Source organism: Lactuca sativa, chromosome 7 (genome assembly GCF_002870075.4).
Source record: "Lactuca sativa cultivar Salinas chromosome 7, Lsat_Salinas_v11, whole genome shotgun sequence".
NCBI classification, from domain to species: domain Eukaryota; kingdom Viridiplantae; phylum Streptophyta; class Magnoliopsida; order Asterales; family Asteraceae; genus Lactuca; species Lactuca sativa.
In genome coordinates this window covers 43,417,175-43,489,263 of record NC_056629.2, presented here as the reverse complement: position 1 = coordinate 43,489,263, position 72,089 = coordinate 43,417,175, and the positions used below count along the sequence as shown (strand labels likewise).

Here is a 72,089-nt window from a genome sequence, read left to right as displayed (position 1 = left end):
TCCCAAAGAAAAGGGTAAAGAGTTTGAGTTGGGAACAGGAAAGCATGGGGGTATTATAGTAATATACCCAAGTATAACGGCTATATGGCCAATCCTGTAAAAGGCAACCCCACGCTGCATCAAAGAGAAAACGCCGGCACCTGAAGCTGAGTAACCCCAGTTCATCTGTTTCCAGATCTGCTCACCCCTCGCCATGAACATCTTCAAGAAGAAGACATCACCCAAAGGTCAGTAACTCAAATCCACTTCATTTCTCGTATACTTTCTCTTTCTCTTTTACTTTTTTCTTTTCCGAAAATTCCCCCCTAAATGTTTTGCTTCGTTTTACTGTCGCCGTATCCTAATTACGATGTTAACTCTTTAAAGTTCGTCAAATCAAGTGTACATGTTGCTTTCATTGTGAGTTAATTTCTTTATTTTTAGACAAATGAGAAATGACACAACCTTACCCCATTTGTCAAAACAATTCTAATTGCGGAAAGAGGGAGAATGTATGATGGTGGGCATAGCTTTCGGTTTCCACTTTTCCAGTGATTATTGTTATGGTTCTTCCGAAAACGACTGCTTTATGTTGTAACATTTTGAAGATTTTAAAAAAGGGTTTAAGCAACAATGACCTAATTGCTAATTCGGGTCATAAAGATTCTCTTGTGTTGTGCTTGATAATTAGTAAAACAGTTTTCTAAAAACAATTGGAAGTTCAGTTTTCCATAAACGAGACGGAGGAAGTACATCTTTTGATTCTTTATCTGTTAGATGATAAATCGCTTCTTTTTTTGGTCAATTTACAGATGCACTGAGGACAAGCAAAAGGGAAATGGCTGTAGCCACACGGGGTAAAGCTTCTTTTTTTGGTCAATTAAGTTACTACCTTTGTTTTGAAATTATAAATACAATTCTTGATACAACTTCATATGCTATGTATGTAAATTCTACCTTTTATATGCAACTATGTGTGTTTTTGGTGTAATGCTTAGAACCTGGAAAAAAATTCTGCTTATTAACATCATACAAACACTTATTTAGAAGTTAACATGTCACATTCTCTTTTATCATGCATGATCTTTCTCTAATTGGCCAATTAAGTCACTTTTTTGCGTTTTGCCTTTCACAAAGAAATTTTCTTTCATTTTATGGTTAGGATCAATGGGGATCAAGCTTGAAACACCATATTTTCATATACTTTCTATATGAATTTTTGTTTTTTTCTAGTATTTCTGTTTCATCCAACCTCTGAAAACCCAAAAGGTACTTTTTGTGATGACCCTAGTCAACCATAACCAACTTGTAGTGTGTTATAGATATATGCTAAATTCATGATTTAAGTGTTGTTTCTTTTTGGCTAAATGAACTTGATGGGGACATGACTTAATCCGGTAAGCTATAACATGGGTGTTTCTCTTTTACTCAATACTGAAAGAACGACTTAGTAGAGAAAGTCGGGGAAATCACCATTAAGTCCTAACTTTTTACAAATTTGTCCTCATCTATGTTAACTTTTCTGGGAACTTTGATTATAATATTTTACATGCTCTAAATATATATACCTTCAAATGCATGTATGTCTTATCTCTTGACTCTTGATTTGATGCAATTGCAGGCATTGAACGTGAAATTGCATCCTTACAAATGGAGGTGTGTTATAATGGCTGAGGTTAATAATACATATAATTTTCTTTCCATATTCAATTGAATTCACGAACAAATTTGTTTTTCAGGAGAAGAAATTAGTGGCAGAGATTAAAAAGACAGCTAAAATTGGGAACGAGGTTAGTGCATTTTTAAGTTTTTAAGTTATGTCTGTATATAAGTACACATATTTCCTGCAATTTGCTTCTAATTTTATATATTTTTATTTTTTATATTTGGATTAAATCAGGCTGCCACCAAGATATTAGCTCGTCAGCTTGTTCGTCTTCGACAACAGATAACAAATTTGCAGGGGAGCCGTGCACAGATCAGAGGCGTAGCAACTCATACACAGGTATTTAATCATGCATAAATTATATATTTGGGGACAATTATTATGTTTCTTTATTAATTCATTTGAAGACAATCATGTAATGGATTTAGGGTTTTTATCGTCATGCAGGCTCTGTATGCCAACACTTCAATTTCTACTGGAATGAAAGGTGCAACAAAAGCAATGGTTGCTATGAACAAGGTATACATACATACCATTAGTAGAATTCAAAGTGTGTTGCTATAATATAATCCAATCCTCTTGTATATTTAAAACTATTTTAGACTGCAAGAAATAGCAAAACATACTTATTAAAATTTCCTACTGTATTTAGGAAATGGCACCTGTGAAACAAGCTAAAGTGATCAAAGAATTCCAGACGCAGTCGGCTCAGCTAGATATGACGGTAACTTTCTTTATGTTCAGTCAGAGTCACATAGTCACAGTCACAGCCACAGAGTCAGAGTCAGTTTTTGGGTTGGTAAGTAACTTAACTTAAACTTGTTGGTTATTTGTGTTTAGATTGAGATGATGTCGGATTCAATTGACGAAACGTTGGACAAAGATGAGGCTGAAGAGGAAACCGAAGAACTTACAAATCAGGTAGAGATGAGATAATTGTGTTTATATGTTTTATTAGAGCATTTTGTGGAGGATAAGATGTGACATGTTTTTGGTTGAGTTGTGTAGGTGCTTGATGAGATTGGTGTAGGCATTGCATCACAGTTATCTTCAGCACCAAAAGGTCGAATCGGACCCAAGAAGGTTGACAATGCTGCCCCAAGGTATATAGAAATACAAAAAAGTACAATCTACTTTTATCATTTTATCAGACAAATAACCATTGTTTATTGTTATTATGAAAATTACAGTTCGGTCACAAATGATGTTGATGATCTTGAAAAGAGACTTGCTTCCCTTAGGCGCCTGTGATCTTCAAGTCTAGTAGTATCTACTATATATGTATAGGAAGTATCTTGTATTGTCTCTTTAGTAATAATATATCACAACGAATTCTTTGTTTTTCTCACATTTGTTCTAAAAATATAGATTTATATAAAAATAGTTATTAAAACGTTTATATGGCAGCACATATACATTTACATTCATCCCGATTCATTTATCATTTCCTTGCGTCTCTGGAGCTTGTATTATTCCCTCCCATAATGCGTTCTAATTGCTTCACCACCTGCATGCCCATTATGTATCATTTTCAGAAACAGTATTCTAAGACTACAATTTAACTTAACTAATAAAAGTCCTTGTTTGATATGGCCTCTTATTGGGTTTGGCAAGAGATTCAGTCTAACTTTGTCAAATTCAGACTGTTTGATACCAAGAATTAGAAGCCTGTGTGATTCAGTCCTATTGCCTCTGAGTCTTGTATGGATATAAGATGATGCCTGAACAAATGATCAATTTACCCTATTTGATAACTGACCACATCAAGTCAAGTCTGAAAACTTACATATGCCATTGTATGTCTCTTGGTAGGATCTTTCTTGAGACAACCTTCTGCTAGTCGTACCATAAGATACAACTGGAAGACTTGGACATCCGGGGAATCAACAATCCTCTCATCAATTAAATCTGGATAATTCTGATCCTCCACAAGCGGTCTTGCCTGCCAAACACACACACACACACACACACACACACACACACACATATATATATATATATATATATATATATATATATATATATATATATATATATATATATATACAATCAAAATTAAAACTTGATAAATCATGCATGCATAAAGATTTATGAATTTCCTTAATTACCCATTCCACTAGGGTTTTCCCATCAAACTTCTTCTCTTTTGTCTTACAACCTGTGATCAACTGTAACAAAACGACACCAAACGAGTAAACATCCGTCTTTTTTGACACCTTCCCACATTCGGCATACTCCGGTGCTACATACCCAAGGGTCCCAACCACACTCGTCTCATCTGTATCATCACAACCGGTTCTTGCTAGACCAAAATCACCTAGCTAATTAATGTACATTTTAAAATCAAGTTAATTAGATTAACTTACTTGCAAATGTGCATGCATGATACATGTTAGATGCTTATGAAAATTACCAGTGATTCGTAGTCATGTGTTACGAGAATGTTATTTGGCCTCATGTCTCGATGTATGATGTTTATTCTATGAAGATAATCTAAACCTCTTGCGGCTCCAAGAGCGATCTTTATTCTCTTGTCCCATGTAAGTAGATTCGGATTTTCTGCAGCTGCTGCACATTTTGTAGATAGTTATTGTCACCAAGACCGTATTCACACTATTCGAATAGAAGGACTAATTTGAATAAAATTTGACAATGAGGGTACTTTATGGATTTAGCAACATAGTTTATACAATTCTACAAAAGGGTTATATTTTCAACAACCCTAGAGCAACATCATGCATGTGATTTGTGAGATGTTTATAGGGTTACACTTACACAACCCCATCTAGCAGATTTAGCCTGATCCACATTGGAATTGAAACTCTCACATGGCTCGACATTGCTGTTGAGACTCGAACTCTTAAGCATTAGCAAAGGAATAACTTTTTTAAATCGAATTTTGTCCCTAAATCTATTGCATCCTTCACTAAGGGCTGATTTTCTAGTATCATATATCTACCGAATAATCTATAATATGTTCTTACTTGATAAGTGTTGGTCAAGTGAGCCAAAGCAGACAAACTCATAAACAAGCAGCCTGTGTGTTCCTTCCGAGCATGATCCCAACAACATGACCACATTCGGGTGTCGAGCCATGCTGAGTACATTAACTTCAGACTTGAACTCTTTCTCTCCTTGAAAACTCACATCTTTATGTTGTTTGATAGCAACTTTTAATCCACCATGGATATTGAGCTCTCCTTCATACACAGAACCGAATCCTCCTTCTGATAGAAAGTTGTCTGAAGAGAAACCATCAGTAGCATGGTAGAGTTCGGTGTAATTGAAGTCTAATTGCTTTAACCGAGTACTTGGACGTTTATTCTGGCAAACTGAACAAACGGAATATTCAAACTCTTCTTCTTCATGATCATCATTTGTCCAACTGGAATTCATGGTGGATACTTCAGAAGTCCCAAAGCTGGAGGTGGAGGCCTTGGATGGAGATGGGGATATCTGGTTGGTGGATGGTGGGGAGGGTGAGAAGTGTGATTTATCCCATGGTGGTGCACCACTGCTGCCGCCACCTTCTGGTTTAAATGCTGGCTTTTGAGCATTTGTAGTTTCTGGAAAAGAAAAAGGAGGTGTTATGATATGCATCCTACTTATTTTCACTTAATTTCTTATTATAATATCCTACTTTCTTTCTTCTCATCATATCATTGTGCTTTCAAAAAAAAAAAAAATATTAAGACATCATACTTTGACGAATCTACCTAATTATAGCATTGTACTTTCAATTTTCATTATTATCAGTGCAAATAGATTTGAGTTTATTTTATGTTGACCCTTTAGCTAGGTTAATCCTATAGTGCTTTCCTATATATAATCTTATTTATCTTTCTTTGTAATTAAACTTTAACCTCAATAATGAAACCCTAGCCGTTTTCTCTCTAAATTGTCATTAGTTTACGTTGTCAAGGTTACTCACTCTTTGGGGAGAGTTCTCTCTTTGACATTACGGGTATCATTTCACCATATGAAACATGCTCATTGCTTGGAGTCCTTTTTGATGACCGCAGTTTCTTGTCCTCCATTGTTATTGGTCCTCTGAGCTTTTCGACTGTATTGTCTCGTTTCATCCTCAATATTCCACATGTAAGCTTCTCCATGAAGAACTTTCTGTCTTTCTTCATCTGCCTGCGTTGTGGAATTTTCAAAATACATTAAACTTATATTCTGGTAATAAGAGATCAAAGAAAATATCTTTACAACTTAAAGTTTAAACCCACAAAACGACACTTTTTATCATACCTGTCAAGTACTACCCATGTCACCCTTGAGCTTTTGGCTGCCATGGCAGCAATCATCTTTGGAGAAGATCCATATTGCACATCTATCTGGAACATTATCTGGATTTTTTTTTGGATTAATAAGATCGTGTTTATAGAACACACAATAATTAACAATATAAATCAACCCATGAGCTAAAACTAAAGCATATGAATTTGCTAAGAATGATACCTTGTTCCTTGCACAAATCGTAGACAGTTGCATCACTTCCTCTCTTTTATGATACTCCTCCTTCTTTATCCGTTCATCGTCCTTGTATTTGGTATTTGATCCACTTATGCTCATGATTTTCACTACAGCACAAATTCCCTAATAAGGTGTTTGTTTCTTTATCACTTAAGTGACATGAATTAAACCCATGAACTATATATAAGTGTATCTTTCTTACTTATAAAGAAGGCGAAAAACTTTCCTATTAAGTTCTAACTTTTTACAAATTTATTCTCATTTACTTTTTTTTTTCTATTTCTCAAAGCGTGTCGCCATTTTCTCAGATAACTTTTTAAATATCATCTATCTAGACAACACTTAATGGGAAAAGAAAAGAAACAAACCAATGATGAATGATTACTCACAAGTACTTGAAAGCTGATGAATAACTCCAAGGAGAGTGAGCTCATCTCCTGATCCAACTGGTAAGCTCTCGAAGGCTGATATGATTGCACTCAAACCATCAGTTCTTGATGCATCATGTATCACCATCAGTTTTTGTGCTCCTGTGGACATGATGTTCTTCGACTTTCTCTGAACTACAAATATGGAATTGGTAGGTTTATGGTAATTAGTCAATTATCTTGTACTGAATATTAGTCAAGTATCTAATAAAATACCTATTATTCCGGGCCATTCACGATATAATTTATAGCAAAAGAAAGTTTTATGGTAGAATCACAGTTTTGGGACTTAACACACGTCTAGTCTAAATATATGCTAAGAGTCCCACAAGCTACATCAGCTACATGTCTCTATATATGTTGGAGCCTGACCTCTCTCTCACTCTCTTGAAGCACGTATATATATGAACGGATAGACTGAAGATCATATTAATAGATGAATTAACTTAAATTTTTTAACTAAATTGGAATCATTAGGGAACATAAACAAGAAAAGGGACAGATCAATTTGTACCATGAAACACAAAGTATATCCTATAGAGAGTCTGTATAGGGACATGAAGCAGATGAGTTCGAGTTCATTCCAATCGTATATCGTATCCGTGGCGATGGGCAAACGAGTTTTTTCATTGTTGGGAACAAGAAAAGATTGTGTTTCTTAAGTACCATTTTTGTGAAACTTATGCTTTCTCGATTCTTGTTTTTTTCGGTTAATTAACAGCCAACTATGAGCTATGCTGCTGTTTAAGGTGATGATTACAAGGATTTTGTTCCAATAGAAATCGTACGGTTGTCTTATATATTTTGGTACAAGGATTCCTAAGATTCAATGCTTACGACATCCTTTCTTTTTTGTGTAAACAACAAGCATCGTTTAGGAGACGCCTGTTGGATGTGAATCATAGTTTATATATGTAGAAAATACAAGGACTTTTGCCCTCATGATAAAGTAAAAATGGTTAGATAAGTATATCCGTTGTATAATGAAGTTATGTATTTATGACGTAAGACATTAGATTTATTTTCCAATACGTACTTTTGCGGGAAAATGGAACCGATGGGCAAATTGGTAATTTTTATTGAAGTGTTCATGTTTGTCTTCTTTCTATATGGGGGTTCTTCATATGTGATGAAAGCGACATAGTCCTATGTAACAACAAGAAACCGCATTGTAGCTTCTTATGTTGCGTCATGTTTGTTAGATGGAAACCACTGGAAATTTAGTATTTTATACAAAATGATATATGTATGCACCTTGTATTATTTTATAAGCTGTCGCATAAATATTCTGTTCATATATAAATATCAACTTATGATTTATAAGAATTTAGATCCGTTTTGGTGGACCCGTTTATCTTTTTTTCTTGATAAATGAATTGAAACTATTACATCTAAGTTTTTCTAGGTTCTGAAGTGTCTAGGTTCATTTACATTTGTCTTTTTACTGGTGACATTAGATTGTTGTTAGTTATTACCGTTTTCAGTGGGAGAACATAGTTGTTTCTTGTAATTGTTAAAGTTTATAATAAGTAATAGTGACACAGTTTGATAGTGACTTTATCAAAACCAAATGGAATCAACCATCTTTTATAGGTTTAACCGATTTACTACTTTTACTACTGTCTGTTTGTGATTTCTGATCTTATACAAAATGATGACGAATCACTTTTCTTTGTCTAAAGAATATGGATAAGGTTTGTGAAAAATGTAACTGTCATCAGTGTGGCTAAAGGTGGCAAAAACGATATAAGATATAACTACTCATTCTGAAAAAAGTAAAAGACATAAATGCCCTTATAAATGATTGAAGGTTTATGCCGAAAGCAGAGTCACAACAATAAACAACACAGCAGCAAGCCCAAAACAGCACCCAACGATCACTGAGAAGGCCTGTAGATTGTTGTAAATCATTAGATTAGGGGTATTTTTGATCAGTGTGAGGAGGGCATTCAGGTCTTTTGCATCGATGAAAGATCAAAAGCGAGTCCATGTCCCAACTTTTTGGGTGAGACAAAAAGTTGAAACTTTTGTTTCATTGACATCAGTTACAGTCTCGGTCTAATGCACGCAAAACACAGTACAACCTGTTCTGTTATGTTCTGTGGGACTGTAAGGACATGACATGTTTTGTAAGTGGGACGAACCTTTGCCTGTGATTTAAACTTGAATTTGGCCATAAACCATGATAGACCTTTATCAACTACAGGTGCAAGTGCTAGAGCCCTACAAAATAAGCATCTCTTTCAGACGACTTTCTCACTTAAACTAAAGAGAGTGTGTGTGTGTGTGTGTGTGTGTGTTACTTGGCTCACCCTGCAGCTCTGACAAGTTTAGTTACTTGGCTTCCAGCCCAGACCATGGCCATCAGTTTAACAAATCTGCACATTGTTATTCAGTTCAAATTCTTCCCATTAGTTATTTCATGATGATGATGAAGCAGAAGAAGGACCTTTTAACTGCTGACCAATAACCCATTTTACCAGGTGCTGGTGCAATGTAGAACCTACATCATAAATTGACATAATTCCTGTTAAGTACATATTTAAAGAGCATTAAAATGTAGAACATATGAAAGAGGTTCTATGTGATAATTTCATTTTTTGACATAAATATATGGACGTTAATTTCTTAAAGCTATTAACCTTATAGGTACAAAGCACTTACCAAGCCACGAGAAAGGCAGAAAGATAATAAGCAGTGTTGAGTAGCCCGTAGGATAATATCCCTGAAATTCCATATCTTCTAAGCTTTTTCAATATCCTGAGAATTCCAAGGAAAAGAATAATATGATTTTGTGTATATGAAATGAGTGCACGGAAATATTAAACTGATGATACATATTTTGTAATAGCCTGCTAAAGTTGATCAATAGTGATGAAAGACAAGTAGTTAGTACTCGGATGATGAGGATGACTTTCCTTGTGTTTCATTGCTTTCCTCTGAACCTAAACAGAACATGTGGAATTTTCAGAAGCCTTGCATTAGAAGCATGTTTTCATATGTAGAATTGCTATTGAGTAGACATAATCACATAATTCTATTGATCAATAGTTCAATACCTTCTTGCTCTATAGAGCTGCTGGGAGAATATGATAGTTCATGAGGCTAACCTTGAAGTGAAGAGTTAACAATTAGCAATATGGTTAAAATTTAAGCTGTAATTAACATATCTTAACAAGGCTACATCACACCGAATCTAGAATTTATTCCCAATTTTGATATAAGTATGTAAACCCTGAAAGAACGACTAGCTAATTGAATATCATCCATCAAAATCAATACCATATGTAATTTAGCTCAGATTTCGATAAAATATCAGACAATTCAATCAATGTGGCACATTCAAACATGGAAATTGTTACAGCTTATAGGAACATCGTGTAAAAAGGAAATAATAAAACTCACATCACCACCACGCACACACCGGAGTTGTATACATTTCCTAGTGATTTGGGCATGATTCATTTGAAACGGAAAGTGTAAACGAGTTGAAGAATCAGCAGGAACATCCAATGTGACCTACAGCATTTCGCACAGAAAAAACCCAAAATTAGCAAAAGTTGTAGCATCAGTATAGAAATTGACGTTACAGGAAGCTTTACTTACATGGTCGAGGTGAGCCAGAGTGTTCAATCGCATACATGCGTTGCGAGACATGGATGGAATGGAACAGCGAAACCAGGCGATAAGCGGAGAATTTCGATTGGTTAACGGTTTCTCGTTCGAGGTTCGGGTTAAAATGGTAATTTCGGTGTGTATGGGTTGGTAGCGGATCAGGCTCGACCAAACCGAATCAAAAAATGGAACATAATACGCCCGAAGACCGGACCATCATATGACCTTGTTTAAATGGGTTGGGTTCACTGCGGCTCACCGCCATGCATGATAGGGGAGATGGTTCGTACTTTGGATGATATGTTAGACCAAGCAAAACATGACACAACACAAACCCGACACGAAATTAGTGGGTTAAGGTCAAAGATTTCGACATGTTTATGTAAACGGGTTGACATGACATGATAATTAAACGAGGGTAAGGGTCAAGACTTTCAACTCGAAGATGATTCGAATATGACCCGTTTAATTATATGTTATTTATTATAAATTTCATATTTTTATAAATATATTATATGTTATAGACTTATGGCGGGCAAAACTCAAGAATTAGAAATAATATTCAAAATTTCAAAGTTACTTAATTTTATTCATCATCGATGCCTATCCGTTTGCTCCCCAACTTTAACTCTTTTCATTTTTCCTTCTTAACTTACTATAAATTTTTTCATTCCATCTCACAACTCTAGTGTTTTACTTTTTCCTTTTTGCATCCACAACTCCTACTTTCCAATCTTTAAAATATTTCAACCCAACATGACACAACATATTTATAAGGTTTAAACCTTAACCCGAAACCCGACACGAAAATAAACGGGTTGACACGGCACGACACGATAATTAACGGGCCAGGTTAGGGTCAAACCCTTTCAACCCGTTTAATGTCTTAACACGACACAAATCCGACACGACACGACACGTTTGCCAGGTCTACGATATGTTAACCTCCGAATAAAAATGACAATATAAAGGCCATTGTCTCATCTAAGTCACCATGGTTATCATATAACTTTGTTTGAATTAAAGAAATATATAAACTAAATTACATCTTTGGCCCATAATGTTTGGTCAATATATTACATTTGGTCTAATTATCAATGTTGCAAGCTTAGTTCATATTTCAAACTAAATTAGCACATTTGACCCCTCTCACCTAACATTGTTTGACAGTTGATGTTAATCTCCATCATGTGCCTTGAATACAAGGGATTTTAGTATTTTCAACACAAACTATTAGACACTCTTCCTACCATTTACTTATCCACTCTTCAAAGACAAGGTTTTGGACTTCCATCCTTCATCCCAGAGGTTTAAGTAAGAACAAGTACATAAATCATACAAAATGGCTATTAATGATCTTCACAAATGTTGTGTCAATGTGGAACATTAGAGTTTGTGATAATGATTCGAACCTTCAACTAACTTCCAGTAAGTTGATCATAGGGTATGATAAATGGTTCCTATAAAGTTGTAATATTTCTTTAGTATTAATGTTTTTAAAAGTTTTTATTCTAATAAGAATTATGTCTAATTTACAGAAGGTAAACCAAGACTCTTCACAATCAAGCTAAATCAAGCTACACTATTATGGATGCTTCTCCAAACCATATGAAGAAAAAACTATATATACAAATTTATTAACTATGTTGATAATGTAGACATTGGTCTCTTTTTCATGAAAGATTTAGATATGATAACGGAAAAGTCAGAACGTTATGGTAATATACTTATATACTTTCACTTCCTAATACTAGGAAAAACTTTAGATTGTAGACTAATGCCATTAGACAGTGACGATGATGTTGTGCATTTGTCAAAGTATAGAAATGTGTGGTGAACATGGAGCTACCCATGTTTATTTAAAATGTCCCAAATTTTTTCTTAAAAACAAAATTAAATACTAAACATTTTTCATAATAAAGCTCAGAAAAAACTCTTTATTACAAACCAAACCAAAGTCAAATGACAAATGTGAAATAAAACAACATAACTGAAGTATGATAATTTTAATCAAACATAAGTTCTAAAAATCAAGAATGTCATGAGTACAAATCATAATTAATTGTACATACGGACTCTACTGTAGTCAAGTTAGACCCTTCCCCTTGTCTACCATGGAGGTTCCTAAAAATATTAATAAAAAGAAAATAATCATAAAGATTAGTGAGCATACACATGACTCACATATTATATCAATCATACACATGGTTTGATTACATAACACATAAATACACAACACATAAACACATATACATATAAACATATAAACATATATTGCTTGTACCAACTCTCTCAACTGACTGATTCTCCTAAAGGGTTTGTCTTAGCTACTTTGACTAGTCAATTCCCCCGAAGGACTTGTTATGGCCACATGATCCCATACCATGTTACACTTAAACATGCATAGTCAACATAATATATAAGTTAGTGTAGCTCACCTTGTCTGAATGATAACTGTAATCTCAATCGAGATGTGAACTAGGAAGTATCCAAACTCTAATCAACCTACACAAGGTTCCACTAATCATTACTTGGTTCATATTCTCAAACTCTACTTAATACTAATTATTAAGTATTTTATTTTAGTTATACTTTATTTACATTAGCCTGTTCTAGCCCTTTCTACCTATGTTACATACATTTACATAGACGATCTTTTGAATAAGAACAAATTACCCCTATTAGCTTTTCATGGATATAAATCCCACATCCATACAATTTTTCTACATTCTTCTATGGTTTTTACAAATTGACACTTGCAATTAGTCAACTTGTTGAACCCGTTTATAGAGATTGCATCTTCCACCCTACAAGGGGGAGAATTAGGACATGATGTACAAAGATGAATTCAAATAGACACCCATACCTAACTATAGATCTTAATCTCAATACTTTTTGATCTTTCTAGCATTAGTTATGAATGATACAAGATGAAGCCATACTATAGCTACAAGTTGTACAGTTCATTCGACAACATTTGTAACATCCAGGAAATTGGATATATCTGTTAAACCCTTCCTCTTCTCCATATTTTCAAGAGAAGCCCCTAAATGGAAAATGTTGCTAAGGAGTACGCTGGGCGTACGGAAGAGTACGCTGCACGTACTCATTCGCTTATAATAAATGCGGACTCCATGAAGTACGCTGGGCGTAACCGGCCCAAATGCAAAACCCTAATTTAGACTTCAGCCGTATATAAAGAAGGCTATGGCCTTATCCTCAGCTATCATTTGAGTGAGTGAAACCCTAAAAGGAAGCCAACCTTCGTTCTAAGCTGGTGTGGGTGTTTTTGGAGCTAAAAGTGCCTTTGTGTGTTAGTAAAGAAGAAGAGGAGATTCTTGTGAAGGCTAGAAGTTGGAGTGCAAGCTTGGATCTGAGTTCTACAAAGGGAGAAGCTTCACTTGGAGGTAAAAGTCTCAGAACTTTCCTTGTTATTATGGTTGTGTGCTTCTTGGACCAATTTTTAGGGTTTTTGGTCCCAAGATGGAGACTTTTTGAGCAAATGGCCTCCATAAGCTAGAATCTGCCTTATTTCAGTGTATTATGCATTTTGGGTTCATAAAAATCCAATCTTGGACGTTGAGACTAAGTCATGCATGAGATTAGGGCTTAATGTGGAAAGATGTGATATGTTGGAAGTGGTTTGTGACCTTTATAGCCACACAAAGGCTTAAAGGTTTTGACTTTATGACTTAAGTGGCAGTAGAGAGCCCAAATCTATGATATGAGCCCATGACTTAACTTGTTCAGACCAGAAATAGAGGAAAGATAAGTCTGGGACTTACGCTGGGCGTAAGTCTCAGAACGCACGACATAGTAGGTTGAGGTCCCAGATCATTTTCAGGCGCGCTTGGGTACACTGAGCGTACCAAGGAGGTATGCCCCGCATAACTCCTTCTGTGGGCTTTTGAGTTATGTTTTGGGCCTTGAGCGTTGGGCCTGTAGTTTGGGCTTCATGCAATAGAGTCTTGGACCAGGGAAGTGTATATATGTGCTTTGGGGCCCTTGGATTGGGTTTGCCTTTTTGTTTGGGTTTTAGGCCGTATGAGGGCCCATTTATTATTGGGCCTTGGTGGGCCCAATGGGTTCAGGGCATTAATGGGCTGGTAGGTGGTCTATCTTTAGATCCGATAAGTGAGAGGTTGGACTTAGCTCCTAATTGAGTCGATTGTGGGTTTGGCACAGAGTTAGAGGCCGGTGCGTGGCAGCAGTGTTTATAGGAGCTGTTCTTCATCCGAGGTGAGTCTTCTCACTATACTTTACCTAGAGTGGTATTTAGAGTTATGTGACAGAGTATTTTGTGTGTTATTTATGTGATGTGATGCACTGCATTATTTATATGTGATTTATGTTGTGTGTGTGTTTCAGAGTTAGGACTGAAAGGTCCACAGAGTTAGGACCAGAGGGTCCACAGAGTTAGGACCAGAGGGTCCATAGAGTTATAGCCTCGAGTGGCTAATATGTGTTTTATGTGGTATATTGGGGAACTCACTAAGCTTTGTGCTTACAGTGTTATGTATTATGTGTTTCAGGTTCTCATGATCGCGGGACGACACTGGTTGATTGTACGCACCCGAAAAAGAGTTATGAGGATTCTGGATTATAAATTACTAAAACATGGAGTTATGTTTTGTGAATTGAACAAATGAGATTTTAATAAAATGTGTCATGAGTATTTATATGATTTAAAAATGAAAAATTTCTTTTGAAACTTTACGTTGTTACAAGTTGGTATCAGAGCCTTGGTTTGAGGGATTCGGATGTGCCTTCGGGTATATCTGTAGGTGTTGTGAACGATGTGTTCACCGGTGTACTCCATCCCCCACATGGTTGCCTTTAGGACATTTATTGCTAAGGAACCCCCTTAGCAGTAGTGTCCATCCCGATGATGATCCTTAGGATAGGTCCCTTATGATAGGTGTTTAGGGACGTAATGTGAGGATAACGGGAACGGGTAATCGGGTTATTGTTGGTTGATGAAATTAATAAACTATTTATTGTGGGTTGAAAACCCTATGTGCTCACCAGGCTCCCAAGCCTGACCCACTCAGTTTTATGTATTACAGGTAGTGGCGCTCGAGCATAGTTGTGATGTGTTGAGATGAGGGATTACGAATATAGGCATGTAGATATGAAATAATGTAGTAAGGCTTATATTGTATTGTTTATACTTATGTACTGTATCGAACATGACATCCCGAGTCTTTTAATGAAATATATTTCTAAGGAAATGCTTTTGATAAATCTTTATCATATTATTGTTTTGGGACAAATTCTGCAACTCTTTTATTAAAAGGTTACTCTGATTCTGAAATAAGTATAAACAAAACCGGTCTTTTCTGGCCGTGAATTTGGGGATGTCACAGTTGGTATCAGAGCACTAGTTTAATCGAACTAGGAAATTGGAGGATTTCTAGACTTAAACTTAGAATGCTAAGTGATGATTGTGAGATGAGTACCTGCTAAATTTTAGACACGAGCACTAGTTTATTTTAGGAAAGATGCCTAAAATGCTTTTATGTGCTAAATGCTTTGTGTTATAGCTATAACTATAAAGATGCCTTATATGCTATTATTTGTTCGGATCTATGGTCTGTTGCCGACCGAATCTAGAAACTTTATGTGTTTAGGATTCTAAACGTTTGACTACGATATTATAACTAGCATGTAAACGTTTTGGAGTAATAAGGAGGATTTAATACGTCTATCATAGATAAAGTTTTCCTATCTTAATTCTCATCACTACACACTGAACGTCTGATTTGGTGTATAGACCATCATGGCAAGAACCCGAAGTGGAGTAAAAATGCCAATGTAAATGACAATCAACAGCCTCAACCCCAAGTGATTGAACAAGTACCAGTTGTAGCAGCTGCACCTGAGCCAATGACGATGGCTGGGGTACAAGCTATGATTCAAATCATGTTGGATCTCCAGATGGAGGAGACAAGGCGTTTACTTCAACAGAATAGGGATGAACCTACGATACCTGTTGAACAACCTGAGCTAAATGACGAACAGTTAGAAGAAGGGAATTACAGTAGGACTGTTAGTCAAACTGAATCGCCAGTGGTTAGGAGGAACAACCAAGATGAAAGAGTCGAGAGGAATGGATGCAAGTATAAGGACTTCACAACTTGCAAGCCATCGACTTTCACTGGGAAATAAGATCCAATTGGAGTTATGGATTGGATCTCGGAGATGGATTTGGCTTTCATAACATGTGATTGCAAGGGCAAACTACAAACCACATATGCAGTACGTCATTTTAGAGGTGGCGCTGTTCGCTGGTGGAACACTCTGGGGAAGACCATAAGCCCCAACGAGCCATTACAACTGACATGGGCAGAGTTCTTAGTATACTTCAAACGCAAGTTCTGCTCGGCCCAAAATCTGTTAGAGCTGGAAAACCAATTCCTGACGTTAAAGAAGGACAACATGTCCATTGATGAATACACCAATGCCTTCACAGACAAAATGGAGTTTGCTTTGCGCATCGTCCCAGATGAATTGACAAAAGTCGACAAGTACAAAAGGGACTTACATGGGAGTACGCTGTGCCAGTACGTCAGACACCTACTCTGGAGGCAACTATCTGGGCTGCTAAGTCTGTTGAGGAGATGATCAAGGGAAGAGCCGCCAGCAAGGTTGAAGTTGGTGATAAAAGGAAGTTGGATGGATCTTTAGGGTCCAACAAGAAAAGTAAATTTTCGAAGTCTGATTCGAAGAAGTTTGGAGGAAGAGGAGGTGAAGCAAAATGGTGTGAGAAGTGCAAGAAGAAGCACTTAGGGAAATGTGACGGAGGAGTCACTTGTTTTAAGTGTGGAAAGCCTAGGCACTATGCCAATGAATGCACCCTCGACAAGAAAGTTTGTTATGGGTGTAATGAAAAAGGGCACATCTTGAAAGACTGTTCGAAGAAAAGGAGGCAGCAAGGCCCAATGTCCCACCGAAACCGAAAGCCAGAGCTTTCCAGATGACACTGGAAGCAGGAAGAGATGAAGCAGATGTCGCTTCAGGTACCTTTCTCGTAAATGGATTGTCTGCCAATATATTATTTGATTCAGGAGCAAACTACTCATTTATATCACATAATTTTGGTAGAAGACTAGCATTGCCTATAGATAAACTTAATAATACTATAGTTGTAGAAGTTGCCAGTGGCAAGTTCATACATGTTAGTAATTGCATTAAAAATATCATCATCGACTTGAACGGAAATAAATTCCACGAGGAATTTGTAATAACGTGAATTTTCAAAATAATTTTTCATTTTTAAAACATTCATTCATTCATAAATAATGTCAAACACATTGTATCAAATGTTATTATCACAAAACATCTCCTCAGAATCTCTACAAAAACTCCAATGTGTGTGTGTACGAATCATGTCGGCGCCTTCCCGCGCTCATCACTAGTACCTAAAACACATAACACAACAACTATAAGCATAAATGCTTAGTGAGTTCCCTAAAATACCACATATAACACATACGCCACTCGAGGCTATAATACGACCCTCCGGTCGATGTGTCTTAGCGGGACCCTCCAGTCCCATAGCTCGTTGGACCCTTAGGTCCGGTCATAGCTCGTTGGACCCTCTGGTCCGGTCTATATCATCATACAACATACAAATATCACATAGCACATAATCTCATACATAACACATAAGACCCTCTGGTCATCGCATAGTACCTGTAACATCCCGGAATATCAAGAGTAAAGTTGAAGGGCTAAAAGAGTAAATTGGGAAGGGGAACTCGACGAGTCCACGGGTGGACTCGGCGAGTAGGGTCGCGACTTTGGTCGCGTGTTAAGTGGCCGACTCGGCGAGTCAGCGGATGGACTCGACGAGTAGGCGCTGAGTGGAGAAAACCCTAAATCCGGAGGATGAGCCCTATATAAAGAACATCATATCTTCTCCCCAGCCTCCTTATCATTCCTTGAGTTCCAGAAGCCCTAAATTCGTGAGGAGACCCCATTGTTGAGTGAATTAGAGTTTGGAGAAGGATATTTGGTGCTTTAAGCTTGAAGATTGGAGGCTTGTATCAGGAAGCTTAGGGGGGATCAAGAATCTACAATTGGTTGGGCTCATTCTAAGGGTAAGGAACCATTTCCTTAAGCTATTTCTTCATGGGTTCATGTGTGGTGGTTGATATGACATCTAAATTGAGATAGAAGCTTGGATCTGAGGATGCTACTTCAGATCTAAGCTTGGGATGGTCTTGTATGTCATAAAGTCCCTGTTGATGAGTGATTGATGAAGTTACCTTGTCCCAAACCCAAAACCTAGAGTGAAAATGCCAAGATCTCCTTGGATTCACGTAAAGTTTGCCACTTTACGTGATGGATGGCCTTAGGAAGGGTAGATCTATGGTTTGGATCATCTGCATGGCTTGGAAAACCTCGGTATGGATTTAGACCCGGTGGTACTCGGCGGGTCACATGGGTGGACTCGACGAGTTGTTTGAAGATAAGCTGGAACTCGGCGAATTGGAAGAGCAACTCGGCGAGTTGGATGAAGATGGCCTGGAACTCGGCGAGTTGGAAGAACAACTCGGTGAGTAAGTTGAAGATAGCCTTAGACTCGACGAGTCTGTTCTTGGACTCGGCGAGTCTTGTCGAAGAGTCCCAATCTTTTCTGGTTGAGCCGAGAATCCGTGAGTCAAGGGATGACTCGGTGAGTTATGTGTGAGTGGACTCAGAGTTGTTGGACTCGTCGAGTCTCGGGGTGACTCGACGGGTTGAGTCGCGGATTGGGGAATTTTTGAGCATGGGGACTCGGCGAGTCATCGGGTTGACTCGGCAAGTAGAGTCAGTCAGGGGTTGACTTTGACTTTGACCAAGGGTTGACCAGTGATTTCCAGGGGCATTTAGGTAATTGTTGGATATTGTTGTGAGTTCAGTACCTTGGTGGTTGTCCAGTGGTGGAGATCGTATCAGTGATCGGAGCAGCTTGGATTATCTGTTCAGTCGACAGTTTCGAGGTGAGTTATCCTCACTATATCAACAGGGTCTAAGGCACCAAGGCCGACCCTTTATCGGATTGGGATCCGGGTATTTGTTGTTATGTTATTGCTTTGATATGTTTGCATCCTGGTAGTTAGGATGGTATATGTTAGAGACCTGGTTAAGGTCGGTTTCCTGAGATGTAGGGTGATGCTATGCTAGTGACCGGTTAGGTCGGTATCCTGGTTAGGATGATGGTATGTTATGTGATCTGTTTGATCGGCTTGTTGACTGTGAATTGTTATATGATTGTATGTTTATGTGCACATGGTTGTTTGGATTGGAGTTGGGTTGAGGCGGGTCCTGCTTTGTGCTGTAGGCCAAGATACTCAGGGCGGACCGGTTGTCCCGAAGGCCCAGCGAGCGGTCCGGATAGGTTGTAGGCCCCAAGAGGGCGGAGCAGACGTGCCGAGGCTCGGAGAGTGGACTAGGCCGACTGAAGGCCCGACGCGGGCGGACCAGTCATACTGTAGACTCGGAGAGTGGACCAGGTGGATTGAAGGCCCGGTGCGGGCGGACCAATCACACTGTAGACTCGATGTATATGGCTAGACTCGGAGGGTGGACCAGGTGGACTGTTGGCCGGTGCGGCGGACCAGTCACACAGTAGACCCAAAGTGCATGGCTGTTCTGTGATCGGATATCATATGACATGTTATGTGTGTATGGTATATGTGGTTGGTATTTTGGGGATATCTCACTAAGCTTTCGGGCTTACAGTTGTGGTTTAATGTTTTTCAGGTTCTTCAGGAGACTGTGGCAAGGTAAAAGCGTGATCGTACTGCTCCTCGTGTTTTTGTCGTGATGTGATTCTGGGAATACTTTAAATAAATTGTGTTGAAAACCTTTTTGTAATAACTTTAATGGAATCAGGTTGTTTTTGAAAAATTTAAATTGGTTGGAATTTTTAGAGTGTTACAGTACCACTCTAGGTAACGTATAGTGAGAAGACTCACCTCGATGTCTCGGTAAATATCTGGCCTCCCCAAGCATGATAATCACTTAAAGTTCGGACCTTGACACACATATAACATAAAAATGGTCCAAGATGGTGATTTAGCCCCAAAAATGACATTCCAAGCTCAAGACTCCCCAAATGACTCATAAAGCTCCAAGGGTTAAGGTCACTGGACCACTTTGGGTCCAGATCCAGAACACAAACTCGAGAAGGGACCAAATACATCACTTAATCAACCTCTAAAAGGGTTAGAAAACCCTAACATTAAGAATCAACATCAAAACTGAAGAAGGTCCGAGAATAATACCTCAATGCAATCTCTATGAGCTCAAAACCACCAAAATCGCACCTCCTTCAGTCTCCTCTTGCCTTGAACACCTCCTTCTTGCAAAAACACCCACCAAAGCTCAAGATTGACCTCTCCTTCCTCACAAGCGATCTTGATCTCTTTAGGGTTTCTCTCTGGGGGTTGGTGGCCGCAAATGACGGCCATAAGGCCCTTTAAATAGGTCTCAAACCCTGGAAATTAGGGTTTCATTAAACAGCATGGACTCGCCGAGTCCACTCATGAACTCGCCGAGTCCAGCTGTGAACTCGCGTACAAATCCGCGACCATACTCGGCGAGTCTAGACGCCAACTCGCCGAGTTCCCCCACAAAACCTAAAAATAAAGGAACAAAATATCATACCTGGGAATCCGGGTGTTACAATTCTCCCCCACTAGAATTAGACTTCGCCCTCGAAGTCTCACTCTACAAACAACTCCGGATGCTTCTCCCGCATCTCACGCTCCGGTTCCCAAGTCAACTCTGACCCTTTCTGATGCTGCCACTGGACCTGCACTAGTGGCACTTCCTTGTTCCTCAAAACCTTGATCTTCTGATCCCTGATCGCCACCGGTCTCTCAGCATAATTCAGGCTCGCATCCACCTGAATATCTTCTAGTGGCACCACTGCCGACTCGTCGGCTATACACTTTCGCAACTACGACACGTGGAAAGTGTCATGAATCTGACCCAACTCTGCTGGCAACTCCAAACGATAGGCTACCCTGCCTACCCTCGCGATCACCCTAAAAAGACCAATATATCGGGGCCCCAACTTGCCCCTCTTCCTGAATCGGATCACTCCTTTCCAAGGAGAGACTTTCAGGAGCACGAAGTCGCCGACCTGAAACTCGAGCTCGGACCGGCGTCTGTCCGCATAACTCTTTTGATGACTCTGAGCGGTCAACAACCTCTGTCTGACCTGCTGGATCTGCTCTGTCATCTGAAGCACAATATCGGTGCTGCCCATCACACGCTGCCCTACTTCTCCCCAGCAAATAGGGGTTCGACACCTCCTCCCATTCAACAGCTCAAAGGGCGCCATGCCAATTCTTGAATGATGGCTGTTGTTATAGGAAAATTCCGCCAAGGGCAAATACGTGTCCCAACTCCCGCCGAAATCTAACACACATGCCCAGAGCATGTCCTCGAGCGTCTAAATCGTCCGCTCACTCTGCCCGTCAGTCTGTGGGTGGTATGCAGTACTAAAATGGAGTTTCGTACCCAATTCCTCATGAAACTTCTTCCAGAATCTGGAAGTGAAACGTACATCTCGATCTGAGACAATCGAGATCGGCACTCCATGCCGCGATACCACCTCCCTCACGTACATCTCTGCCAACTTCTCCGCGGAAGAGCTTTCACTGATGGCCAAGAAGTGAGCACTCTTCGTCAACCTGTCCACAATCACCCAAATTGCATCGACACCCCTCGTGGTCCTTGGCAATTTGGTGATGAAATCCATGGTAATTTGTTCCCATTTCCATTCGGGAACCTCTCTACAAACCATGTGACATCCTTCTTCATACAGGGCCACCAATAATCCTTTTTCAGGTCCAAAAACATCTTAGTGGCCCCAGGATGGATCGAGAATTTCGATCGATGAGCCTCTTCCATCAAAATGGTACGCGTTCCGCCCACAGACGGCACCCAAATCCGACCCTGAAATGTCATAAGCCCCCGGCTATCGGTAACAAATTCCGATACCAGCCCGACAACTCGCTCCCTCTTCTAGCTCTCTGGCTTCACAGCCTTAGCCTGGGCCCCACGAATAGCATCCAACACCGGGGTCATCACTGACAATCTCAAACAAACACCTCGAATCGGGGCGCCCTCCGCCCTACGGCTCAATGCATCGGCTACCACATTAGCCTTGCCCGGGTGGTACAGGATCTCACAATCATAATCCTTGACCACGTCCAACCACCTCCTCTGGTGCATATTCAGGTTGGGCTGATCCATCAAATACATCAAGCTCTTGTGGTCTGTGTATATCGTACACCGAACCCCATACAGATAATGTCACCAGATCTTGAGAGTGAACACTACCGCTCCCAACTCCAAATCATGAGTGGGATATCTCGATTCATGAGGCTTAAGCTGCCTCGATGCATATGCAATCACATGCCCCCTCTGTATAAGCACCGCTCCCAATCCAGATATCGATGATCACAATATACCATGAAATCTTCCATCCCTTCCGGAAGAGCTAACACTGGTGCTTTGCATAATTTCTGGCGAAGTGTCTCGAACGAGGTCTGCTGCTCCGGACCCCAAGAAAACACAACACCCTTCCGGGTCAACTTGGTGAGTGGCATGACGATCTTGGAGAAATCCTTAATAATTCTCCGATAATAGCCGGCCAAACCCATAAAACTCCTAATCTTGGTGGGTGACCTCGGCACCTCCCATCTCATGACCGCCTCAATCTTGGCCGGATCGACCAATATCCTATCCTGGTTAACGAGGTGTCCCAGAAACTGAACCTATCGTAGCCAGAACTCACATTTGGAGAACTTGGCATAAAGCCTCTCCGATCTCATAACTCCGAGGATCTCCCTCAAATGCTCCTCATGCTTCTATTTGGATCTCGAATACACCAAAATGTCGTCAATGAACACGATCACTGAGTGATCCAGCATCGGTCTGCACACCCTGTTCATGAGATCCTTGAACACTGCCGATGCATTGGTGAGTCCGAAAGGCATCACCACGAACTCGTAATGCCCATAACGAGTCCGGAATGCTATCTTCTGGACGTCCTCCTCCCGCATCCTCACCTGATGATACCCATAACTCAAATCGATCTTGGAGAACCAAGATGCTCCCTGCAACTGATCAAACAAATCATCGATCCTCGACAATGGGCAATGGTTCTTGACCATTAGCTTATTCAGCTCACGATAATCAACGCACATCCGGAGCGAACCATCCTTCTTCTTGACAAAAAGAATAGGCACCCCCCATGGCGAACTGCTCGGCCTGATAAACCCCTTCCCCAACATCTCTTGAAGTTGCGAGGATAACTCCTACATCTCCGGAGGCGCAAGGCAATAAGGCGCCTTAGCGATAGGCACAACTCCTGGAACCAACTAAATACCGAACTCTACCTGCCTCTTCGGAGGCACACCCGACAATTCCTATGGAAACACATCCGGAAACTCGCGCACTATCGGAACCTCATCAACTGACTTCGGTCTCTCTGAAACAACCCTCGCATCCATCACATATGCCACAAATCCTCTACATCCCTGCTGTAGACTCTGTCTCGCTCTGGCGGCCGAACAAAATGCTGACCCCGCACGTGTACCCTCACCGTGCACTGTAAGAACTCCCCCACTAGGGTCTCGAATCGTGACCAACTGATGCTCGCAGTCTATCACAGCTCCAAATCGGCTCAACCAATCCATACCCACTATAACACACACGTCCCCCATCGCGATCGGAACCAGATCTATCAGAAACTCCACACTGAAGATCTCAAGGACACATCCTCGAATCACATCCAAAGTATACACTGCTCGCTCATCAGCTATGGAAACTCGCAGAGGCCGATCCAACGCCTCTCGACGGATACTAATATGCTAACTAAATGCTATGGAAACAAACGACCGACTCGCACCCAAGGTAAATAATACCAATGCAGGCACATAACTCACAAGAAAAGTACCTACACATATCATCATATAAACATAAAACTCAACTCAAATAAAAGATGAAAAGAGAGTACATACCAGCCACAACATCGGGCGCCGCACGAACCTCCTCCGCGGTCAACTGAAATGCTCTCCCACGAGCCTTCGGGGCCTCGACCGCCACTGGCCGAACCTCGGTAGTCCTAGCAGCAGGCGTAGATCCCTGTGCTAATCCCTGAAGAAGCTGCGGGCACTCGGCCTTCCGAAGGCCGGTCTGGTTGCAATGAAAGCAAACCGAGAATCCCTAGGGGCAATCCCTCGCGATATGCCCCTCCTTCCCACACTTGTAGCATACCCCTCCCCTACACGACCCCTCGTGACCCTTACCGCACTTCCCACAATTGCGGCCCTTCGTGCCTCCAAATCTCGAATCAGCGGGTCTAGCCCGCTTGGCTGTCGGCTGAGACTGAGCCGGCCGCCGATCCATGCTATGAGACTCGGCCTCCTCCCTGGCATGTGTCTCCAACTCGATCTCCCTCTTCCGGGCATTTTCCTGGAGCTCAACAAATGTCCGGTAAGTCGAGTTTGCCACGAACTCCCGAATATCTCTCCTCAACACGCTTAGATAACGGCTCATCCGACCCTGCTCAGATGACACCTGCTCAAGGAAAAACATCGCCCTCTCATGAAACTTCCTGGTGATCACTGCCACGGAATCAGTACCCTGCTTGAGGGTCAAGAACTCCTGAATCAACCGTTACCTCTCCACCGGGGGAACATACTCCTCTCTGAACATAGCGGTGAACCTCTCCCAGGTCACCTTGGAAATCTCAGCCAAAGTGAAGTTCTCCGTCACGAACTTCCACCACTCCTTGCTCCAAGGGAGAGCTGCTTCAAGGCGAACCGAACCCTCAAGTGCTCTGGACAAGAGCACGTATAGAAACATCCCTCGATGTCAGAGATCCACCTCATATCGGAAATCGGGTCCTGCGTCCCGTCGAACTCTGGTGGCTTCGTGTTGCTGAACTCCCGGAACAACAACGAGTCACCTCCCTGAGGTCTGGCAGTAGCAACAACAGCAGTAGCTGCAGCTGCAGTAGCCTCAGTCAGCTCGGCGTACCGCTCATAAAAGGTCTCAATCAACGTGGTCTTGATGTCCCCAAACATATCGGGAATCTCAGCTCGGATGGCAGCGGCAACCTCCTCATAAATCAATTGACGGATCTCCTCGTCGCTGACACCACTACTCTCAGGTGTGTGTCGAGTCCCAACCATGATGCTTCTGAAATACAACAAAAATTATCAGAGACTCGATTGAGCACACACATACTCGATGATGAAACCCTACTTGTCCTCCGTTGTCAAAAAGATTCTTACTTCGAATGCCCACTGATCCAGTGTCTTCAGTAGTACGAGCCCAATACTACTGACCACACCGCATCAATATTCACTCCAAGTCCTCCTCCTTGGATCTTGGATTACAAGTACTCCACTCTCATGAGCTACTAACTGCTATCTACTTGCTCTCAAAGCATCTCAGCAGCAGAAATCTCCTAGGCTAAGGCATCACAGATCAGGACACTCTAGTCCTAATATGTATACCTAGCCTACTCTAGCATGCATAACATAACATATCTCATAACACGTAATGTAAGGGTACTTTTGGGGATTCACCGTTCGGGCGCTGGCTGATCGTACACACGGCTCTGCTCTGTTTGTCTCAAAACTCTTTTTACTTTTTTCAAAAATTTTACTTCATTAGCAAAAATCCTTTCTCAAATCCTCAGTTTGAGTTCAGATACGTCCGAAGATGCATCCTAATCCCTCAAACCAAGGCTCTGATACCAACTTGTAACAACGTGAATTTTCAAAATAATTTTTCATTTTTTAAAACATTCATTCATTCATTCATAAATAATGTCAAACACATTGTATCAAATGTTATTATCACAAAACATCTCCCCAGAATCTCTACAAAAACTCCAATGCGTGTGTGTACGAATCATGTCGGCGCCTTCCCGCGCTCATCACTAGTACCTGAAACACATAACACAACAACTGTAAGCATAAATGCTTAGTGAGTTCCCCAAAATACCACATATAGCACATATGCCCCTCGAGGCTATAATACGACCCTCCGGTCAATGTGTCTCAGCGGGACCCTCCAGTCCCGTAGCTCGTTGGACCCTTAGGTCCGGTCATAGCTCGTTGGACCCTCTGGTCCGATCTATATCATCATACAACATACAAATATCACATAGCACATAATCTCATACATAACACATAAGACCCTATGGTCATCACATAGTACCACTCTAGGTAACGTATAGTGAGAAGACTCACCTCGATGTCTCGGTAAATATCTGACTCGGAAGAAGTGTGATCTAGCCTCCGCCTAATCACATAAAGTAATACTCTCATAAATACAACTGTACTCAACCCTAAAAGTCAACAAGATTAACGGTCAAACTTTGACCCGACTCGGCGAGTGCACTAGGGCGATTTGACGAGTCTACACGTGTCTACTGACTCTCTTAGACCCTCTCTTGGCACGCCGAGTACTTCCCTGACTCGATGAGTTCCACCTGGCATGAATCGCGGGGCCACCCCGACTCAACTCGCCGAGTCTCAAGAACAACTCGGCGAGTTCCAACTTGAACTCAGTCCCCCTGACTCACCGAGTCATTCCCCCAACTTGAAAAGTCCACTCACTGAGTGATTAACGGGCAACCTTCATACTACTCGCCGAGTCTGTTCTTCGGACTCGGCGAGTTCATGCCATGCACAAACTCAAAACAACTTCTGAGGTCAGATCTGTTCCATACAATCATAGATCTGGCCTCCCCAAGCATGATAATCACTTAAAGTTCGGACCTTGACACACATATAACATAAAAATGGCCCAAGATTGTGATTTAGCCCCAAAAATGACATTCCAAGCTCAAGACTCCCCAAATGACTCATAAAGCTCCAAGGGTTAAGGTCTCTGGACCACTTTGGGTCCAGATCCAGAACACAAACTCGAGAAGGGACCAAATACATCACTTAATCAACCTCTAAAAGGGTTAGAAAACCCTAACATTAAGAATCAACATCAAAACTGAAGAAGGTCCGAGAATAATACCTCAATGCAATCTCTATGAGCTCAAAACCACCAAAATCGCACCTCCTTCAGTCTCCTCTTGCCTTGAACACCTCCTTCTTGCAAAAACACCCACCAAAGCTCAAGATTGACCTCTCCTTCCTCACAAGCACTCTAGATCTCTTTAGGGTTTCTCTCTGGGGGTTGGTGGCCGCAAATGACGACCATAAGGCCCTTTAAATAGGTCTCAAACCCTGGAAATTAGGGTTTCATTAAACAGCGTGGACTCGCCGAGTCCAGCTGTGAACTCGCGTACAAATCCGCGACCATACTCGGCGAGTCTAGACGCCAACTCGCCGAGTTCCCCCACAAAACCCAAAAATAAAGGAACAAAATATCATAGCTGGGAATCCGAGTGTTACAAAATTACTGCCCATTGAGTTGAATGGTTTCGACATCGTGCTAGGAATGGATTGGCTTAGTACGTACAATGCTGAGATACTATGCAAGAAGAAGATGGTAAGAGTAAACCCATCTGGAAAAGAGTCATTTATGGTGTACGGGGACAAACACAGAGTAAATTTGGAATTATTTCCTTGAGTCTCCTCTTGCCTTGAACACCTCCTTCAGTCTCCTCTTGCCTTGAACACCTCCTTCTTGCAAAAACACCCACCAAAGCTCAAGATTGACCTCTCCTTCCTCACAAGCACTCTAGATCTCTTTAGGGTTTCTCTCTGGGGGTTGGTGGCCGCAAATGACGACCATAAGGCCCTTTAAATAGGTCTCAAACCCTGGAAATTAGGGTTTCATTAAACAGCGTGGACTCGCCGAGTCCAGCTGTGAACTCGCGTACAAATCCGCGACCATACTCGGCGAGTCTAGACGCCAACTCGCCGAGTTCCCCCACAAAACCCAAAAATAAAGGAACAAAATATCATAGCTGGGAATCCGAGTGTTACAAAATTACTGCCCATTGAGTTGAATGGTTTCGACATCGTGCTAGGAATGGATTGGCTTAGTACGTACAATGCTGAGATACTATGCAAGAAGAAGATGGTAAGAGTAAACCCATCTGGAAAAGAGTCATTTATGGTGTACGGGGACAAACACAGAGTAAATTTGGAATTATTTCCTTGATGAAAGCTAGAAAATGTTTGTCCAAAGGATGCATATCATACTTGGCATTTATGATTGGTACTAAGAAGGAGAAGAAGGAGATACAAAGTATACTCATGGTGTGTGACTATCCGGAAGTCTTTCCCTAAGATCTTCCTAGATTGCCCCCTGATAGACAAGTGGAGTTTCGAATAGACTTGTCGCCAGAATCAACAACAATAGCGAAAGCACCATACCGACTAGCACCGACGGAGATGAAGGAGCTTATGACACAACTTCATGAGTTATTGAAAAATGGTTTTATTAGACCAAGTTCATCACCCTAGGAAGCTCCGGTGCTATTTGTAAAGAAGAAGGACAGAAGCATGAGGATGTGTATAGACTACCGAGAGCTGAACAAGGCAACGGTGAAGAACAAGTATCCATTGCCAAGGATTTATGACTTATTCGATCAGTTGCAAGGTTCAAACTATTTCTCAAAGATCGATCTTAGGTCAGGATATCATTAGCTGAAGGTGAGAGAGCCAGATATTGAGAAGACTGCATTCAGAACAAGATATGGACACTACGAGTTCTTAGTTATGTCATTTGGACTGACCAATGCTCCAACAGTGTTTATGGATTTGATGAATAGGGTTTGTAAACCATGCCTCGATAAATATGTAACAGTGTTCATAGATGACATTCTAATATACTCAAAGAGTCAGCACGAGCATGGCAAGCACCTGAGAGAAGTATTAGAAGTTCTGAAGAAGGAGAAGCTGTATGCTAAGTTCTCCAAATGTGATTTCTGGATTCGAGAAGTCCAATTTTTGGGTCATGTGGTTAACCAAGAGGGAATAATGGTTGACCCAGCAAATATAGAAGCTTTAATGAAGTGGGAACGACCAAAAAGTCCCACGGAGATTCGAAGCTTTCTGGGATTAACTGGATATTACCGAAGATTTATCCAAGGCTTTTCTTCGATAGCTGCTCCATTGACAGCTTTGACCCATAAAGGAGCCACATATGCATGGAGTGAGAAACACGATGAGGCATTCAAGAAGCTAAAGAAGAAATTGTGAGAAGCACCAATTCTTTCTCTACTTGATGGAGTTGAAGATTTCGCAGTGTATAGCGATGCATCGGGAGTCGGGTTAGGATGTGTTCTAACTCAAAGAGAAAAGGTGATAGCATATGCATCTTGACAATTAAAGGAGCATGAAAAGAACTACCCCACTCATGATCTGGAGTTGGCAGCGGTAGTTTTTGCCCTAAAGATATGGAGGCATTACCTCTATGGCACGAAGTGCAAACTTTTCACTGATCATAAGAGTCTCCATTATCTCTTTAATCAGAAGGAATTGAATATGAGACAACGACGTTGGCTAGAGTTACTCAAAGATTTCGACTATGAGATACTTTACCACCCTGGTAAAGCAAATGTTGTAGCTGATGCTCTAAGTTGAAAAGTAAACTTTGAAAGAAAAAGGCCAAGATCGTTATGAATTGAAGGTGTCTCGACGATTGTGGAAAGTATCAAGAAAACTCAGGAAGAAGCTTTGAATAAAAATGACTGAAAGGAAGAACGTTTAGGCAAAACGTTGGTATTCGGTACAAATAAACAAGGATTGAAGGTATTCCAAGATAGAATTTGGGTACCTAAGATGGGAGGAATAAGGGATCTTCTGATGGAAGAAGCTCACAAAACCATGTACTCGATTCATCCAGGTAGCACTAAAATGTATAGGGATTTGAAACCCTACTACTGGTGGCCGACGATGAAGCTCGATATTTCAAAGTATGTGGCTGAATGTGTAACATGTGCAAGGGTTAAGGAACAACATCAGAAACCGTATGGGAGTTTAGAACCTTTACCTATACCTATGGGTAAATGGGAAGATATCACCATGAATTTTGTGACTAAATTGCCCAGAACAAAAAACGGTCACGACATGATTTGGATAGTCGTGGATCGTTTCACAAAGAGTGCACACTTCATAGAAGCCAATGAGAAATGGTCTATGGATAAGCTTGCAAATGCTTACGTGAAGGAAGTGGTAAGACTTCACGGTGTACGATTAACGATTGTATCAGATCGTGATAGTCGTTTCACGTCAAGGTTTTGGAAAAGTCTATAGGAAGAAATGGGTACGAAGTTGTGTTTAAGTACAGCCTACCATCCACAAACTGATGGTCAGAGCGAAAGAACGATTCAAACACTGGAAGATATGCTGAGAGCATGTACCCTAGAATTCCAAGGTAACTGGGATGAGCACTTACCTCTGGTAGAGTTTTCCAACAACAACAGTTATCATTCGAGCATTAAGATGGAACCTTATGATGCGTTGTATGGACAGAAGTGTCGTACGCCATCTTGTTGGCTTGAAGCTGGAGAAAAGAAGTTTATGGGCCCCGAGATAGTCCATCAGACTGCTGAAAAGCTGAAAGTGATCAAGGAAAGGATGTTAGCAGCTCAGGATCGTCAAAAGAGTTATGCTGACAAGAAAAGATGACCGCTGACATTTGAAGTTGCAGATTCGGTTTTACTCAAAGTCTCACAATGGAAGGGACTTATACGATTTGGAAAGAGAGGAAAGTTGAGTCCAAGGTTTATAGGACCATTCAAAGTTCTTCAGAGGATTGGGAACCAAGCTTACAAGCTAGAGTTACTGGAAGAACTAGATGGTATTCATAACACTTTCCATGTCTGTTACTTGAGGAAGTTTATAGGAGAAATTCCCGATATAATTCCAATTTCAGAGTTAAGGATGGATGAAAATAAGAGGCTAATTGAAGAGCCTAAGGCGACTGTTGACCGAAAGACTAAGAAGTTGCGCCGCAAGATGGTTGACTTAGTGCTTGTGCGCTGGAAACATACGAATGGGCCAAACCTCACCTAGGAAACAGAGAGTGACATGATGAGTCGCTACCCACATCTATTTGTTGATGCATGATTCCGAGACGGAATCATCCTAAGGAGGAGAGAATTATAATGCCCGTGTTTCTAGGCTAAGCATTAATTTAATGGTGTAATAGTTAGGGTCAACACTTATAACCTACTTTGAAATAATAAATATGAATTATTTGAATATTATGTGATTTTATGTGTCTTATACTTAATTATAAGATATAATAAGTTAAGAATAAAAATAAGCGTCAAAAATAAAATAATAAATAGGTCCAATATCTATGAAGAAAGTTGTAGTGGTCGGGACAAGGATTCCGGAGATATAAAGAACGCCGAAATCCGAGTTATAACGAAGAAGATATGACCTGTCGAAGTTTCGCGTCAAAACCGGCACGACACTGGGAAACATAAAAAGTGAGATTATGATAAAATACTTTTTATCCTTAGGAGTCTAAATGAAAGTTGTAGAGTACATATCCACCTACGCGTGGATATAAAGAACGACAAAAATGGAGTTCGTATGCAAAAGTTATGACCTTCCGAAGATACAGTTGTCTAAGAGCATGAAACGTGTTAGAATCCCTAAATTGACTGGACTCACGACGTGAGGAGTCAAAAAGCCACATTTCGAAGCTAGAAGTCTACGGGAACGATAACTCAAAATCTCACGACTTGAGTAATGAATTCTCACGATGTGAGGAGTCAAACAGACACTATTCAAGCCTAGAACGCAAACGTCGAAGCTATGAGGTGATTCATCCATGGCTCACGACGTGAGCAATGAATTCTCACGACGTGAATGGGCCGAAATCAACCGATAAATAGCAAGTTCGACTTCATTCACTTCTTACACCAAATCTTCCTTCTCTCTCTCGTTTTCTGAAGCCGTTCTGCGTCCCGAGCCCGACGATCACGAGCCATTGACCGTTTTTAGATTCTATCTACTCCCGCCACTAAAGTGAGTGCATAGTTACTTTCATCTTACACATAGATATGAAGTATTTTATATATTACGTGATATGTGTGCATATTATCTGTATACTTGCTATCTATGCTGGATGAATGTTTTTATATAAGTTTTAAATGATTTAAACTGTATATGTATTTTATATCTACAATAATGTTGGGTTAAAACATGGGTGGATGTAATAAGACGATGTGTGATAAAATGATGAGAGGCCTCGATGTTGATGTTGTTGATTCTGTCATCTAGCGGAGTATGGATGACGACCATAGACTCTTCTAGATAGTCCAGTGGAACGCTAGCAGACTCGCAGCCTGTAGGTGTTGTGAACGATGTGTTCACCGGTGTACTCCATCCCCCACATGGTTGCCTTTAGGACATTTATTGCTAAGGAACCCCCTTAGCAGTAGTGTCCATCCCAATGATGATCCTTAGGATAGGTCCCTTATGATAGGTGTTTAGGGACGTAATGTGAGGATAACGGGAACGGGTAATCATGTTATTGTTGGTTGATGAAATTAATAAAATATTTATTGTGGGTTGAAAACCTTATGTGCTCACTAGGCTCCCAAGCCTGACCCACTCAGTTTTATGTATTACAGGTAGTGGCGCTCGAGCATAGTTGTGATGTGTTGAGATGAGTGATTACGAATATAGGCCTGTAGATATGAAATAATGTAGTAAGGCTTATATTGTATTGTTTATACTTATGTACTGTATCGAACATGACATTCCGAGTCTTTTAATGAAATACATTTCTAAGGAAATGCTTTTGATAAATCTTTATCATATTATTGTTTTGGGATAAATTCCGCAACTCTTTTATTAAAAGGTTACTTTGATTTTGAAATAAGTATAAACAAAACCGGTCTTTTCTGGCCGTGAATTTGGGGATGTCACAGTAGCAGAGGGAGAGGTGAGGTCATGGTTCGAGTACCATGATCAGTAGCAGATCGAGAGGTGATGTCTTGGTTCGAGTACCATGATCAGTAGCAGAGCGAGAGGTGATACCATGGTTCGAGTACCATGATCAGTAGCAGATCGAAAGGTGATGTCATGGTTTGGGTACCATGATCGGCAGCAGAGCGAGAGGTGATGTCATGGTTCGAGTACCATGCTTCGTAGCGGATAGTGTTTGTGCTTTTCCAGTTATCCTGTTGTGTTTGGGTTATTCTATGATCGGATAAGATAGGATGTGGGCCCAGAAGGCCAGGGTGAACGAGTTTTAGTGGAGCATCCCTTGATAGGGAAATCGAGTTAGCTTCAAGGGATTGTTGGTGATATGCCAATAGAGTTGCAAGACTCATAGATGAGTAGTAACGGTACGTTATGGAAGAATACGGTCTGAGCTGGGCAACCGGCCGATAGTAGAGATGTCACCTTCTGTAACCCGAGTGGTGTTATTTCTGTTTCCAAAAGGAGACGTAAGAAGGTTTTGAGGTTTTGGTTTCTGAGTTGGGGGTGAGCCTTGTGGGATCGCATTGATGGTGATCTTCAATCAGACTATCTGGCAGTAGGTCTGTCGCAAGGGAATGATATAGCTTGAGCAGGTTGTCAGTGGGGATTGAGATTGGTCAAGGACCAAGATACACCCTATTGGAGTATAGTAGTGCATGTGTTAGCTGCAGCATTGGACGATCAAGAGGAGTATGTCAGGGTGGTGACTCTTATTGTCTTTGATGGGTATAGAGAGTGGAAATGTGGTTTCTGCTCATATGATAAGGGACGTGTCGGAGCGTTGGACGAGGAGTCGAGGATGAAGAGTATGATAGTTCATTATTTCCAAATTAGGAGTCAGGGTTAATACTGGACATTTGGGAGGTCCGGTGAGGGTATGATGTGAGATTCTGAATGACTAGAGGCGGTCATGGTGGTAAGTTCTGAGGATTTCCTATGAGATTTGGGTATTTGAAGTTGTTTGATCTTTGTCAAGGAGATCATCGAGTGTTGCGTAGCACCTTGCGGGATAGGGTGCGATGTTGCTGGCGGAGACAGTCTGTGGGATAGAGTGTTGGTGCACCAATTGGTGATGGTTCGAACCCTAAGTAGGGGAGTACCGGGTATTTTGTTGAGAGGACCAGCGATCTGTTTGAGATCGGTTAGAGATCTGGATATAGAGACCTGCGATGCGGATTCATGTGATCAAGGTTATTGGTGTTTGAAGTGAGGCACAGAGCGAGATAATGCATGAGGAATATGTTTGGTAAAGGCTGAATGGCTCCACGGCAAGTGACCATTGGTCGGAGACCTTGTGGTGGATAGGAATTCTTTGAGGTTATAATGATGAGATCAAGGTGGTTGGCTCGTAGGGTAATTCGTTGGTTGAGGAATGCTGGTCTAATGTTGGGATGCTATGCAGTTTGGGAAGGGCAGGAGTTGATTAGTCAACCAATTTCAGAGTCATTATGAGTATTCTGGCTTGGGTATGAGTGATAGGAAGAAGTTTCAGATTGTCATCAATATGTTCTGGTTCGTTTACGATCCCTCCATGTTTCAAAGTGAAAATTTGAAATATTCCGAATTTCGGGTTGTATATCAGGAAGATCAATGGCTGAGGCGAGACATCGTGAGGTTCTAGGGTGGTGTATCGAGGTATCCGAATTTAACGTCTTGGGTTTCGGATAATTTTGGGGTCGTGAGTTGAGACGGCAAGTGGATTATCTAAGGCTATGGATTGCAGCAAGGAAAGGTGTTTTGTTATGACGATTGTCGTCAGATAGTGGTGCATAATTCGGATAGGTGAGTGCACCTATCTATGGATGGTCCGCAGATCATGAGTAATGATTGCAGTGTGGCGTCGAGCTGAGGATGAAATTGTGAAGTGGTAAGAGTTAGTGGGGTGAGACTGCGAAGAGCTGTAGTTTAATGAGTTAGTGCAAAGAGGTATGGTGATACTACGGGGAGCTGTAATATCCACAAGTTAGCGAGAAAGTGTTGTGATGCTACGGGGAGTCGTAGTACTCACTAGTTAGCGAGAGGGTGTTGTGATGCTACGGGGAGCCGTAGTACTCACTAGTTAGAGAGAGGGTGTTGTGATGCTACAGGGAGTCATAGTACTCACTAGTTAGAGAGAAGGTGTTGTGATGCTACGTGGAGCCGTAATACTCACTAGTCAGAGAGAGGGTGTTGTGATGCTACGGGGAGCCGTAGTACTCACTAGTCAGAGAGGGGGTGTTGTGATGCTATGGGGAGCCGTAGTACTCGCTAGTCAGTAGGAGGTTGTTGTGATGCTATGGGGAGCCGTAGTACGCATTAGTTAGCAAGAGGTTGTCACGATGAAGCACTCTTGATCAGAGCATGACACAGAAGAGTTTTAGGCTTGAGTAGCCCTAATTTATGGGTTTTTGGGAGCCTGGTGGTCGGAACAGGGGTGAGACTGAGGTCTCCTCAATGATCGGGAATCATTATATTCTGGGTAAGGTGTGGACATCGCAATCCGAAGGAATTGGATAAGTGAAGTACGCATGGGTTGTGAGTCACGAGTCATGAGTTGAGTGGGTCTTTGGGACGAGTGGTTCCAACTACAGGTCGGACCAAACTATCGAGTTGAGTTGAGTCCTGGTGGTGTGTTGGATAGACGAGATGAGATTCTAGAATCGAAGGTGGGTTCCATGTGATGGGTATTGTTCGTCATCGGGTGTCTTAGAAGGTCAGGGCCTTAGTTCTGGAGGTGTAGCGGGATGCACAGAACTATTGAGCAGTAATCAACAGAGTTCAGGGGTGATTCAATCTTCAAATAGAGTGTAGTGTTCACTTGAGGGAAAGCGAACTGCGTGACTTGTGCGTCATGAAGAGTTGAGACCGTAATTAAGATGGGAATCGGTGAAACCTTTTTGGTTATGGGATGGGTGAGCATGAGGTTCATCTATCGGGCTTATAAAAGTCAGAGAATATTCCCAAGCGAGCATGATCATTTTCTGGTGTCCAAGATTAGAGTTTTGGGTTCATCCCTTCTGATGAATCCTGATGTTGGTGCTTGCGGTAGGTCCTGGAGAAAGAGGGATATTTTGATCTTTCTGTCCTTTCGAAATTGTGATCGGGATCGAACAGGGAATCAGGATTGGAAGAGTGTTCTTAGAGTCTGTTAGTCGGCGGGCGGTTAACAGGATGATGATTCGAGTATGATCTGGCAGGGAGATAGACCACACGAGTTTTCAAACTCTGAAGATTCAGATTGTGTACTGCCGCGACAGTTGAGTCTGCCCTTTTAGGTCAAGAGACCCTGGTGGGATCGAGTATCTGTGGAAGTGATTGTTGTATGGTTCAAGGACCTTCGGTAGTGCAGCTCGGGTAGTTGGGTTCGATCTATGTATGGCAAGGAGCGATTTCGGGGACGAAATCTAATCCAAGTGGGGGGGAATTGTAACATCCGGGAAATTGGGTATATCTGTTAAACCCGTCCTCTTCTCCAAATTGTCAAGAGAAGCCCCTAAATGGAAAATGTTGCTAAGGAGTACGCTGGGCGTACTGAAGAGTACGCTGCGCGTACTCATTCGCTTATAATAAACGCGGACTCCATGAAGTACGCTGGGTGTACCAAAGTTACGCTGGGCGTAACCGGCCCAGATGCAAAACCCTAATTTAGACTTCAGCCCTATATAAAGAAGGCTATGGCCTTATCCTCAACCACCATTTGATAGAGTGAAACCCTAAAAGGAAGCCAGCCTTCGTTCTAAGCTGGTGTGGGTATTTTTGGAGCTAAAAGTGCCTTTGTGTGTTAGTAAAGAAGAAGAGGAGATTCTTGTGAAGGCTAGAAGTTGGAGTGCAAGCTTGGATCTGAGTTCTACAAAGGGAGAAGCTTCACTTGGAGGTAAAAATCTCATAACTTTCCTTGTTATTATGGTTGTGTGCTTCTTGGACCAATTTTTAGGGTTTTTGGTCCCAAGATGGAGACTTTTTGAGCAAATGGCCTCCATAAGCTAGAATCTGCCTTATTTCAGTGTATTATGCATTGTGGGTTCATAAAAATCCAATCTTGGACGTTGAGACTAAGTCATGCATGAGATTAGGGCTTAATGTGGAAAGATGTTATATGTTGGAAGTAGTTGGTGACCTTTATAGCCATGCAAAGGCTTAAAGGTTTCGACTTTATGACTTAAGAGGCAGTAGAGAGCCTAGATCTGTGATATGAGACCATGAATTAACCTATTCAGACCAGAAATAAAGGAAGGATAAATCTGGGACTTACGTTGGGCGTAAGTCTTAGAACGCGCGACGTAGTAGGTTGAGGTCCGAGATCATTTTCAGGCGCGCTTGGGTACGCTGAGCGTACCAAGGAGGTACGCCCCGCATAACTCCTTCTGTGGGCTTTTGAGTTATGTTTTGGGCCTTGAGCGTTGGGCCTGGAGTTTGGGCTTCATGCAATAGAGTCTTGGACCAGGGAAGTGTATATATGTGCTTTGGGGCCCTTGGGTTGGGTTTGCCTTTTTGTTTGGGTTTTGGGCCATGTGAGGGCCCATTTATTATTGGGCCTTGGTGGGCCCAATGGGTTCAGAGCATTAATGGGTTGGTAGGTGGTCTATCTTTAGACCCGATAAGTGAGAGGTTGGACTTAGCTCCTAATTGAGATAATTGTGGGTTTGGCATAGAGTTAGAGGCCGGTGCGTGGCAGCAGTGTTTATAGAAGTTGTTCTTCATTCGAGGTGAGTCTTCTCACTATACTTTACCTAGAGTGGTATTTAGAGTTATGTGACAGAGTATTTTGTATGCTATTTATGTGATGTGATGCACTGCATTTTTTTCTATGTGATTTATGTTGTGTGTGTGTGTTTCAGAGTTTACAGAGTCAAGACTGAAAGGTCCACAGAGTTAGGACCAGAGGGTCCATAGAGTTATAGCCTCGAGTGGCTAATATGTGTTTTATGTGGTATATTGGAGAACTCACTAAGCTTTGTGCTTACAATGTTATGTGTTATGTGTTTTAGGTTCTCAGGATCGCGGGACGACACCGGTTGATTGTACACACCAAAGAAAGAGTTATGAGGATTCTGGATTATAAATTACTAAAACATGGAGTTATGTTTTGTGAATTGAACAAATGAGATTTTAATAAAATGTGTCATGAGGATTTATACGATTTAAAAATGAAAATTTCTTTTGAAAATTTACGTTGTTACAACATTGTAGAAATTACAACTTTTACCATATTTAGGATTAGGATTAGGTGGCTGGTCCTTAGGCAATGCATACGACCTCATTTCATTTTGAATCCCCTAGGATATAATACGATTTTACAAGATGATATCTGCAATATGTCGACCTCATGCACCAATATAGGGAAAGGCACGATAACCCCTATATGGGGTTGGAATAAAGTCTCAGAGTTTACATAATGGGTAAAGTAGACTATTATATATAACTCATGACCATGGATCCACCTTAATTAGACGTTCCTATTAGAGATGAGCATTAGTTCAGATACAGATTGAACCGAACTGAGAACCAAAGAACCGATTTAGTGGGAAATGGTGAATCGGGATCAGGGATGAATACCTTGGTTCTGGTTTATTTCTTCAAGTATGTGTTCTCTTTGGGAATGTGTTTGGTTCTAAACTTGTCCCGAACCGAACCGAGAACCAATTTAGTGGGGTATAATAACTGAGAACAAGACTGAATACCCTAGTTTTGGTTTTATTATTGTCCGGTCTGGTTCCATCAGGTCAAATGTGCATCCCTAGTTCTTATGATTTATTGGAGAATTTACATTCTTCTTTTTGATTTTTATAAGCACATTTGTTTAGGCATAAAGAAAGGTGTTACATCCCCTATTTTCCATAATCGAAAAAAACTTTTTTCTTTTACACTTTCAAAACCATATTATCTTTGTTTGCCAAAAATCATAATCCAATAAAACATATGCAAAAACTGTCTCGTTTTATTAAAATATCTCGAGTAAAGATGTTGTTTCAAAATAAATATATCTAGGGATGTCATAATGAATACAGTATATAAATTACAACGTAAAGACCTAACAGTCCTGAACACTATTGCAAACTGTCTCTTAATCACTTGACATCCTATTCAAGATCCAACAGCCTTAACACTCTACCTTTGATGCATATGAATTAAGTGGGTCAGGTTTGGAAAAACTTGGTGAGATACATAGGGTTTTCAGTCCCATAATATTATTATGATATCAATGCATAATTAATAAACCTTCAAAACCAACTGTTATCCAACAACACAACATAATTATCTACAAGACATTTTACCCTTAGTTACCCATCCCGTCGATCCTCACATATTGATCCTATAACAATGATCTTATGAGATCTATCCTGAAGGATCACTATAAACAATGAGTTGACTATAAATTTTCGGGGATTCCTTGTCAGTTGGTGTTAGTCAATAAAGACAAACATTATGGGGGGGGGGGATAAAGTACGCGAATGTACATACAATCCTTTTCCCTAAACCAATATACTTCATTAACACCACAAGACATTTTAGTCAGGGGTGGTTTGTAATGTCCCAAAAATACCGAGTAAAATTTTCATTTTAAATAAGTCAAAACCCTTCGTACATTATCTCAAAAGACGATCAGAGTAAAAGTATTCTAAAAACAGCAGAGTAAAATCATAAACAATCATTGTGGAAAAAATCTTCAAGGGATGCAGTGCGATCAAGTCGGGTTCTTCCTTTTGAAACTGGAAGTACCTAAAAATATTTAAACCCCAAAAACGTAAGCACAAAACTTAGTGAGTTCTCCCCAAAGTACCACATAGTGATAAGAGTGGGTCCAAACCCGGACCGATGGACCCGGACTCTGAAAACCCAGGAACTGGTTAACGAGATTTTTTAGGACCGAAAACCGGACCGGTATATAGGAACCGGTTCTGGTTCAGTTCCGGGTAAAGTGGGTCTAGAACCGCAAAACCTGGAAATATCAAAGTGGGTCAAATGGAACCGGGTAAAGTGGGTCTAAAACCGAAAACCCGAGGAACCAGGTAAAGTGGGTCGAATGCATGTTTTAAAATTTCACAAAATACAAAAAATAAAGCTGAGGAAAAAAAATTCGTAGCTTTGATATCCCAAGTTTGGGAGACTATAAATCAATGAATATGAAACCAAAAATGACAAAATTATAGACTATATATATATATATATATATATATATATATATATATATATATATATATATATATATATATATATATATATATATATATATATATATATATATATATATATATATATATATATTGGTTTGATTCAAGAACCTACACCACCAAACGCTCCTCCTCTCCCCCTCCTCCTTTTGTTCGGTCGCAGGAAAATCACACTCCTCTCTTCGGAAAATCACAAACCTCTCATCAGAAGATGCAAAAATCTGCTCTACCCAAATCATGGCAGAAAAACACAAAAAAAACCCTATGGAAAAAATGCACATATCTATTTCATCAGAAAAAGTACATGGATTAAAAAACCACCTCTGTTACCGAAAAAACGCACGAAAAAAATGCACAAGTCCGTCGTTGATTTGCACCATCCTCCACCATTCTATTTCTTTTCCATCCCACTTTAATCCTCACCCCACCCATTCAAAAAACCACCACCTTTGCCATCGGAGTAAACATCTCCACCTAAGCCACTGAAAAAAACAGTCGATCGAGAAATCGTAACCAAAAATTAAACGAGAAATATTCGAGAAAGGAAAGTGTTCGTGGGTGTGATGGCACAGGTCGATGACGGTGCAGATCCAAACCAACGATGGCGGATTCGAATGTGGTTAGAGGGCAGATCGACGACATTAGAGGGAAGATTGATGGTGTAGATCGATGGAGCCGACATTTGGTGGTGTAGATCGATGGAGTAGATGTTCGATGTTGAAGATCGACCGAGTAAGAGGGCAGATCGACAACGTTTGAAGTTTTCCGACGACGTTCAGAGACAGTCAATGGTGCTTATCAATGGTGTTGATGGTTGATAGTGTAGATCGGCGGCTTTAGGCTGCATATCGACGACGTACAGTGTTTTCCGACGACGGTTAGCGTTTTCCTACCTGGTCCGGTAGCCTAGTGAGTTTTTTTACATTGGTTTAGAGAAGGGAGAGGGAGATAGAATAAATAATAGATAAATCTGATTAGGTTTACAAGTGGGTAGGTTGAGGGTGAGTGTTGAACTATTTAATTTCTTTACTTTATTATTTAAATAAAATATAAATTAATAAATAAATAACAATTTAATTAAAAAAAACAAAATAAGGGCAATATAGTCTTATTAAGTCTGGTAGGGACCGAAGATGCAACAAAAATATAAAGTAGAGACGGTCCGAACTAAAAAAAAATTGTTAGGGACCAAACATACAGATTGCCCTAAACTAGAGGGACCATCTATGTAATTTACCCTAGATTATATATGTAATTACGTTTTTAAACTTTAGAGACCCTACAAATGAACATGGACAAACATATGTCCAAAAGAGAAAAATGGACGGAAAAACCATTTAACGTATTAACCAGAAGACATCATGTGTCCAATCCATTACTCTTGTATTAGAATAAATAGTATTAGAATAAATAGATAAAGGACTTTGTGTCATTTTCTTTTTATTAACTAACAATGTATTGGATGTGCCTTGAGCCAGGATCTTTTGTGTGAACTTCTACATATCAACAATAAGTAGGTTCTATTATAGATATATACAATATAAATATGTTGATAATGAATATAAGTTGCATACTGTAGTTATTAATAAAAGTTGCATATTGTGGGTATTACCGTTAAATATCAATAGATTATTATTATTGTAAGGTATCTACCTGATACCTTATGCAACCTTGTTGCCGAAGGAAGGAAACTGAACAGAGAACAGGAAGGAAGAAGAGAACAAGACAAAACAGGGGAATAGGAAAAAACGAGAATAAGAACTTTAGCCTACTGATTATACCTAGTTCACCAAGGTACATGTGAGATAGTCAACCACAAAGCACACGAAGGAACAGCGGAAAAACAGGAGACCAAATATATTCTGGAAGAATATCTTTTAATTGCAAAACTTACGACTTAAAACTTAAATTTAGATTAAAAATTAGTTGTATGAGTTAAAAAAAAATGTTGTATGAGTTAAATAGGTTACTAATATGATTATCTTTAGTTGATGTTTTCTAAAAAAAATAAGAAACAAGAAAAGTTGTATGAGTTAAATATGTTGCTTGTGATCATCTTTACTTGATGTTTTCTATTTTCAGATATTTTCAACGTCTACATAGATACAAATAAACATTTTCAAAATAAAACATAAAAACGATTACAAACATTATATACACGACCTGGGCTCCATCACTCTTTCTAGGACGAAGATCACTAGGAAGAAGATCACCATTTTGTTTGTGACTAATGAATGCGAAACTCCATTAATAGTCTTCTACGTTTATTTCTTCTTCATCCATATTAACTATCCACCTCGTCCTCCGCTCCTACATGGAACCTCAGCCATCCACCTTGTCCTCCATGGAATCGTCACAACCATGCCGCATCTTTGAATTTCATGAGATTCTGTCAGCAACTGATAACTTTGACGAATCCTTAGTTATTGGGCATGGGGGATTTGGAAAAGTTTACAAGGGTAATGTTTTCAAAGGATCAAGTCATGTTGTTGCTGCCATTAAACGGTTGGATTCCATGTCCAGCCAGGGGGAAGCAGAGTTTTGGGCAGAAATTGAAATGCTATGCAAATTCCGTCACTGTAACCTTGTTTCTTTGTTTGGTTATTGTAATCATGAAAAAGAGATGATCCTGGTATATGAATACATGCCAAATGGAACACTGGAAGACCACCTCCATAAACTCGATACAGGTCTTTCATGGCTTCAGCGACTCAAGATCTGTATAGGCGCTGCTCGCGGTTTAGACTACCTTCACACAGGTACTGGGATTGAATTGGGTGTTATACATCGTGATATCAAGACCTCAAATATCTTGTTACATGAAAGCTGGGCTGCTAAAATTTCTGATTTCGGGTTGTCCAAGATAGGCCCAACAAATCAGCCGGCTACTTATGTCAACACACTTGTTAAAGGAACCTTTGGGTATCTCGATCCAAATTATTTCACAACTGGAAAGCTGACTAGGAAGTCTGACGTGTATGCTTTTGGGGTGGTATTGCTGGAAGTGTTGTGTCGGAAGCGTGCGGTGGATAGAAGTCTTGATGAGGGTTTAGTGACATGGGCTCAAGATTCAATCAAAAACGGCAATTTGAAAGATATAATTGATTCTGATATAAGGGCTCAGATATCTACAAAATGTTTGAAGGAGTTTGTTCGAATTGCAGAGAGATGTTTGCTCAACAGTCCAAAACAGCGCCCAACAATGGCTAAGGTTGTTGTCAGTCTTGATTCTGTACTGACTTTACAAGAGAAAGCCAATGGTTCCTTGCAGGTTGCGGGCAAAACAATGTTTGGAAGAATGTTTGATATGTTTCCCTTCCCTTCCAACAGAGATAACTCTGGTATTTCAAACTCATGTTGAATTCTTTGTATACATTCTTAATATTTGTACGTGTCCCATCTTTGCATATATTAGCAGGACATTGATGATTGTTGGAATCTCCTACAGTCCATAAGCTATTTCGTCTGTTTGTATAAATGCTGCTGACTACATTGTAGGGGCTCATGATAACAGTAGAAATTCAAGTTTGAAAGTACTCAAGTTTTCCGACTTAGAAAGGGCTACAAGAGAATTTAGTGAAGCTTTTCACTTGAATGCAGACGGGTTTTCAGATGTATTCTTAGGTTGGGTTGACAAAAACACATTCATCCCTTCAACAGAGGGTGTTGGAATTCCTGTTGCTGTTAAAAGATACCATATTGATGATCCACAATATTGGCAGGTAAGTAATTACAACATATTAGTTTGATATGAATGATGAAGTTTTAGTTTTCTTTATGCTTGAGATTGTATTGTAGAATTTCTCAAACTACAAGTGATTCAGTGATCCAAAAATAAAAAAATTAACAAAATTTTGGTCCAATATTAAGAAGAAAAAGTTAATAAACTACTTCTGTAGAACATGCCATGATTACGTTTCATGGAGAGTTACCTCCATAGTTTTAATTTATACACATATGATAGGGTAAGAGTTGATAATAAAGTTCCTGGCATTCTAAATAATAAGAAATGGTATTTAAAAAATGTAATGCGTCAGCTAGAATTGAACTTATATTTATGTTTTATGTTGTGAACGCAACTAACTAGTGGAGTCTTTTAATAAAGAAATGTTAAAATTTTTGTTTTACTAATCCTTTGCTAAATTTAACTTCAAATGTTGTGAGATCAGACGGAGGTGACAATCTTAGGAAGGTTGACTCATCCAAATATTATCAGCCTCTTGGGATACTGTGATGATAAAGACAAATATTTGGTTGTTTACGAGTACATGCAGAATCGATGTCTTCACCACTTCTTATTCACAGGTAATATACTTTACTTGCATCTATGACAAATTAATACTTTTGTTGGATTACTTTTACTTTAAAGTTGAATTGTTGCAATAAAGTAGTTGATGTGACATGTACTATTTTTTAGATGCACGAGATGTTGCGAAACCACTTTCCTGGGAAACAAGAATTAAGATAATGATAGGAATAGCACGTGCACTCGCTTATATACATTCTTTAGACAATCAAGTCGTACACCGTGATGTTAAAACAACTAATATATGGTTGGATAAGGTAGTTTTAAGCTACTTATGCGTTTAGGTGGTGAGCGAACCACTTTGATGCTTTTGGTTTTATGCCATTATGTTCCCTGTTTATTTTGACTCTTTCTTATTTCAGGAATTTAATGCAAAACTAGGGGGGTTTGATTTGGCAAAATTTGGACCAAAAACAGGAGAAAATGATGCTACTACATGTATAAAGGGTACATTTGCTTATATGGCCCCCGAGTATGCATTCAAGGGTAGGTTAATTACCATGTAGCAAACTGATATATGAATGAGTGAACTTTTACAACTATTTTGTTTGGTTTTTGTTAAAAAAAAACAAATCTTTCTTGCAAAACATAAGATCGAGCCCTTTTGATAAATTGCTTGTACTTTTTCTCAGAAGACCATACTTCCTCAAGAATGATAGTTTGCTTTCAACAAATATACCCAAGCGTAGTGACTCAAAAATTTGATATTCATATTTTGTGGCTGTAATACACTTTAATGTTACAGGTCTTGTGAGTGTGAAGAGTGACATCTATAGTTTTGGAGTAGTGTTGCTGGAAACGTTAACAGGCCACAGGGCATTAGAATTTGACTTCGGTTTGGTAAAATGGGCAACTTCAGTCCTAGCAGACATAAGCGAGTTAAAGAAAATAATAGATCCATATCTTGGACAAAATTACCCTGTAGAAGGTGCTTTTGAATGCGTTGCACTTGCATTAACATGTGTAGCTGTGGATCCAAAGTATAGACCTTCCAGTGAAGAAGTGTTAATGAACTTGGAACGAATATATGTCATTAAAAGATAATGGATAAAGATATGTGTAACAGGGTATTAACAGAACTTATGTTTTGTTTGATGTGGTCTCTTTTGTTTGTTCTACTTTAACTTTTCTAATTTGGCAGCATCTAGTGATTTTTTAGAATCTTTACTCAATGAAATCTGTTTTTACATCCTAAAACAACAGATCTTTACTATAAATGTCCATTTCAAATACCACTAACCACAATGTGATCATAATTCAATCAAAATGCCATTCAAGTCTTATGTGCTCGTCCCAAAAGGTTAAACTGAACTAACTTTGTAGATGATTTTGTTAACTAATTACAAATGAGCCGTTTTCAACTGTAAAGGATATTTATATGCATGCATACACCTTAATGCCAAGAGGAACTAATTAAGAAGAAGGTTATACCAACTTTATTTCCAATTAAGACATTATACTTTACTACTACTACTACTACTACTATCAAAACATGAAAACATACTTAAAGTTTAATATTTCTTTCTAGTTTACTCCATCTAATCATTTTAAAGCTACTACTTACATCTGAACATGAAACGGGTCTTACAGTAAATTAGGCTAAATCTAATGTAACGATTTTTGAAACACTTTATATAAATTAAGAAGGTATATATTTTCCTGCAAAACTAATTTTTTGGAAAATTTTATGAAATTAGTAGTTGTATGTTGTGTTTTACATCCTGTATACTTCTTAGAAGTTAAAAACTTGTTGAATTGAAAGACTAAATATTGGAGGTTATTCTATTAAATTCTGTTAGAAGGGTACTATCATAATTTAACTAAATTAGTTAGTTGTTAGATTACTTTCTCGTTGATATAAATGTAATATCTTCTGATTAATACAATAAGTTAGTTCATTCATCATTTCTATAAGCTGTAATATGGTATCAGAGACATATTAATGTTGGGTTAATCGGTTCGTTAGTCATAGCTCACGTGCATGGCTGAAACTTTAGATTTAATAATTATTATTGTTTTATGTTTTATGTTATATATAATAGTTATTAGTTGAATTGGTATTTGCTTTGACCTGATTCAAGGAGTTGTACGGGTCTTTAGGAAGAAAGTAGTATGGTTTGTTTCATGTGAATCTGTGAATTCACGTGGGCATTAGGAAGCTATATATAACATATATTGATATGAATAAGAGTGTGATTTGTAGTCCTCTATATTTTATCTGTTGATTTCACATACATATATACGTGACTAGTGTGTGTTGTGTGTGTTTTGTTAAGGACCTGTGCCAATTATTGGTATCAGAGCCTAGGGCTCGTGAAGAGGTACAAGGCCGTTTTGAGAGTCGACTTTCAAAGGGTAGGAACTTTCGGGTGCGGAGCTACCATCACAGAGTCGGTTGATTGGCAGTGACCTTTTTTGTTGCGGGGAGCAAAAAACTAAAGGTCGTATCACACAAGAAGGTTCGAGATAGCAGAGGTTGTGAAGGTTCTGGTGTTTGTCAATGGTTAATGGCGGAGAAGGTGTTTCAGTTGGTGGGTTTCTTTGCCGACTGTCTTTAGTTTTTGGTGGTGTCTGACAAGGTGGTGATTCCGGCGGTAGGTTGTGGGTATGTAACCAGAAAATGGAGAGAGATACCGAAGTTGCGTGAGTAAACGAAAAGAAAAGATCCATCAAAGCAGGTGGCTTTGGGTTTGTTTCGTTTTGCAGGTGAAAGAAGACGGGAAAAGCGGGTTGCTTTGTTTTCTTGATCGGTGAAAAAAGTCTCTCGTTTCACAGAAGTGTTAGGAGAAAGCGGATTCTGTGTGGTGACAAACAACAGCCGGGTATGGAGGACTTTGGACGTGACCGAGGTGAAGGTCGGGTGTCCGGGAAAAGTCGGGATTGTATGGAGGACTTTGGATGTGACCAAGGTGGAGGTCGGGTGTCCGGGAGAAGTTGGGATGGTTCTAGAAGACGGGGATTCAGCGTTGTTGTGAATGAACGGTATGAACAAACCGATTAAGGGGGTGATTGTTGGGTTAATCGGTTCGTTAGTCATAGCTCACGTGCATGCCTGAAACTTTAGATTTAATAATTATTATTGTTTTATGTTTTATGTTATAGATAATAGTTATTACTTGAATTGGTATTTGCTTTGACCTGATTCAAGGAGTTGTATAGGTCTTTAGGAAGAAAGTAGTATGGTTTGTTTCATGTGAATCTGTGAATTCACGTGGGCATTAGGAAGCTATATAACATATATTGATATGAATAAGAGTGTGCTTTGTAGTCCTCTATATTTTATCTGTTGATTTCACATACATGTATACGTGACTAGTGTGTGTTGTGTGTGTTTTGTTAAGGACATGTGCCAATAATTAACTTGTATGACAGAAATGAAATGTGAGATGGGAGCTTAATTTCTCATTACTGATTAAGAAAGGATTACAAACTATATATATATACACACACTTGTTACAATACGTCTTTGATCTAACATACACATAACCAACTCGTAACCACTAACTAACAGATCATACTAGTAATTAACAAACTGACTCAATGTTAGTTTACATTAATACCCCTAATATCCCCCCTCAAGATGCCCATTGAAAAATGCTTTTTGAGGACATCTTGGACATTAAAGGTAAGAGCTTGGCACGTGGTAATGGTTTAGTAAATATGTTTGCAAGTTGGAATTGAGTTCGTATGGATTCTTGTTGCTTTGCACCCTGCCCAATCAGCATCAATGAAAGCTCTCAAATGTAATGAATTGTGTGAAGAAAAAATAAGCCTTGAACTGGATTTGACTTTATAAATCGAAGAAAATGAGTTGCAACATGTAAATTATGTGTTTTAGGCTTATTTAGAAATTGGCTTAATCTGTGTATTTCATAAATATTCTAGTTCACAAACAGAACTAGAATATTTATTTGATAAAGGTAATTTGTATGTAGATATCATAGACTGTAAAAGTTGAGGATGAGGATGCCCAAGTCGTTGATGCCATGTCTGGGAAGAAGCACGAACAGCAGAAAAAGCAAATTCTGGTATTGGTTGAATCTGGGTTAGCTTGATTGAGTAGAGTTCTTCATTACTTGGACCCGTGAGGAGGGTAGTGTAGGTTGCCGTGTCCTTTATAGAAAAGAAAGAAGAGTGAAATTCAAAGTAAACATGATTATCAGTGCAAAATTTTTGAACAGAGATAAGATTTTGTTTGATATTAGGGACGTGAAGGATATTTGTTAAAGAAAATGATTTATTGGGTGAGTAAAGTTTAGATAAACCTATGTGAAGAATGGGTAAGCCTTTACCGTTGCCAACATGGAGGTTATCCTCGCCATAGTAGGGCTCAGAATTGTCAAAGCCAGAGTGACCGTGAGTAACATGATGACTGGATCCTATATCAGTAAGCTAGGAGGTCGATGCTTGTGAGCGGTAGTCAGCATAGTTGGCCGAGGGTGGTGGTCTCCTGAATGTGGTAGGATCACAGTTTGGGCATTGAGACGAGACATGGCCTATTCCGCACCCGTTACATGTCCCAAAAACAGTATTCTAAATAGAAGCCCAAGAAAATTGACTACGATTACCTCCACCTTGATTTTTATTGTTGAAATCTCCTTGGTTGCGATTGAAGTTGCCTCGTCCACGTCTATTATTTTGTGCTTGGCCACGGTTGTTTCTAGATGTGTTGGTAAAGAAAGATTGAGCATTTAAGTTGTTGGTTGGTTGAGCTTGAATGCCAGTTGAGACAATAGTTGTTGTAATGCTTACAACTGGTCAAATGAGGGCGCCGGGAGTGGTGTGTGATTTTGACTTGTAGTGGTGGTAGCCGTGAATGCTTGAACCAGAGAGACTTCATATTTTGGGGCAGATTTTCGTACCATATAATCATGATCTGCAAGAAGGCCATGGAGTTTGGAGAAAGTAATGGGAATTTGTCGAGCAAGAATGGTAGATTTGAGACCATTATACTCGTCTCGAAGTCCAGAGATAACAAGCATGACCAGTTCCTTTTCTTTCATAGGCTCACCGATATTGGCAAGGGTATCAACATACATTTGAGCCCTGTTCAGATAAGAAGAGGAGGTTTCGTCACCTTTCATCTCGAGTTTCAGGAGTTGAGTTTTTAATGTATATTCCCTTGAGGATGTGTGTGGAGCATAAGCACGCTCAAGAGAAAGCCACATATCTCGAGATGTAGAGCCTTGAACATGTATAAAGGAAGCCGCAGATACAGTTGACATATAGTTGACAGAAGTAACATATGTACATGAGCACCATTGGCTATCCACACCGTATAATTAGGATTGGTCTCCTGAACAGTTTCTTTTCCGGTTGTTGTTGCATTCAATTGATCCGGACAAGGTATCGTCCCATCAACATAACCGACGACCATTTGTAACCAAAAAGGGTTGAATTATGGTTTTCCAATAACCATAATCTGTAGGAGATAGGGTAAACCCGAATTTGTGAGAATTATGGGATGTCTTCTCAGTTGTGGTGAAGGCTATTAGAGGAGCCATGTAAATGAAAAGAAACAGAAAAAAAAAGAAACAAGAGGAGATAGGTTTTTGTGAAACAGGAGGATGAAATCTCTTTATGTGATGGAAGTGTTTTTTTTTTCTCAGTAGAAGAAGTGGCGACGACAAGAAACTTGTTTGGCGACTGGATTAGGTTTTTGTGAACCTACGACAGAATGCTCTGATACCAAAACAAACTTGATAATAGATTTTGTATTGTTATTATGTCAAAGCGTACAGGGAATGATTATATATATATAGTCTAATACATTTACACATTTACATACTAACCCTTATAGTATTACCTATTACTATCTAGTACTATTATTTGTCTAATAAGTACAAATAAATCAACATTGTTCAATTTGTCCTTTAGCAAAACAAAAACAACCTCCTTTTCAATCTGTGAATCATATTCGTAATGAGTTATTATCTTTGATTCATTGTGACACCTAGGGCCCATATACAGTACATACACATGTTGGATACATATATTTTGCCACTTTGGTTGATGACCATAGTAGATATACATGGATATACTTGTTGAAACAGAAATCAAATATACAAGATAGTATACCAAAGTTTTATGCTTTCATTCTCACTCAGTTTGAAAAAAAAAGATTAAGTCTTTTAGAACAGATAATGCTAGAGAATTGGAGTTCAAAGATTATTTTGAAGAAAAAGGAATAGAACACCAAAAGTCTTCTGTTGGGAAGCCACAACAAAACTCGATTATTGAAAGAAATCACCAGCATCTGCTCAATGTTTCCAGGTCTTTATTGTTTCAATCACAACTACCAATCCATTTTTGGGGCGAATTCATGAATACTCTTATCTTCATCCATTTTGGGTGTTTGGCTTATGCTTATACTCTCAATAATAATCGACTCAAACTTGATCCAAAAGCCAAAATGTGTGTTTTTGTTGGATATCCTTCGAATATGAGAGCTTATAAACTTCTTGATTTCAGTACTAAACAAATATTTTACTCAGGAGATGTGGTGTTTCATGAACATATTTTCCATTTTGTCCCCAAATTCTACTAACATTCCATCAGATCCTTTTCATAATGTAGTTTTACCACATTCATTTTCTGATATTGAGCTTCTTGTATCTACTTGTATTACCATAGAATTTTCAAATTCCATCAATGAGAATCAAGATCAGGACATGAATCCCCAACCTACTATCATAAGAAGAAATTCTTATCAGCCCAATCGAATAAGAAGAACTAATCGTATTTCTAATCCTCCTTCTTACTTAAGAGATTGTCATTGCAATGATGTTTCTCATTCCAAAAATAATTCTCATTCTGATCTTTCTTTTTCATTACAAAGTGTTTTGTCTTTTGATAAAGTTTCCAATAGACATAGAATCTTTGTTATGCCTATTTCTAGCAATTTTGAACCAAAACATTATAATCAAGCCTCAAAATACCTTGAATGGTGTAATTCTATGGAATCCAAATTAGAAGCTATGAAAGCTAACAATACATGGAATATTGAGTCATTACCTGATGGTAAAAATACTGTGGGAGGCAGATGGGTATACAAAACCAAACATGACAGTGATGGGGAAATAGAAAGATATAATGCAAGACTGGTTGCCAAAGGTTTCGATCAGAAAGAAGGCATCATTATTTTGAAACATATTCACCATTTGCCAAACTTGTTACAGTTAAGATGCTTCTAGAAATTGCAGCCATTAAAAAGTGGAATCTTGTGCATTTGGATGTGAATAATGCATTCATAAATGGGAATTACATGAGGAAGTATTCATAGGTATACCACCAAGTCTTAATGTCACACAAAGCAGTTTGAAATCAGATTCGTCAAGACTTGTTTGTAAATAGAACAAGTCAAGTTATGGTCTAAAGCAAGCCTCTAGACAATGGTTTGAAATATTTTCGCAGTTTATGATTCATTCTATTTTCACTCAATCAAATTCAGATTATTTACTTTTTCATAAAGGATCTGGTACAACATATTGTTGAACACGACTCTTTGTGTGGGAAACAACAATACTTTTATTAAGACACTTAAGAAGATTTTACACTTTGAGAGACTACTACACTTGGCTTACTTGGAGGCTTTTCTTGGATACTTGGATGTTGGGATGGTTTGGAGCAAATGAGCTCCACACCTATTTATAGGTGTTTCCACCTCCTTATAGGAAGTTTCTAGATCTACATACATTCATGACTATTCTAGAACTATCTACCATATTCTATATCAATTACAAGCTTTTATATGTTTCTAGAATGTTCTATAATGTCCTAGATAAGTATAGACATTCTTGTGCCTTCCATAGTGTTCTAGAATGTTCCATAGCCTTCCAGGGTCTTCCATCTCGTTCTAGAGTATTCTAGAATCTTCTGGAATCTTCTAGACTTCTCCATAGTATTCCATAATGTGCTATAATCTTCCAGATCATTCTAGAACATGCTAACTTCTTCTAGACAATAACATGATTCTATCAGGCTAGTGATGACCTTCAACACTCCCCCTCAACACTAGCCCCCATTCTTCGTATCATGTTGAGATGACATCTAAAACCTTCACTTTTTCCTTTACTCAGCCCTTTGATGAATAATTTTGCTATTTGTTTATCAGTCTTGATCTGTCGCATATTGACTTCTTCCTTGAGAACTTTTTCTCTTCCACATGCTTGGTTTTTTCTTAGTTGTTGCAGTCGTTGCTTCGTATATTGTTTTCGTAGTTGACAACGACATTCGTGGTTTCATTTTCTTGCAGCATAATATTGTTCCTGACTTTGTTGAACTGTCTTGTGTAGTTTCTTATGCCTCCCTTTGAGAAACTTGTAAGCATGTGAGTTATCCCTTTTACAAGCCTTGGAAAATTCCCACAATATTAACATGTTATGACGTGATCCTTTATTTATCTGCTCATCTCGTTTAGATGTTGCTCTTTTGAGAAATTCTACTTTGCTCTTACGAATTAATGTGTTTTCTTCTTTTTCACCTTATCCAGTTTCTCCATCACATGTTCCATTTTTCGTCTAAGATGAGACTTTTTATGCAACTCTAGTGATGTCATGTTATTATTCTCCTTTGGAGCATCCATCTTCCAATGAACGTCTTCCTCCTCCAAGGTTGTCATACACTTTGTCTCACTCTTCTTGAGACCTTTGTTGAGTTTCATAGTTGATAGCATTCGGGATCCAATCATATTTCTCTTCAAGGGTACAATGTGAATTATTGAACCCTTGGTGATATGCATGGTATCATCTCTCTCAAATGACCTGGGTCGTACATTGTCTAGAAAATCCAATCCCAATACCATATGATAGTCATCCATATGCACCACTATCAAGTCTATGGTGCCTTCCCATTCTGCTATCTTAAGAGGTACTCCATATGCAACACCAATGATAGGCTTGGATAAAGAGTTGATGACTTTCAACCGGCTTGGATTTTTGGTGTATTTGATGCCCAACTTCTTAGCTTCATCTTTAGCAAGGAAATTATGGGATGCACCTGTATCTACCAAATCCTTGGTGTATCCTCCATTTACCCTGGCATCCACGAACATTAGCCTTCCTCTTTTAGTCTTATTCACTTCTATAGCACATAGTGCCTCAGCATCCCATTCATCCTCTATTTCCTTTTTGGAAGTTACGACATTGCTTTCTACAGACTTTTTCTTTGACCAACAATCCTTGGACATGTGGCCCCACTTTCCACAGTTATTGTAGTTGCCTTCGAACCTCCTCCCCCGAGAACTCTTATTGTCGGTCTTTTGAGATCTCCATGGTTATGAGGTTCCTGGCTGACTCTTCCCTTTGTCAGCATTTTTGTATCCTTCTTTAGAAGGTGGCTTGAACATCCTCCGACTTCTACTTGTGTAGAGTGCTTTTTCTTCACTCTTCAGTGTTATGCCTCCCATTTTCTTAGCCATAGCTTCTTGGCTGGACAACAAATTCTCAAACTCTACAAGTGATGGTTGAACGGGCCATCCTTGTACAACAGTAACAAAGCTTTTATATTTCGACCTTAGTCCATGGATAATGATCCTCTTCATTCAAGCTTCTACAATGACGGATTGCGGATCTAGTTCAGTAATATCCCGACATATCGACTTGACCTTGTGGAAATATTGAGCAATTTTCATGTCACGTTGTGAGATGGATAATAGCTCGTTCTCCAAAAGTTGTAGTCTCGTATCATTCTTCTTTGAGAAAAGCGTCACAAATGTGTCCCAAGCTTCTTTCGGGGTGTTCTCATCCCGAATATGCTCCAACATCTCTTCTTCGATTGTGGTCTTCAAGGCAAACATTGCTTTGCCTGCTTTGATTTTCCATTTGCGTAAAGCACCATTAACGTCTTCCTCTGGTGGCGTAGTTTCGCTTCCACCAACGACCTCCCATAGATCTTGTCCTTTTAAGTAGGACTTCATACATGTTTCCCATGTTTTGTAGTTGTTGTTGTTGAGTTTCTTGATTCCTCCGACGACTTGGAGATCACCCATCGTGTTGGCAGTACCTCGGTAATACCAAACAAGCTAGTGTCGATACTAAACTTGCAGAGTTACAAACTACTCACGATACAACGAGAATCACTCGTTCTCACTATCAAGAAACCTGGCTCTGATACCAGATTGTTGAACACGACTCTTTGTGTGGGAAAACAACAATACTTTTATTAAGACACTTAAGAAGATTTTACACTTTGAGAGACTACTACACTTGGCTTACTTGGAGGCTTTTCTTGGATACTTGGATGTTGGGATGGTTTGGAGCAAATGAGCTCCACACCTATTTATAGGTGTTTCCACCTCCTTATAGGAAGTTTCTAGATCTACATACATTCATGACTATTCTAGAACTATCTACCATATTCTATATCAATTACAAGCTTTTATATGTTTCTAGAATATTCTATAATGTCCTAGATAAGTATAGACATTCTTGTGCCTTCCATAGTGTTCTAGAATGTTCCATAGCCTTCCAGGGTCTTCCATCTTGTTCTAGAGTATTCTAGAATCTTCTGGCATCTTCTAGACTTCTCCATAGTATTCCATAATGTTCTATAATCTTCCAGATCATTCTAGAACATGCTAACTTCTTTTAGACAATAACATGATTCTATCAGGCTAGTGATGACCTTCAACACATATGTTTCTCTTTTGGTTTATGTTGATGATATTATCATCATTGGTTCATATAAATAAGGCATTGCTGAAATAAAAGAGAAGTTAAGTAACGAGTTTAAGTTGAAAGTTTGGGATATTTTTTGGGATTTAAAATTAAAAAATCAAAAAAAGGAATTTTTGTTTCTCAACGAAATTACAACTTAAAATTAACTGAAGATCCTGGTTTATTGGCAGCTAAACCAAAGAATACTCCTATGGAGCCAAGATCCAATCTTTGTGTAGTATGTGAAGCTTACAAAGACCCATCTCAATATAGACGATTAGTGGGACGATTGTTATATCTTAGTATCACCGACTAGATATCTCTTACATTGTTCAACAATTTTGCCAATTTATTTCCATCCCAAAGTTGAACATTTCAATGCAACTACTCATCTCATTAGATACTTAAAACCATCTCCTGGACAAGGCATTTTCTTCTCATCTTCTTCATCTATTCAACTCAAAAGATTTTGTGATTCAGATTGGGCTAAATGCCAAGATTCTCGATGTTCTATAACTGGATATTATGTATTTTGTAGGAGACTCCTTGATTTCATGGAAGTCAAAGAAACAATCTACAGTATCTCGTTCATCTGTTGAAGCAGAGTATCGAGCAATGGGAATTACTACTTTTGAGTTACTTTGGTTAATTCAACTTTTGAACGATTTTGATATCTCTCTTAAAGAACCTATTCAACTGTTTTGTGACAATGATGTTGCATTACAAATTGCTACCAATCCCACTTTTCACAAACGCACAAACCATATCCAAGTTTATTGTCATTTTGTAAGAGACAAAGTTGTGGACAAAACCATTAAATTGATGCCAATAAAGTTAGCTATGCATCTTGCCGACATGTTCACTATGCTATTACCTACTACCAAGTTAAAGCCTTTTATGGTCAAGATGGGATTACAAAATATATGTTCTCCATATCCATCTTGAGGGACGGATATTAGAGGTTATTCTAGTAAATTATGTTAGAAGGGTATTATTGTAATTTAACTAAATTAGTTAGTTGTTAGATTACTTTCTCATTGATATAAATGTAATATCTTCTGATCAATACAATTAGTTAGTTCATTCATCATTTCTATGAGTTGTTATACTAAATGTTTTATAAGATATATAGTATAGAGAGAATATATGTAAAACAAGGCACCAAAGGCACCACACCGAATAACAAGTAAGTTCTTTTCCATTAGACACCCAAAGTAAGTATGACATATCTTTTATCCATTACTTGTTACCAGCACATATCTGTTCCAAACTCTGCAAAACTTCTTCACTTGAAGGCCTATCTTTAGGATCCTTAGCCACATATCTTAAGTCGAGCGTAGAGCATTCGAAAGCACCTTTAGGGGTAGTTTTTTTCCAAGACGTCGATCCATTATTTTCTTTAGCTCCCTTTTGTCTTCAAGGAATGGAATTGGCCATTTTACCAAAATAGAATAATATGTGTGTGGTTGCCAAGCTTGTTGGCCTGTCAGGGCTTCCAACAACACCACTCCAAAAATATAGATGTCTCTCTTTGCACTCAGATGACCTGTAACATTAAAAGTGTACTATGTATAACCATAAATCAGAGAGATCAAATTTTCGAACCACTACACTTACAAAAACTACAAGTATATATTTTTTCTTTGTTAGAATGTATATATATAAGCAGAATAGGGCTTTATTAGTTCATGATGCACCTTTATCTAGTTTTCTATTAAAATAATCTCTTTATATATAAATTGAGGGTTTAACCAGTCATCAAGGGCAAGAAAATATATTCTACCTTTCTAAGTTACATGGTATCATAGCATTTTGGTTAGATGCTAGTATATTTTAAGCTTGTACCATGTGGCTACGTGTAGTAAAGGGTTGTAACCTTTGGGTAAAGCCTTTGTGAGGTAGTATCTTATGAGTACATGCATAAATGGATTGTACACTAGTACAAGCCCGTTCATATCACCTGTCAAGACAAGCAACAACTTTGTGAACGAGTTTCTTCTTACTGCCATCATCCTCATCTTCACAAGGGTCCGATTAATAAACCCTGAAAATCAACAACATTCCTACCACCATATGTCCCCATGCGTCGCCATCAGATTCTGACGCCCAACCACGCACCGATGCGTGAGCATGAAGCCTTTTTTAGGCACTAAATTTTTTAAGCCACCATGTAACACCCTGTCCCGAATTGTTTCCTAATTCGGGGCTACGAACCGAATATCGGTTATCATAAAGTTTAGGGCCATTAAGAAAAGGAGATTTAGACCCAGTTGGATGTGGAAAATGTTGGTTATGTGATGAAAGTGTTCGGTTTGTGCTTTAGAGCCCAAGGGTATTTGTAGAGGCGTTGTTTCGGGCCTTTTATGAATTTTGGATTTGATTTCGATTGGATTTCAGGAAAAAGTAAGTTGATAGGAGTGTATGGCTTCTCGTTACCTTTTTGTGGATATAAAGAACATCGAAAACGGATAAGGGATGCAAAATTTATGATCATTTGAAGTTAAAAGGGTTTTGGACCAAACCGGCTACGTAGGGCGTACTAGGTGGGAACGCATGGCGTTCATGGGAAAAGTGGATGCGGTCACTTTTGAGGAACGCAGGGCGTTCGTTGGCCAGATTAAAACCCTAATTTAGGATCTTGGACCCTATTTAATGACCTTAACTCAACTCCAACCCTCATTTTCTTCATCCTCCATCCTCTCTAACCATAAGAATGAAACCCTAGCCTCCATTTGAGTATTTCTTAAGCTTCATGTGATTCTTGTGTGTTTTTGGTACTTGAGGAGGAAGAAGAAACTTCTTGAAGAGGCATTGCTTGACTTAGAGATTTTGGATCTAGGCTTTATACGCATAGATCTTTCTTCAGTATGTACAAAGTTTCAACCTTGATAACTCTTTGATATAGATCTAGCTAAGTGGTATTTTTTATGGTTTTGGTCCCTTTTTTTGGTGGTTCTTGTGAGTAAAAGTTACTCCAGAACCTTTTAGCTTCATATTTGGTCTTTATTGGGGTTTTGGTGTCATAAAGTTTGGATCTTGATGAGTATAAACCTTCCATGCATGATTTGGTAGTTTCTTGGTGAAGCTTGGGACTTAGGGTTTTGATTTAGGTCCCATTAAGTCATGCTAAGTCATAAAGTCAGGAACTTTATGACTCAAGAAGTCCCTTTGAATCAGATCTGGAAGTTTGGACTGAAGTCTTAAGGTATTAAGAAGTTTTAAGACATTTTGGAGTGATTTTGACCTTTAGAGTTCATCTTCGGTGATTGGGCTTCATTAAGCCATGCAAAGGCTTAAAGCCTTCGAATTTATGGATTAAGTCGCTTATGTTGAGCTATTTTGAGATTTTGGATGTTTGGCTTAATGGATTAAGCTATTGGATTAAGAAGTTGGAAGTTGTCGGAAACGCCATGCGTATCCTTATGGAACGCAACACATTTTGGGTGGGAGCCCCGATGTTTGAGCAGCTACGAATGTCATGCGTTCAACCAATAAACACCATGCGTTGCCTGGTAAGTGGATTTTTGGGCTTGGACTCTTTTGGAATGGGCTTCGGTTGGGTTGGGTTGTTTCTTTGGGCTATGAATTATCTGTTTGGGCTCTAGTTGTGCCTCAGTACTTTGAGTGGGCCTTAGGTTTGGTTTGGGCCTCGATTTGTGTTGTTAGGCCATTAGTGGGCCTTGGGCCAAGTTTGGGTTGGGCCCATTAAGGAAAGGGTAAAACGGTCTTTTACCCTAGGAGTCGGGACTTATGAGTAAAGACCACGGTTAATGGATTATGGCATAATTATTAATTGGGATTTATTTTTTGTTAGTGTGGGATTTTCGGTTTGGCAACTGAGTGTTATCTGATTAGCAATGGAGCGAGGTGAGTTTTCCTCAATATACTTTCAGGTCGAAGGCACTAAGGCCGACCCATTGGTTTGATATCCTACTATTCGCTGATATACTGAGTATAGAATAGATACGCATAATTATGCTAGTTGCCAATATGCTAGTCTGGTAGATCTGTAGGACTACCTGTGTTTCTATCTATATGATTATCTGTTATATGTTGTTATCTGTTATACGTTGACATATTTGTTGGATTAGTGTCTAAGTCCATAACTATTTTGGTATGTACTTGACCCGATGGTGCATGGTCCTTTTGGGTTGCCTTCACCAAAGCAACTTGATTGGAGAAATAAATAGAGAGAGGTTATTATGATTTATTAATATGTTATAAGAATAATATATTAAAGAAGAAATCATATTTGTTTAATTAATATTGGTCTATAATTAATTGAGAATTAATTTTGTGATCAAATGTAATTAATTAAACTAGAGGGTCTGAATTGTAATTATGTGATAGTTACAAAATAAGGTAAGGATTATCTTAAGGATAGGTTGGACGAATTTGAGGTGATAAGGACCTTAGAATTCGACTATGATAATGATTCAAGGCTTATCTTATGGGTTGCTTGGTAAGCAAGCAACTAGATAAGGATAAGGACTGAAACCCTATCTCTACACCTATATAAACCCCCTTTGGCTCTTGATTTCGTCCAGACCTTCCCAAGGCTTCTTAGGGACGAAATCTTATACCTCTCCTCTCTCTTTATACCTTCTCCATTTGCTCTTGGTGTTTGTAAGCCATTAGAGGAGTGACACTTGTGACTCTAAGCCTTCCAAAGTCAATTCAAGGAAGAATTGGGATTGTTATTGCAACATAACAATCAAGGTAACATCTTAAACCTAATTATATGTTAATATCGATTTCCATATGCTAGAATTAGGGTTTATAGTCTTGGATTCAAAGCATGTACAATAGAGAAACCTAGATCCAAGCATTAGGGTTTGTATGAGCACATAGGATGTCTTATGACTAAAACCCATCAGTGGTATCAGAGCCTAGACTGGTTTCTATTGTATTGATGCTTGATATGTATGAAAAATTCAATTGTATGAACTTGACATATTAGGGTTTATTGCCAATAAACCCCAGGAGGCTAAGGTTTTTTTTTCGAGATTAGGGTTTGCAAACCCTAATTTGAAAGAGTTTGAATAAGATCTTCAAATCCTTTCCTTAAACCCTTAAATTTCGAAATCTAGGGTTTGTTTTAATCCCTTGATTTTCGAAATTAGCCTCCTCCCCAAGATAAGATCCTAAATTTTAGGGATTTGGATTATCCCATATCTTGTAATTATCCTCTAATTGTTAAATATGGTAATTATAGATTTTGCATTATCATATCCTTATTTTCAAAATCTATAGAGATATTTAAGGGATTAGGATATCTTAAATGTATAAATGGTAACTATCCTCATGATTTAGATAATCCCTTATGATTTAATAATTAAATTAATAGTCTAATTCAAGATAATTATTAAATCAAGAGTTTTAATATTTAATTTTTTTTAATTTAAATGTCATAAATTCGAAATTTTTTAAGAAAGATTAAAACTAAATTGTTTTGAAAAGTTTCAAAAATTGCCCTCAAGTTTTGGAATTTAAAAGTCGATTAAAAGTTTAATTAGGAATGTTAAATTCTAAAACCTTATTATAGTTTTGAAAAAGTTCAAATCACACCCTTATGGTTTTATTAATTAATTAAGATGTATAATTAAAAGAGGTTTAATAAATCCATAAAGTTTTTGGTTTAAAATTTAATTGAATTAAAAGTATAATTGTTAAATTTGACCACCTAAAATTTTAAAAGTGTAAAATACACCCTATACTGTATATAACATTAAAAGTCTAACACTATATATATATATATATATATATATATATATATATATATATATATATATATATATATATATATGTATGTATGAGTAAAAGTCAGTCTTACCGTTAGTAGGCCTCATTCACGAAGCTAGTCTATAAGGGGTGTTTAAGGAAATTGCCTATAAAATGGCGATTGAATGGGTATCCACTCTTACCCACCGCACTCTTGACTAGTGGAGGGTCGTTAGCCGAACGGGTAGGATGGGACAAAAACCTTCCATTATAAGTATAATGAATTACTAAAGTAACTAAATGTTTTCACAAAATTCTCAATCTTAGTTACTTAGGCAAAAGTGAATTGACGCAATTCCATGAAATTACACTTTGTGCCCTTGCGAAGACGTTAGTGGAGCGTGTGTGGTTTACCGGCACACTAAATGGTTCTAAGCAAAGATAGCAAAGGGTGACTCAATGTTTGTCATAGTTTGGTGGAGCGTGTGTGGTTTACCGGCACATCGAATAGGTGACTGTAACATGTGAGGACACCATGTAAGTTTGCATGGTTATTCACACCCGCTTAGTGATCCTCGGCATCCCAGTCACAAACAAGAGGGGCATATCGAGATTTAAACATGCCATTGAAAGTTCAATGAATCTCAAAGGATCTAGGAGTTTTCATAGATTTAAAACTTAAATTCGTTTTTCATGGTGGAAATCAGTGAATCGTCATTCACTTACCTTCAAATATTCTGCAACTAGATTACGGCATCCCTTTTCTAGGTTGTAGCATATTGTGTTGGGTCCTAGCCTTGGAATTTCATTTGGGTGATCTACCAAGGACTCATTCAATCAACTAACTTGAATTCGTTTTTTTTCTCCCGTTTTGTAGATGTCAAAGTTCGACAACTATGGTCTTCCCGAATCCCATGGAACAAGCATTCCACATGAAGATGATATTCCACGATTCTATCGAGGAACAAGAAATCATGCTTCGCTTCCTCCTCCTCCTCAAATCGTTCTCCCTAACCCATAAGATCGAAATATTGAAAGGTTCAATATCACTCAAGCCCTTTTGGCAAAGAAGGAAAGTCAGTGTGTGTACACGTCCTAGGGATGAAGTCACACATTGATAGGTTAAGAATGATGGGATCCGTTGTCGGTGAGGAGATGGCTGTTGATTGGGTTCTTCAGTCACTTCCTAACTCGTATAGTGAGTTCATAAGAGAGTACTATATGATGAACCACGACGTGACCCTTATAGATCTCACATATATGCTTATTGCTGCTAAATCAGCAATGGTTTGGCGCAATAGAAAAGCAAAGTTGATTGGTGAATCTGCCTTCATGGATATAGACAATGGCAACGAAAGACATGCTATGATCGAAAAGTCTGATCATAAGAGAAAGGAAATGTCTGAAGTAGTTCCATGTCCTATTCCAAGAGAGTCAATTTGCTTTTATTGCCAAGAGAAGGGGCATTGGAGACGAAGTTGCCATATTTACCTAAGAGATCTAAGAGATGGGAGAGTCAGAACGTATGGCTCTACTTTAGGTAAAATCCACTATCTAACTCCGTTAAGTTCCTATTCACTGATTCTTAGTACATGCTGTGATAAGATTGCATTTGAATGTTTTGCAGGATCGGTCAAAAGAAAGGAAGCTTGATGAGAGAGCAAGATGAATCTAATCATAAGAAATGGATCTTGATTGCATGGACTTGAAGATTAGATTTTGAGCTTAGATAATTATGATAGAGTTGTCAGAAATTTTCTCTATGAGATACATAGTTTTCAATGGATTTTGCATTGTAAGGACAAATGTTTTCCATTGCTTTTATAAATAAAATAAATTTTGTTTGACTTATTTATTTATTTGTTTATTTCCTTGCAATGAAATCATTATGAAAATTGATGTTTGCATATTTCTACAACGAATGGATATGATTCTTATTTATGTTATTTGTGGAAATATCGAGAATTTACCAAATAGGGAGAGTTTCTCATCGTCCAAGTTTCAATTGGACAGAAATTTGGAATCACGCAACTTGGTTGCATGATGAATGAGAAATTTCATATTTGGAAATTAGACTAATTCGTTGACAAAGTGTCAAGTGAAGGACTAGGAGATCGAGTAAACAAAGTTGTGTGTTGATCAAGTTCACCATAAGAGTAACAAAGATATTCGTCATGATTTACTAAGGTTTAGTAAATATGATTATACTTATAAGATTAAGTATAATTTGGAATTGATTAAAAAAGGTTTAAATCAATAGCAAAACGAATAAGAAGAATCAAGTAGGCAAAAAGATAAAAGTTTCTCCATTGTCAGAAGAAGGGAGAGTACCTTCTATGCTTTATGATAGGTCTTAATGATTTAGAACCATATCTCAATTGATCCTCTAAGTGAGTCTCAGTACAATTGTATGTCTAAGAAGGGGAATCAAGAATTGAAGAAATGGTTAAATCAAGAAGTCAATCATACTTCGTTCCAATAACAAGTCTTAAAGTTAAGATTGTGACAATGAGTGAAAAGTATAAAAGGTTTATAACATTCATCAAATGTGGAAAGTTGTGATGTCTTGGATAAGACAAAGACCAACTAGGACCAATTTATGAAGAGTTTTGATAAAAGCTACACTAACTCTTGAATATTTGTTTGTCAAGAAATGTGTTGACAAGAGAATCTTATATGTCAAGGAGTCAGTGGGAGTCTTAATGGTCTTGAAAGGTTTCTAGAACAAATCAAATAAACCTTATCAATCATCACTAGCGCACGAGTTGAGGTTTACAACCTATCGTGTTGACATTATTATGTTTCTATGTCGTTCCAATCGAGTTAATTATGCATGTGAGTTCTATGAGTTCTCATTTGAATGCATAAAAGGCAAGGACCTTGATCAATGGAAAGTACATTGATAGGAAAAGGTGAGCTGCTTAACTACTTGGAAGACATGGTGGGCAGTTGTGCTACCATGAGGCAAGAAATCGAGATTAAGAAAGTTCGATCCATATGAGTTTGAAATTGTCATAAACTTTGGTTTTGACAAATTCACATGGATAGGAACAAATACAGCATTTAAATCTAAGTGTCATAAGATTTCCTCCTTCATGAAAATGATTGTGAGGAAATGCTTTCACTAAGAAAGATTTTAAGAAGATAGTGATTGTAAAATTGCATTCTCAAACTCGATTATGGTTACGGTATCCCTTTCCATGATTTGAATTGTGAGATTTGGCAATTAGTCTTAATTGATTAGACACACATATGAACTATCTAAGGCAAAGGTGTATAAGTTCAAGAAGCCTTGATAAAAGATTATCAAAGCACTAAGTATTAGAAACATAGACTTAAGAAATTCAATAGGTATTGTCTTTCTGGAAGTTAAGATGTTTATGAATACATGTCGAAGCTAGTGGGAGCATAAGTGTTATGTTTTATAATAATCATCATGATAGTGGGAGCATAAATGTTATGATTGTATGATTATTAAGGTACATATTGCAAGTTGGCAATATTAATTATAGAAAACAAGAGTTATACCTTGCAAAGTCGTAAGGGTTGTAAAGTTGTTTTGCTATAATTAAGGAAGAGAATATTATGCTTCATTTCAAATCTAAAGGATTAGGTTGAGAAATGTTAATAAATTTAGTAAAGGGTACATAGTGTGTTCTTAAAATTTTGATTATGATTACAGCATTCCTCTTCACAATTCGAATTTTGAGAACATAGCAAATAAAACATTGTGCATCGTGTCCCATACGCTTCGGGTATAGGATCGATTGAAAATGCTTTAATGTTTGACCATTCTAAAATTTTCCAAATGTCTAGCGCATTTAGAGGGAAAAGGGACTAGAATCGGTTTTGACTAAAATAATTAAACAACTATCAAAGGACAATCCAAAGTTCGACGAGGATTGATTGCTTGTGAGTAGTTGGAAGCATGGTATTGAATGGACCATATCGACATTATTATGAATAGAAAAGATTCTATTAAGAATGAGTTGTCATATGGAAATTGTGGAAATGTTCCATATTGGATGGACCATATCGAAATTATTATGAATAGATAAGATTCTATTAAGAATGAGTTGTCATATGGAAAATATGGAAATGTGTCCATATTGGGAATTGAATATTGAAAATATATGTCTAGATTAGAAACTTTTATGCAAAAGGATGTTCAAAGGAATGTACTTTGAGTGAGAGACATCATATCTAAGGAATTGTCTTGTAACAATGTCCGATAGAGGACTTTGTAATATCATTGGCAATAGTCTTTGTGACTTTGGTGAAGTGAATTTACGAAAGGACAATTGCATAAAATGTTAGAATCTAGCATATTCTATAAATAGCAAGAATTTGATATTCTTTCACTTATGAAAAAGGATTTGGAGTTGTGAAATGAGAATGATTGGAAATGTGCTCAATTTGGTCTATTTCACAAAGTAAGAACCATAGGTAAACATTGTGTGCATGCTAGGAGCATGGGACAAGTGTTGTAATTCAAGTAAGAAGTTGATTAACCGAAACGACAAATAATGAGTAATCGATATGGTGATAAATAAAAGGATTTTTATTTATACTCAAAGGTTTGAGGCCATATGGGATTAGTATTATTCTTGTGTTTCACATTTGCATGTTTTGACTTCCAGAATAATTGAGTTTATTAAGAATAATCAAATTATTCGAACGGGCCACAGTCGTTCATATGTTGGAAGTAGATATGAAAGAAGACTTTCGTGAATTGGTGTGTGGATTGTCTAAAGTGTATTAGACATAAGCAAATGTTTGCTGCAACGTTCATGAGTGCTTATGAATGTGATTTGAGCATTGGATTAAACCCACGCTCACTTGGATCACTCCATGAATTGTATCACGAGTGATTGGTGAGACGATAACATCTTATATTCTTGAAACCGAGATGTGTGAGTTGTATCTTGCAAATCGGTTGCACATTGATAATATGTAAACGCACTAGTAACTTGGTGTTATAAAACATATTGTTGTGTGTAATTCGGTAAGTGAGTGCAAGCAAGCATTGTATCAAAGTTTATCCGTTCCTTTTATCCAAAGAAGGATACAAGCGATATCTTTGGGCCCCTCGATGGTTTAGTGATGACAAACGTAAATGCTCGGCCGGGCTAGGGCTAATTTGATTTGTTCAATTAGTCAGTCGTCATAAATCGGGAATCGAGATATAGTACAAAGAGAATGATTAGAAATCATGTCTCATACGATATCTAGAATGGAGGAATATATGATCCCTTATCTAAGGACACGTGTATCTGATAGGATCAGAGTTGACAGCGGCTTTGGAAAGCTACGATTGCAGATCAGGATCTGAAGTCATACGCATAATAGTTATTAGACTTATCCAAGTGGGAGACTGTTGGATTAGTGTCTAAGTCCATAATTATTTTGGTATGTACTTGACCCGATGGTGCATGGTCCTTTTGGGTTGCCTTCACCAAAGCAACTTGATTGGAGAAATAAATAGAGAGAGAGGTTATTATGATTTATTAATATGTTATAAGAATAATATATTAAAGGAGAAATCATATTTGTTTAATTAATATTGGTCTATAATTAATTGAGAATTAATTTTATGATCAAATATAATTAATTAAACTAGAGGGGTTGAATTGTAATTATGTGATAGTTACAAAATAAGGTAAGGATTATCTTAAGGATAGGTTGGACGAATTTGAGGTGATAAGGACCTTAGAATTCGACTATGATAAGGATTCAAGGCTTATCTTATGGGTTGCTTGGTAAGCAAGCAACTAGATAAGGATAAGGATTGAAACCCTATCTCTACACCTATATAAACCCCCTTTGGCTCTTGATTTCGTCCAGACCTTCCCAAGGCTTCTTAGGTACGAAATCTTATACCTCTCCTCTCTCTTTATACCTTCTCCATTTGCTCTTGGTGTTTGTAAGCCATTAGAGGAGTGACACTTGTGACTCTAAGCCTTCCAAAGTCAATTCAAGGAAGAATTGGGATTGTTATTGCAACATAACAATCAAGGTAACATCTTAAACCTAATTATATGTTAATATTGATTTCCATATGCTAGAATTAGGGTTTATAGTCTTGGATTCAAAGCATGTACAATAGAGAAACCTAGATCCAAGCATTAGGGTTTGTATGAGAACATAGGATGTCTTATGACTAAAACCCATCAATATTGTGTTGGGTTGAGGTTGTACTGCTTCATGTTGTAGCCAACAAACCTTGCAGCATTCTAGTTATGAGCTGAGGGCCAGGTGGGGCATGCCAGACTCATATTGAGGGCTCAGGTGCATTCTAGATACGAGCTGAGGACTGGGCGGTATGCCAGACTCGTACTGAGGGATTGAGAGTATTTCATTCTGGTCCAGACATAAGCTGTAGGGCCCAGGGACAAGCCAAACTTATGCTGTGGGCTCAGGGAGCAAGCCAAACATAAGTTGTGGGCCCCGAGGGAAAGCCAGACTTATGATGTGGGCTCAGGAGCAAGCCATCAATGAGTTGTAGGCCTGATAGGCAAGATAGACTCATACTACTTGTTGCGACTATTACTACTTGTTTTCGTAGGGCTACGACTTTGGTGGCGGAAGCGATTTGGACGAAGGTGCCTCGTATTTTGGTATCATGTATTTTCTAAGGCATGAACCCTTGCATATGATGCACTATTATTATTAAGTTTTTCACCTTGGTTGGTTATCAACTTCTATGATTTCTTTTCTTCTTGCTTCATATAATGATGGACTCTCTCCATCATATCTTTCCATGACTTGGGTTGTTTGCCTACTAATTTCTTGAATAGTACCCCTGGTCGTAACTCGTATATGAATGCACCGATCACCATGTTATCTTCTTTCTACGATATGTTTAGTGTGGCTTTATTGAAGCAACACATAAAAACACTTAAAGACTCATATTCTCGTTATCTACCTTCCAGGATAGCTTGTGCATTTGTCATGTATCTTCTTTGTTGAACGAAATGTCCGAAATTTTTTTCCTTCACTGATTAAAATCATGTATACTTTCTGTTGGTAAGTTTTTTATACCACAATCGTGTTGCTCTTGATAAGCTTTTGATGAAGAAAATACAATAATTTTTCATCTAAATAATAAGGGTCCATTGTCCAGTTGTAATTTTCAATATGATCGTAAGGATCCCTCGTTCCATCATACTTTGAAATTTTGAGTATTTTTGTTCCTGTCGGTAACTAGTATTCTCGTATGTACCTTGATACAAGTGAGTTTTCTGACCTTAAAACCCTGTTGTTGTTACCATTCTTGAGAAGGTTCCTTTGGCCACTATTATTTTCCACTTGCGTTGTTTGGCGGGTATGTGACATTGTTTGGTCCCCTAGTGTAGTTTGCAAAGTATAGGTTTTCTGATGTTGAGAGGGCCAATAGGCTTGATAATGTGTATAGGGAAATGGTGGGACAATGGTATGTCCAACGATGCATGTGGCTTTGTTAGCATTGTCGTTGTAAGATTTTATTATAGTAAGGGTGGTAACGCTTGTACTAGTAGCTCATTATTCTTGGTTGTCATCTTGGTTGTTCTGTTGGATATGTTTCACCCCCAGTGCTTGAGCTGTTAGTTATCTCTACTGTTATTGAGATTGTTTCTCTATCTTTCTTTCCACTTCCTAATTTCTAGTCATTTAGCTCTTCTTCTAGCTAGCTATCCGGTGGAACAGTAGTTGTGCAAGTGGTTTTGATGAGGAAGCTATTGTCGTTCTTTTCATTGGTGTCTTTACAATAATTGGTGTGAATGATGGGATCAAATTGATAGGACTAACAGGCGAATTGGACTGAGGGCATGATGTACTGGTCTTGCATTTTCCTAATATGGATGATGCCAATGTTGCTACGTGAAGTTTCCATGTATGTTGATATCATCTCTATTGGGACTTCATGTAATGAACACTTAGGAATCACGCTACATGAAATGAATTAACCCTGGTATTGCTCTCCGATGCCTAAGTCAGATATTGTTTTACACATTCTAGAGATATGTTGCTAAAAAATTGCCTCCTCTGAGAGATGATATTACCTTCTTTTATAGATGAAGTCTAATCCAGTCTATAACCTTTCCATCTGTGTTTTGTTAGAAAATGGGATAATAATAGCCTTGGAAATTCTGAGAATTTTGATTTCACTATCAAATCAAAGTATTGGGTGGTACTCCCTAATCTTTGATTGTATAAGACTCAGAAGAGAAAAGAACAGAGAATTAGATATGAATTTCGTGAGTACCAGAAAAAACTGACCAGAATGGTTAAATACCTCCTTTGTCTGAAAACTGTCAAAACTGTCATAAATCAGTTTGGCAACAGTCAAAAAACTGTCAGGGGCTGCCGCCCTTTGGACCCCGCTCCCAGGGGCGTTGCCCCCGTTCGTTCAGGGGCTTCGCCCCTAAATGACAATCTACTTTTAATGTTGAATAAATTTAAACAAGTGTGCACTCCACACCTTCCTTACTTGTTTAATATTTATCAAGATACTTTTGGTCACACAAAATAATCCCATTACACTTAAATCACATTAGTGGAACAAATCACCAACATGTTTTGCATTGATCCATTAGTCACAAGGATAGAACCCTTTTTTACAATAATCCTTCCTTTTCGGTGTTTCATAGTGTAACGTCCCAAAATTCAAGACTAAAAAAACTGCTTTTAATAAAACATTACTTAAAGAAAAATCATCAATCCAAAACATAATCAGAGTATTAATTTCCAAACACATGTTCGTTATCAGAGTAAAACATTCCTAGGCTATCTAATCTATGGTGTGTGCCATGCGATCACCCCGAGCTCTTCCCTCCGCTACCGGAAGTACATGAAACCAAAACTGAAAACCGTAAGCACGAAGCTTAGTGAGTTCCCCACCCTACCACATACCATGCATAACCACATACTGCACATATTGGGCCACGCCCGCTATCTTGGGCCTCGCCCCCCCGCCTTGGGCCTCGCCCGCTACAACGGCCCCGCCGCTCCAGGCCCCGCCTGGCTTCGAGCCCCGCTCGGATACAGATCTGTTTCACTTAGGCCTCTCCTGTCACAGGGCCTCGCCCGCTAACATATAATAGCACATAAACATATCACAACACATAAGCTAAACACATACTAACAGATCATGTCCTAAGGCCTCGCCTATCCTGGGCCTCGCCCTTGTCCTGCTACTGATGAGTCATAGAACCCCGTCCATGCTCCTACTAATAGTGAGATACGGGCCCAACCCACACTCACTCTTTCCCTAACTTGGGCCTCGCCCCTGATCTGTTGCTAATGAGATGTGGAACACCATCCACACTCTGCTATTGATGAGATATGGGACCTCGCCCACACTCGCCTCCTTACCAAGCACAAACAAGTATCACACAGACAACAAGTATAAACTATCACATAAACCATTCCTTGGGCACCCGCCCGCTATCATTGGACCTCGTCTTGAATATCATACTAGCATACTGTGCCTAGGGCTAACCCCCGGGTCTTCTTACTCATAACTACATGGGCCGGCATTGTGGCCGTAGACCCTTTCACACAAAAGGGAAACTCACCTCGAACTGCTGAACTTGCTGATAACCTTCTGGATGCTGCCCGGCAACTCTCTGAACTCCTGCTCCACTAGCTTCCCGAGCTACCAATATCAATGCACACTTAGTCTAACTGACCCCCGAAAGTCAACCAAGTCAAAGCTGGTCAACATCAAAGTCCTGGTCAAGGTCAACCTTCCAGGTCAACCCTACTCACCGAGTCAACCTACTAAATCGCCGAGTTCATATGCCCAGAGTCCTTCCATTCGTGACTCGACTCACCGAGTCAATCCATGACTCGCCGAGTCTACCGATTTCCAAGTCCTGACATGTCCGACTCACCGAGTCTCTACTCGACTCACTGATTCGAGTCTCAACTCGAAGGGTTTGGGGTTTCGCGACCTAACTCGCCGAGTCAAAGAACAGACTCGCCGAGTCCAAGGCAATCTTCAACCGACTCGACGAGCTGTTCATCCCACTCGTCGAGTTCCTCCTAATCTTCATGCTACTCGCCGAGTCCACTCAAAGGACTCGCCGAGTCCATTCAGATATTTATACATGCAGAGGGATTTTGAGTCATGCATGGACTCCAAACTGTAGATCTACCCTTCCCAAGCGTATTCCTCACGTAAAGCTGCAAACTTTATGTGTAGAGAAGGAGATCTAAGCTAAATACACCATGAACTAGAGTTTAAGGCAAGGAGGCTCTATACTCAACTCAAGGGCAGATACTTTATGCTTCACAAGGCCAAAATGCGCTTAGATCCGAAGTAGCAACTTCAGATCTGGCTTCTAACTCAAAGGGATATCTAAACATGGCTTAAAAAGCCACAAAACTCACAACTAGAATAGATCTAAATGAAGGAAACGACTTAGTACCTTCAATAACTCAGAAAGGTTCCACAAACTCCAGATCTAAGGCCAATCCTTGAAGCTTCAATGATTTCCCTCTTTCTTCTTCCTTCAAATCACCCAAAAATGGCTTGGAAGCTTGAATGAGCAACAATGGGGCTTAGGGTTCGGTGTTCTGGGTGAGGGAGGCAGTAAAGGAACCCTAGGAGAGAGAATGAGACGTTTAAATAGGCTCCAAGTCCCGGATTTAGGGTTTTCCTCGTTCAGACCCGACTCGCCGAGTCTCCTTGGCCGACTTGCCGAGTTGGTCACTTACTCCTTGACCCGGATCCCGCTCGGACTCGCTGAGTTCCTCCTTGGACTCGACAAGTCGTCCCTTAAAATTAGGGTTTTCTTTCCTTTCTTGGCCTTCCTGACTTTGGGTATTACACATAGGATGTTGTTTACGAGATCTTATATGGAAGATTCATTATGTGGATTATTGGTTTGGCTTAATAAGCAGGTTCCGGCCTTTATGGCATTGTTTGGGCCTTTTTGCATTGTCCTTTACCGGCCTACTCCCGTATGGATCATTCCCCATACACCATTAGATAACCTAAGTTGTTGATTGAATTGTTCAACCTATTTCGGAAAACCTAAAGTTTGATATTTTATCTCCTAGCTTTCATGACAAAATATTTGATTCTTGACATCGCGATGTACCCCAACTTTAATCTTAAATGCAAAAAATTTCCACTTCGAGATGACATCACAGTTACTTTTTCCAC

General features: G+C 39.0%; 5 protein-coding genes across 5 annotated transcripts; 3 read left to right on the top strand and 2 right to left on the bottom strand.

Moving 5' to 3' along the window:
- The first annotated feature begins 59 nt into the window (after window positions 1–59).
- Window positions 60–3,044, top strand: LOC111880723 (vacuolar protein sorting-associated protein 2 homolog 2). Its single transcript, XM_023877141.3, has 10 exons — window positions 60–227; window positions 792–836; window positions 1,601–1,635; window positions 1,719–1,769; window positions 1,880–1,984; window positions 2,093–2,164; window positions 2,298–2,369; window positions 2,486–2,566; window positions 2,654–2,748; window positions 2,836–3,044. The coding sequence occupies exons 1-10, from the start codon at window positions 194–196 to the stop codon at window positions 2,894–2,896; spliced, it is 651 nt and encodes a 216-aa protein (XP_023732909.1). The 5' UTR covers window positions 60–193; the 3' UTR covers window positions 2,897–3,044.
- LOC111880722 (probable serine/threonine-protein kinase PBL24) lies at window positions 3,013–8,050 on the bottom strand. Its single transcript, XM_023877140.3, has 9 exons — window positions 6,514–8,050; window positions 6,110–6,231; window positions 5,900–5,997; window positions 5,577–5,785; window positions 4,630–5,211; window positions 4,059–4,213; window positions 3,754–3,966; window positions 3,432–3,587; window positions 3,013–3,152 (listed from the first exon to the last, which is right to left on the bottom strand). The coding sequence occupies exons 1-9, from the start codon at window positions 6,662–6,664 to the stop codon at window positions 3,087–3,089; spliced, it is 1,752 nt and encodes a 583-aa protein (XP_023732908.1). The 5' UTR covers window positions 6,665–8,050; the 3' UTR covers window positions 3,013–3,086.
- Window positions 8,051–8,285: 235 nt separating this feature from the next.
- Window positions 8,286–10,356, bottom strand: LOC111880724 (uncharacterized). Its single transcript, XM_023877142.3, has 9 exons — window positions 10,159–10,356; window positions 9,958–10,071; window positions 9,612–9,657; window positions 9,449–9,497; window positions 9,217–9,312; window positions 9,002–9,055; window positions 8,865–8,930; window positions 8,697–8,775; window positions 8,286–8,442 (listed from the first exon to the last, which is right to left on the bottom strand). The coding sequence occupies exons 1-9, from the start codon at window positions 10,207–10,209 to the stop codon at window positions 8,365–8,367; spliced, it is 633 nt and encodes a 210-aa protein (XP_023732910.1). The 5' UTR covers window positions 10,210–10,356; the 3' UTR covers window positions 8,286–8,364.
- A 30,025-nt stretch (window positions 10,357–40,381) lies between these two features.
- LOC111880621 (probable receptor-like protein kinase At5g38990) lies at window positions 40,382–43,638 on the top strand. Its single transcript, XM_023877043.3, has one exon. The coding sequence runs from the start codon at window positions 42,570–42,572 to the stop codon at window positions 43,614–43,616; it is 1,047 nt and encodes a 348-aa protein (XP_023732811.1). The 5' UTR covers window positions 40,382–42,569; the 3' UTR covers window positions 43,617–43,638.
- A 72-nt stretch (window positions 43,639–43,710) lies between these two features.
- On the top strand, window positions 43,711–45,747 carry LOC111880786 (probable serine/threonine-protein kinase PBL23). The gene is made up of 5 exons (XM_042896646.2): window positions 43,711–43,977; window positions 44,425–44,560; window positions 44,673–44,818; window positions 44,924–45,047; window positions 45,307–45,747. Exons 2-5 carry the CDS (start codon window positions 44,524–44,526, stop codon window positions 45,603–45,605), a joined length of 606 nt encoding a protein of 201 aa, XP_042752580.1. The 5' UTR covers window positions 43,711–43,977; window positions 44,425–44,523; the 3' UTR covers window positions 45,606–45,747.
- Window positions 45,748–72,089: the final 26,342 nt, after the last annotated feature.

Bases quoted from the DNA above. Each gene is read 5' to 3' on its own strand.
- LOC111880621 (XM_023877043.3), top strand. From the start codon at position 42,570: ATGGAACCTCAGCCATCCACCTTGTCCTCCATGGAATCGTCACAACCA.
- LOC111880722 (XM_023877140.3), bottom strand. From the start codon at position 6,664: ATGTCCACAGGAGCACAAAAACTGATGGTGATACATGATGCATCAAGA. The intron at 4,214-4,629 runs GTAAGAACATAT...CAAAATGTGCAG, and splicing joins ACTTGACCAACACTTATCAA to CAGCTGCAGAAAATCCGAAT. The intron at 3,588-3,753 runs GTAATTAAGGAA...TGTGTTTGGCAG, and splicing joins GGAAAACCCTAGTGGAATGG to GCAAGACCGCTTGTGGAGGA.
- LOC111880723 (XM_023877141.3), top strand. From the start codon at position 194: ATGAACATCTTCAAGAAGAAGACATCACCCAAAG. The intron at 1,985-2,092 runs GTATTTAATCAT...ATCGTCATGCAG, and splicing joins GCGTAGCAACTCATACACAG to GCTCTGTATGCCAACACTTC. The intron at 2,370-2,485 runs GTAACTTTCTTT...ATTTGTGTTTAG, and splicing joins CGGCTCAGCTAGATATGACG to ATTGAGATGATGTCGGATTC.
- LOC111880786 (XM_042896646.2), top strand. From the start codon at position 44,524: ATGCAGAATCGATGTCTTCACCACTTCTTATTCACAG. The intron at 44,561-44,672 runs GTAATATACTTT...ACTATTTTTTAG, and splicing joins TCACCACTTCTTATTCACAG to ATGCACGAGATGTTGCGAAA. The intron at 45,048-45,306 runs GTAGGTTAATTA...TTAATGTTACAG, and splicing joins CCCCGAGTATGCATTCAAGG to GTCTTGTGAGTGTGAAGAGT.
- LOC111880724 (XM_023877142.3), bottom strand. From the start codon at position 10,209: ATGTCTCGCAACGCATGTATGCGATTGAACACTCTGGCTCACCTCGAC. The intron at 9,658-9,957 runs GTGAGTTTTATT...CTTCAAGGTTAG, and splicing joins GGTGTGTGCGTGGTGGTGAT to CCTCATGAACTATCATATTC. The intron at 9,313-9,448 runs GTACTAACTACT...TGGAATTCTCAG, and splicing joins AAGTCATCCTCATCATCCGA to GATATTGAAAAAGCTTAGAA.